Source organism: Bos taurus, chromosome 25 (genome assembly GCF_002263795.3).
Source record: "Bos taurus isolate L1 Dominette 01449 registration number 42190680 breed Hereford chromosome 25, ARS-UCD2.0, whole genome shotgun sequence".
In the NCBI taxonomy this organism is placed as follows: Eukaryota; Metazoa; Chordata; class Mammalia; order Artiodactyla; family Bovidae; genus Bos; species Bos taurus.
The window spans coordinates 945,735-1,008,810 of NC_037352.1; the positions used below are offsets into that span (position 1 = coordinate 945,735).

The 63,076-nt window shown below is 63.2% G+C and overlaps 3 protein-coding genes across 6 annotated transcripts; 2 read left to right on the forward strand and 1 right to left on the reverse strand.

The window, feature by feature from the left end:
- Positions 1-14,594: 14,594 nt before the first annotated feature.
- CACNA1H (calcium voltage-gated channel subunit alpha1 H) lies at positions 14,595-43,191 on the forward strand. 4 transcript variants are annotated; one of them, XM_024985430.2, is made up of 33 exons: positions 14,595-16,870; positions 17,042-17,175; positions 17,624-17,721; positions 20,115-20,274; positions 20,618-20,936; positions 21,110-21,202; positions 22,198-22,975; positions 24,162-24,604; positions 26,054-26,205; positions 26,854-27,039; positions 27,664-27,781; positions 28,034-28,189; positions 29,245-29,335; positions 29,493-29,701; positions 31,160-31,576; positions 32,017-32,117; positions 32,248-32,371; positions 32,449-32,517; positions 32,622-32,806; positions 33,005-33,131; positions 33,280-33,405; positions 33,639-33,695; positions 33,915-34,107; positions 34,679-34,696; positions 35,849-36,000; positions 36,734-36,843; positions 37,031-37,164; positions 37,326-37,396; positions 38,691-38,769; positions 39,491-39,612; positions 39,707-40,133; positions 40,428-40,588; positions 41,420-43,191. In XM_024985430.2, exons 1-33 carry the CDS (start codon positions 16,778-16,780, stop codon positions 42,422-42,424), a joined length of 6,708 nt encoding a protein of 2,235 aa, XP_024841198.2. In that variant the 5' UTR covers positions 14,595-16,777; the 3' UTR covers positions 42,425-43,191. The 4 variants fall into 4 exon arrangements, with proteins under 4 accessions (XP_024841198.2, XP_024841196.2, XP_024841199.2 ...); XM_024985428.2 differs by having other exon boundaries at positions 14,596-16,870; positions 33,606-33,695; XM_024985431.2 differs by having other exon boundaries at positions 14,596-16,870; positions 17,081-17,175; positions 33,606-33,695.
- A 1,671-nt stretch (positions 43,192-44,862) lies between these two features.
- On the reverse strand, positions 44,863-46,720 carry LOC786948 (tryptase-2-like). Its single transcript, NM_001319894.1, has 6 exons — positions 46,698-46,720; positions 46,262-46,316; positions 45,981-46,146; positions 45,607-45,872; positions 45,319-45,482; positions 44,863-45,244 (listed from the first exon to the last, which is right to left on the reverse strand). The coding sequence occupies exons 2-6, from the start codon at positions 46,314-46,316 to the stop codon at positions 45,080-45,082; spliced, it is 816 nt and encodes a 271-aa protein (NP_001306823.1). The 5' UTR covers positions 46,698-46,720; the 3' UTR covers positions 44,863-45,079.
- A 5,294-nt stretch (positions 46,721-52,014) lies between these two features.
- Positions 52,015-53,741, forward strand: TPSB2 (tryptase beta 2). Its single transcript, NM_174202.3, has 6 exons — positions 52,015-52,058; positions 52,248-52,302; positions 52,418-52,583; positions 52,691-52,956; positions 53,081-53,244; positions 53,319-53,741. The coding sequence occupies exons 2-6, from the start codon at positions 52,248-52,250 to the stop codon at positions 53,481-53,483; spliced, it is 816 nt and encodes a 271-aa protein (NP_776627.2). The 5' UTR covers positions 52,015-52,058; the 3' UTR covers positions 53,484-53,741.
- The last annotated feature ends 9,335 nt before the right edge of the window (positions 53,742-63,076 follow it).

The following is a 63,076-nucleotide window of genomic DNA, read 5'->3' on the forward strand; positions in this document are numbered from 1 at the left end:
CACATAACATGGGGACCCCCGGCCAGCACTGGGTGTGGGAACCATGTTTGTGTGGCCAGAAGTGCTTTGGTCCCCTGGGGGTGTTGGGGTGTGTCCACTGGAACCCAGGGGGACCTGGGGAGGCACTGGCTGCGGACTGGGGGTTCTTGAATCGGGCCCAGGAGGAAGGCCCCTGGGGGTGGGGCCTCGGGCGTCCGGCAGGGCAGGGAGGGGTCATCCTTCTGAGGCTGGGAGCCCTGGCACAGTTGAGCACCCAGACCCTGTTCTGCCACCTCTGAAACAGGTTCCCGAACCCCAGGGCATGATGGATTGAGGCCCCAGGAGGTCTCTGCAATGGGCCTCTGTTCTGTTGTTTATCTCCTTGGAGTTTAAGTTGAAGAAATTTAGAAATCGTTCTTTAGTCATTAATTTAAAACAATAATAAACTCATTAGGTGTTGCCATAGCATTGTCTTTTATGAAAAACGTTTGTATTTTCCAAACCATAAAAATTCAGCTGGAAAAGGGGCATTGTGGGGTTTTGCCAGTCTATCGCCCTGGCCTGATGGAAGAGCTGGAGACAGCAGGGCCCTTGGGCGCCAGTGAGGGTGGGGTGGGTCCTGTTCCCCGCCAGGACCGCCAGCCTGGGACAGTAGCACTCGCCTGCCGGAGAATTCTCCAGGCTCCCCCTAGGGAGGGAGTGCCGCTGGGGTCGCTGCTTTGCAGATGAGATGGTGCTCCCGGGCCCTGGCCGCCTGCCCTGGCCCATTTGCTCAGCCTGCTTGGAGGCTGGGCCCGAGGTCTGCTGGTCACCCTGGCCCTGTGGGGGCTGCACCCCAGAGGGCATGTGCTTTGAGGAGCTGGGAGCCCGGGAGACTCGGGTGTAAATTCAGCTTCTGTCCATTGCTGGGGTGGGGGGTGGACGGTCTCCCTCCCAGAGTACCAGCGAGTGACTCCTCCACGAGGGCCCACATCCCGGGCCGGGCTGGACTCGAGGGGAGAGCTGGACGGGGCCTAGAGCCCTGGGAGGGACGGTGCAGCTCTGGCCAGGCCGTCGGGGCCCCTTCCCCACGAGGGGCACAGCGAGGGTGGACAGCCCGCGACAGTGGCGAGGGGAGAGGCACCCTATTGTTAGTTTAAAAAAAACGACTCAGACCGTTCGCAGAAGCCTTCCTTTTCCTGCCGGTTTCCAAGAATCCTGCTCCGGCATAATGGATCGAGTTATTAGGGGATCGATGCAAAGGCAGGCGGCTGGAGGGGAGCCAGCATGGCTGCGAGCTCCCCGGGGCCCAGGGCTGCGGACAGGGGGCTGCCGGGCGGGTGGCGGCCAGGAGAGGTGCCCTCCCTCAGCAGCGGGCCTGCAGGTCCCGCCTGGTCCCACGCGTGTCCTGATGAGGCTGCCCTTCATTCGTGACTTGGGACAGGACACAGTTGTGCACACAGGCCAAATTCCCAGCCACACATAATTTGAGGCCTTGTAAATGGGTGACCTCATTTGAAGTGTGGCCCTACTGTGTGCACCGGTGTACCTACCAAGCGAAGACTGCTGCGTGCAGGGGTCCCCCAAGGGGCTGCCCTTATGCTGCGGGGGTAGGATGAGCAGTGCTCTGAGAAGGTCTGGCAGCCTGCGTTCTGCGCCTGGGTCCTGTCTACACCTGGCTGGGGCTCCCAGGCTTCAGGGGTGCCCTGGTGGCCATGCTGGGGGTGCCGCCCCCGGGGCCGGGCCGCTGCCCCTCTGGTCATGGGAAGTGCCCCGCTAGTCGGCTCCCATGCGGTGTTCTCCGCGTCCTGCAAATCGGCCGCATAATGGCTCAGCTGGGCTCTCAGCTTAAAGAATTTCAGCCCATTAAGCGCAAATTCTGTGTCATTTGAAATGTTTGTGCCGGCCGTCCCTCTGTTGCTGTTGAGCACGCACCACACGGGGCTCTAATTAGCGTCTGATGGAGCCCGAGGCGCCTCTGGAGTGTCTCCCTCCCTGGTCCTGGGCATGGGGGTCGTGGGCGGAGTACATGCGTGTGTTTTGGACACTCCCTGGCCCCCACCCACCTGTGGGGGACATTTCCTGGAAGCTCCAAGGGCCCAGCTCTGTGCTGCTTGCCTGGGTTGGGTCTCTGTTGGGTCTGGGGGCCCGTACCTGCCAGGCTGGCGGCTGGCCGCCCCAGCCCCCTGAAGCGCGGGGAGCCTGCTTCTGCGCGTGTGAGCCCAGCTGCTGAGACTTCCTGTGGGACGTGGCACCGGGAAGGGGCGGGGAGGGGTGAGACAGAGCCATGCCAGAGACAGCGGGCTGGCTGCTCCGGGAGGGCGGGGTCTGCGCTGGGGCAGCAGGAGGCAGGGGCTCCTGGGGGCCATCGGGCCATGTCGGATTCCCAGAGAGCGCGGGACCAGGGGCACAAGGGTGAGTGTCCATTGGAGTGTGGCCTGGCAGGCCATGTGCCCTGGGCCTTGGTTTATCCAGCAGGTAAACTGTGGTCTCAGGAGGAAAATGGGACCCCCGCACACACAGGGGAGTCACCAGTGTCCATCCAGCTGTACATCTGTCTGGGCAGCCAGACCCCTCCCCCCGAGCCACTCCCCCAAATCTCTTCACCCAACTGACAGGGCCCATGGGACAGGGCACTGGGGCCGTGCCGGCCCCTGGGAGTCCTAGCCCGGGTAAGGCGGGACTGAGCTGGGGGCAGGAAGGGTCCCCCAAGGACCTGGTGGCACTTGGGTGTGTTTGCACGGGGTGGCTGTGACAGCACCGCAGACGAGGCAGCTCAAACAGCAGATGTTTGTTTCCTCAACAGATGTTTATTCCCCCCCAGTCCTGTAGACTGGACGTCCGCAGTCAGGGCTGGTCTCTCCCGAGGCCACTGTCTGTCCTCACGTGCCCCCCAGTGTATGTCCGTGTTCTGATCCCCTGCGTCACAAGGCATTAGAGCCCGCCGTAGCCTCTCACTTGACCTTCAGCACTTCTTTAAAGGCCTGTCTCCAGATGCAGTCACATCCGAGGTCCGCGGGGTAGGGCTTCAGCATAGGACTTGGAGGGACACAGTTCAGTCCACACCCGGGAGGACGTGTCCGTGGGGGGCGGGCAGGGGGCCCCGGCCCGGGCCAGAGCATGACCCTCGCACTTGAGGAAGGCGTGGTCCTGGGCCGCGGTCTAAGCTGCGCTCCCACCTGCCCACTCCGCACTCCAGGCAGCAGGGCACCACCGGCCCTGAACCTCGGGCAAGACGTCCGAGCGGCGTCAGTGCTGAAATGTCAGGGGCACTGTCTGTGGCGGGGGTTGGGGAGCGGTGGCCGTGGGGGTGCGGGGAGACGGCGGTCCCGGGACGCGAGTCCAGGGCCAGCAAGTTTCACCTTGAAACTGGCATCCTGAGGGTCTGGACCATCCTTTTAAAATGTCACTGCTACTATTAACACAGGCAGGGCCGAGGTCATACCCGGCCAGAGGGCCTCGGGGGTGCGGAGGGGCCTGGGGGAGCAAGTGCGGCTGCCCAGACCTTCCAGAGGGCTGGGGCCTGGGGCCTAGTGCCCGGCTCAGCTCAGCAGTGTGGGCAGGGGGTCTGCTTGGGTGCGGGGGTCGCATCCCTGGGGGCTGCGAAGAGGAGACGAGGGGCTCCCGCAGGCCTTGAACTTGCTGCCCAACCGGGAGCTTCCTTCTCCAAGCCCTGGTGTGACATCTGTAAGGGGTGGGGGGGCATCCGAATGTGTGGCCTCCTGCCCCCCAGATGGGCTGAGTCCTTCCAGAGGCTCCTTGGCAGCCCCGGGGGCAGGCCCTAGGCCATCCGCACCCCCAGGCAGGGGGAGTGGGGGTGGGCAGAGGAAGAAGGATGCTCGGGCTGGAGAAGCCAGTGGTTCCAGAGGTGGGATCAGCACAGGGGTGAGGAGTACCCACCCAGGGGCTTCTAGGGCCCGCCTTAAGCCCCAAGGCCCTGAGAGGCTGAGGCTCTCCCACAGTGGCCTGGAGATTACCCTGTGCGGGGTGGTTGGGTCTAGGGTGCAGGAGGGGTGCCAGAGAGGAGGCCTGGACCCTCCCTGGGCAGAGGGCCCCATCCCCCGGTGGCTTCATCACTGTTGGAGCCGCATCCCTGACGGGGTCCCACCCCCTGTGCAGGGTCTTTCCTGAGAAGCCCACGGAGCCCTGGGGCTGCTCTGCTCTGGAGGGGGGAGGTCACCTTAGCTCCCAGTGCCTGCGACTCATCTGGAAGGTTCTGGACACTGCCTCTATTTTCCTCAGGACCCCCCCCCCTTCCTGGGGCCCCTGCCTGGTGGTTCTGCTGCTGCGTCCTGGGGGCTGGCAGAGTGGAGGCAGTGGATGGCGCTCGACCCCTGAGGCTGGGCTCCCCAAACCTGCCTGGGGCATCAAAACAGCTGTGCGGGCCCCCAGCTGCTGTCCCCACCCCAGGGTGGGGCTCTGTCTTTACCCAGTGTCCGGGGGACTGATGGGGAAGGGGTGTGGCTCCTCTGGTGGAGGCTGGACTCTGGGGTCCCTGACCTCAGCCTCGAGCTGCCCTTCTCCTTTCCCCCACCCCAGGAGGGGGCCCGGCTGAGTCAGCCCTTGGGGTGGGGAGGCCTGACTGCGCGGGGATGCCCCGGGTGCCGTGGGAGGGCAGGCCGCCCCTGGCGGGCGGGCAGGCGAGGCCTGGCCTTTCTCCATCTGTTTAATAAATGCCCGGTTGCCCAGCAACACTCGTAGGGAAGCTGGGTTGCAGGGAGCCGCCCACGTAGGGCGAGGGCAAGGGGACAGTGCCCCTTGCGAGTTGCTGGCCCATGTCCCTGCCGTCTGGGTGACCAGGTCTCTCCTGTGCAGAGATGTACATGCACGTGTAAGCCTGTTCCCACCACAGTGGCTATGTGTCCCAGGTGTGAGCTGGGCCTTACCTAACACACGCAAGAGCTTGAGACCAGGTGTACCAAGGCCTGAAGAACTCCCCGCCTGGGCCCTGCACTTGGGGGACGCGGGTCTGGGCGCGGGGGGAGGCCCTGCGGGGGGCCCCAGGTGGGCTAACCCCAGTCTCCTGTGGGAAGGAGCCCCCTGCAGCCAGCCTTCTGAAGACCCTGGGCCCCTTCTCTGGGGACAGCCTGCCGGCTGTGGGGGGCGGGGCGGGCCACTCCAGGCTGCGTTCCCATGGAAGGAGTGAGCAGTCCCCTGGGGTCGCTAATTCAGGCCGCGGGCAGCTGTGCAGTGTCGCGGAGGCGGTTATTTCTGGCCTGGAGAATTCCTGCCCGGAGCGGGCCCCACGCTGGGCTGTCATCTTCCCGAGGGGCCCCTCTTGGCTCTGTGCCGCCTCATCCTCCAAGGTCCAGGGCTGTGAGGAGCCCCCCAGGAAGGACCAAGATGGGCAGAAGTGTGGCTGGAAGGAGGCCTCACCTGGGAAGGCTGGGCCCTCCTGGGCCCAGGACAGAGCCAGCGGGGCGGACTGTTCCAAGGCCTCCACTGCTCCCCGCGGGAGCCAAGACAGAGCTGTGACAGAAAGCTCTGTCGGGAAAGCTGGAAATAAGGGAGGGAAATAAGGCTGGAAGGGTTTTGGAGGGGCAGCTTGGGTGGCTTTACTTGCAGGCAGGAACATTCCTGGGCGGGGGCTATGGGCCACCAAGTGACTGGCGGGATCTCCACAAGGCTTGGTGGCCTAGACGTGGTGGCTTCTTGCGGGTGTGGTGATCGGCAGTGGAGACCAGGCACTTTTCCCTCAGTTATGCCTTGAAAAAAATCCCAAATCAAGCTCTTTATTAGGAGTTGAAGGGAACCATTAGCACCCTTCGTAATTAGCACAGTCTTCTGAATTGGGTGCTGGTACCAGGAGCTGTGGGCATGTGGTATGGTTCTTTGGTGTCCTGCAGTCCTGGGGGGGGTCTTCCTCCCGAGAAAGAGGAGTGCCAGGCCCCCCCAAGGCCACCACCTGCAAGATGCACACGTGGCAATTTGCACGAGCTTGTGTGTGTGCAAGAGTGCATGTGCGCGTGATGGGGTGTGTGTGCATGATGGCGTGTGTGTGCATGATGGGGTGTGTATACATGATGGCATGCACGCAAGAGTGCATGTGTGTGTGATGGTGTGTGTGTGCATGATGTGTGTGTGTGACGGGGTGTGCATGATGTGTGCGTGATGGTGTGTGTGCGTGACGGGGTGTGTATGCATGACGTGTGCGTGGTGGTGTGTTTGGTGTACAGATGTGTGAGCATGTGTGTGCACAGTCTTGCTTGGATGCACGCCTGGGGTGTGGATGGCTCTCAGGAACAAGCAGAGCACAGACTCGCACGTGCCTGGCACGCGCGTGCCAGGGGCGCAGGCCCGCTCTTGCAGGGATCTGGCTGCCCACCCCCTGGCCCCGCCTGGCTGGAGGCCAGGGGCTGCCTCTGCTCCTGTCCCCCTCCTCCATGGCACATGGGTGTGGACTGCCAGCGTGAGAACGGCGCTCTCCCGATGAGCTGAGTGAGAACTCTCACAGGCGGGGCGGGGGCGTCGGTGCCCCAGGCTGCTCAGGGTCTGGGCGCCAGCCCACATCATGCGGCCCCAGGGCGCTGGGGGAGGGGTGTGGAGCAGACTGGGGTCAGAGCGGGCTTCCGGGGAGCCTCTAGACTCAGCTCCGGAAGTCTTTCGGGGCCGCCGGCACAGGGAGGGGCTCTGAGGACACAAAGTTGGGTCCAGGGGGAGAAAGAACGTTCCGGCAGCCTCAGCAAGCCGCTTGTGGGGCGATAAGCACCCATCACTGGGCTGGGTGGGTAGTGGGCTCGCAGGCGCCCGGGAATGCGCTCTACCTGGGACAGTCCAGCACCCCCAGTACCCCCCGCGTGACCTCAAGCCTCTCTGAGAACAAACAGCTCCATGTTTGGCCGGCTCTCGCTCCCCACCCAGCCGGCCGAGCAGACTGAGTGAGTCACACGGGCCCAGGCTGGGGCGGGGGTGGGAAGACCGGCCCCGTGCGCCGGGGTCTGAGCAGGCGGACAGTCGGGGAGGTCAGTGGGCACCATCCGGGCACCGGGACAGGGAGAGCTCACAGGTGCTTGCGGTAGGCTCCTGATCCAGACCCCTGCCCCGTGTGACCACAGCAGGCACCCGGGACGGAGCAGGAAGGAAATGGAGTACTGCTGCACCCCCGATGGCCAGGACAGGTCCTGCCACCCTGATGCTGGGTGAGCGCGTCCAGGGAGCTCTAGACAGGTGGGCATACCTGTGGCTCCAAGGGGTACAGGTGACCTGTGGGGACTGGTGGCCACTTGTCCCCACAGACGTGGACAACGGGCAACTTGGAGCTGCCCACAGAAGACAGGGCCCTGCCACAGGCAGAGCCGCTGGGGGCAGGGAGGGGGCCAGCGGGGCCTTTTTCTCTCTGCTGCTGCTGCTGCTAAGTTGCTTCAGGTGTGTCCGACTCTGTGCGACCCCAGAGACGGCAGCCCACCAGGCTTCCCCATACCCGGGATTCTCCAGGCAAGAACACTGGAGTGGGTTGCCATTTCCTTCTCCAATGCATGAAAGTGAAAAGTGAAAGTGAAGTCGTTCAGTCATATCAGACTCTAGCGACCCCATGGACTGCAGCCTAGCCTGCCTGCACCCGCCAGAGGCCGAGGCCACACACCCAGCTCCTCCCTGGTCTTGGGTCCCCCTCCTGCCTGCCCCACTTCTCAGACACCAACAGGATCCTCTGGGCTCCACCCCCTCCCCCAGTTAAAACTTGTGGAGCCTTCCTGTGGGGGAGACTGGGGGCAGCCCCTCCGTGGCCTCCTACACCTGTCAGCAGCTTGTCGCCTTGGCAATGGCCTGGGGGAAAGAATGGCTTCCTAAAAACATGGTCTCCATCGGCACCCTCCCTGAAGAGCCCCCCAGATGAACCCCCTTGCTCTTCCCTGGCATCAGGACGGCCGTGCTCAAGCCCCGCTCTGGGAGCCCCATGGGCACCGTGTGCTCCTGCGCTTTGTGGGGTTTCTCTCGCCTCCCCTTGAGATGGCTCTTGACGGCAGTGGGCTCGGGTCCCGGGCAGCCGGCTTTGCCCTGAGCCCTTGCGGGTGGACCTCTGCCCCACCTGGGCCCCAGGCCAGAGCCCGTCCATGCTGGATCAGCACACCCTCGGAGACAGGCCCTGCCCCCATGTCCCCGCTGGCAGTGGCCTGGGCACCCCTTGGGAAAGGGGGCATTTGGCATGATGTGGCTGAGGGTATAGCTACATAAATGTCTGGGTCCCCTTGGGGGGCTCCCTCACCACGTGGTTCCATTTTCAGCTTCCTGGTCTTGGCCACGGTGGCCTGTCTCCTCTGTCTGCAGCCCCGTGTGAGCAAGCACGTGCCAGGGGACCCACTTTGTCCCTCTGCCTGGAGGCCCCCAAGTCTGTAGAGCATTCCGTTCCTGGCTGGGCCCCGTCACCACAGTGGGAACCTTAATTAATGAATTACCTTGCTAATTAATTAATTATCCAAGAGTGCTTGTGGAAGAGGCATCTCCAGCCTCCAGGGAAGGTGCATCTGCCCGGGGTTGGGGGGGGCGCTGAATGGGGGCTGCAGGTGAGCCCAGACCCCCGAAGGAGGGGCCGGAGTGTTCGTTTTCAGGGGTCTGTCTCTGCCTAGACCCTCTGGCTGCACGTGGAGGCTGGCAGCCAGAAACTGGGCTGAAACTCACCCCACCCCAGGGGCAGGCGGGTCTACACAGGCCTCCGTCCACACCTTCTGCCTGCTCAGTGCTGCAGGGGGTCAGCCCCTGGCTCCCAAGCTGCTGCACACCAGAGTCCCTGCCAGGGCCCCAAAACCAGGGAGAAGACCCCTACCTGAGGGTCCAGCCCAAGTCCCTGGAGGTGTGGGCGTCACTCACAGAGGGGAGGATCAGGGCCTTGAGGCCATGGAGAGCGGGCCTGGAGCCCTGGACCCTGACAGAACCTGGGGGTGCACGGGGGCCAGGCCCAGCTCTGGGGGTACCCATGCTGAAGCCAGGGTGGATGCCACATAGCATGGCCTGAGTGCCACGTGTGTGGCTGCTGCCCGGCCTTTGAAGGATGCTGCCTGGCCTTTGAAGGGCACTGCCCATGCCCAGGGGCCCGGCTCTCATTTGGTGAGGCTCAGCCCCTGCCTGCTGGGTGTTACTGTACCCCCAGCCCATCTCACCCACACCCCCGAGCTGCTGAGGCCCTGGGAGCCATCACTGGATACCCCACCCCGCCCAGCCCCTCACACTGGCCCGCCCGCCCGAGGGAGGCTCATTTCAAATGGCATCTTCCAAGGTGAAGTTCACGTACTGTAATACAATCAGCATTTTTATAGCGAACGGTTCAGCGGCATTTAGTACATTCACGGCCTGACCGACCACACCTGCCTAATTCTGGAGCTTTACCTCACCCCAAAGGGACCCCGCCCTCTCTGCCAGCCCCTGGTGCCCAGTGGGTCACTGCCTGTGGATCTGCCAGTTCAGCACGTCTCGTAAACTGTAGATGGGATTGTACTGACGTGGCCCTGGTGTCTGGCCGCCCGCGCGTCGCGTGTTCAGGCTCGTCGGTGCGTGGCGGCAGGTGCTGCTCCACTCCTTTCCATGACCCAGTAGCGGTCCGGTGCTCGGGTGGACCATGTGCTGCCTGTCCATTTATCTGGTGCACGTTGGGGTTGTCCCCGGTTTTCGGGTGCTGTGAATGCGTGTATGAGCATGTGCTAAAGTCACTTCAGTTGTGCCCAACTCTTTGCGACCCCATGAACTGTATAGCCTACCAGGCTCCTCTGTCCATGGAGCTCTCCAGGCAAGAACACTGGAGTGGATTGTTGTGCCCTCCTCCAGGGGATCTTCCTGGCCTGCGGATCGAACCCGCATCTCCTGCGACATCTGCATTACAGGCAGATTCTTTACCACTGAGCCACCGGGAAAACCCTGAATGCATGTATGTATTAAGCTCCGGGTTTTGGGTCTTTTGGGTGTGACCCTGCGCTGCGTGGGGACTCGGGTTAACACTCTGAGGAATTTCCAGACAGCACCTCTTCATCTTCCTGCTTCCTGGGGGTCTGGAGTAGGGGCTGCACTTGGACGGTGTCCGTGGGTCCTGCCAGGAGCCCTCTGAGTTCCTTGTAGAGCTGGTGCTCCACAGATGGCGCTGCTGGCCAGCTTAGTCTCACCAGCATGCTGGCCCCTGAGTGGGGGCCACTCTCATGGCGTGTGAGCCACCGGCCCTTCTGCGGGGACGCTGCCAGGGCGAGGCTGGCGAGGGAGGCCCCCCTTGTTAGTGACGTGTGTCTGATCAGATGCTGGCAAGGGAGGAAGCTGCTCTGAGTCTGTGGCAACCTTGGGAAGTGCTGGTCACCAGCTGGGGGGCCGGGCAGGAGGCCTATGGGTTCTGGCTGCCCCACAAACACTGGGCTAGGTGTGTCTGCTCGGGTGGGTGGCTGGGGAGCCAGGAGTGGGGACCCCTCCCCAGCCTCACTTAGCCAGCAGCCCTTGTGGATCGCGGTGTCTGCACTTCCTAACACCCCAGCTTGGTCACTGCACCAGCGATGCAGCTCCAGTGACGCTCACGTCATGTGTGGATCGGACTTCCCACCTGGGCCCAGCCCTCTTGCCCGCCTGCCGGCGCGCCTGCACACGCGTTCTCTGTAACGGGGTTGCTCTGTTCCCCACCGCAGACTTTTCCCACTCAGCCGCACAGGACATGTTTGGAGCAGTTCACGCACCCGTCAGTGGTCTCAGGGTTGCAGACACTGCTGTCCAGTGGGGCTTGGGCCCCTGCACCCAGACCGAGAACGTCAGGGTGCCTCGCCGCCGTAGCGGGTCCTGGAACAGAGCACTCGGTTCCAGACGCTGTGCTGCGCGGAGCGGGGCGGGCCCTGGGGTCTCCGTGCTGCCCTGAGCCCTGCCCATGGGGTCTCCAGCGGGCTCTGGGGAGGCGCGCTCCCTCCCAGGCCTCAGGGCCCAGGTTGTTCTTCCGCAGGGCGAGGCTTCCGCCCCCATGAATAAACATATGCTTTTCTCCTCTGGCAAATAGGAAGCGCAAGGTTGAGTGCTCCGGGACTGGAGGAGACAGAGATGAAGGCCGGCTTGCGTGGGCGGCGTGCAGCTACGGGTGGGGCAGGAGCAGAGCCTTGGGGAAGGGGCGGCCGCCCCCGGGCCCCCCACCCCGCGGCAGAGAGGGGTTTCCCACCAGGGGCCGCCCAGAGGCGGTGCGTCTGGGCAGGTCCAGAGCCTCAGTAACAGCTTGGCGTCCACCCTTCAAGTCCGTCTTCAGCCGTTCATCTTCCTGCCCATCGGGCGGCTCTTCCACACCACACGGGACGGCCCGATGCTGGACCCTGGGGGCAGGGTCTGGAGGCCCCCGCACACTCCCCACCGCCGCAGGACAGCCTTGAGGGCTTCCCTACAGGGGTCTGCCTGCTAGGGGTCACAATCAGCTAGGGCCTGCTCTTGCATCTGTGTGTCCTGGACCCTGGCGTAGTGGAAGGACGGGGCTCCGGGGGCTGCCGCAGGTACAGGGCAGGCAGCAGGGGGGAGTTGGTCCCGGCGCGAGCAAGAGTGGCCTGGCCTGGGTGGTGGCCTCAGCCATGGTGAGGAGGGCACAGATGCTGACCCGGATGTCTGGCGTGGGCAGCTCTGGGCCACCCCAACCCAGGTTCCTTTTCCTGGTGCTGGAGCCCCTCTGCCTGGGCACGTGGACGTTCACGCTGAACAGTTGTGGGCTGGGCCTAAGAGGGTGAGTGAGCCCAGCAGATTGCTCTGGGGGCAGCCAGCTCAGGCCTTCTCATCCTCCTGGGAGCTTTGCATCTCTGTCCACGTGATCTCAACGTGGCCTGGGGGGTCAGGGCTTAGACCCCACATAGCAGCCACACCCGGGGACTCCGCCCTACAGCCCTTGAGTCCTGTGTTCCCCGTGGGTTTGTGTCTCTGGGGTCTGGAGCCCGGTTCTGCTGTCTGACCCCTGGTGATGGCGTCCCTCACCCTGACCCTCCCCCACAGGCCCCGCCCTACAGCCTCAGATCCTTGGTGGGGGGCAGGCATGATGTCCCCTCCCTCCGCATGTCCCAGGCGGCAGGGGAGGGGCCGTGGCAGCCTTCATCAGGATGAGGGACAGGATGGGGGGATCTGAGTGACTGTCCTCATCTGGAAAGTAGCTATCGTCACCACTGCTGTACAGGTGGGGAAATAGGCTAAGAAAACGTGAGAGGTGGGTGGTGGTGCTCAGTCGCTCAGTCCTGTCTGACTCTTGGCAACCCCATGGACTGCAGCACGCCAGACTGCCCTGTCCTTCATCATCTCCTAGAGCTTGCTCAAATTCATGTTCATTGAATCAGTGATGCCATCCAATTATCTCATCCCTGGTCATCCCCTTCTCCTCCTGCCCTTGGTCTTTCCCAGCGTCAGGGTCTTTTCCAGTGAGTCGGCTCTTTGCATCAGGTGGCCAAAATATTGGAGTTTCAGCCTCAGCATCAGTCCTTCATTCAGGGTTGATTTCCTTTAGGATTGACTGGTATGATCTGAGGCTAAAAAAAGGTGAGAGGTGGGTGGGGGTCATGAAGAGAACCTGGCAGTCAGGTTCTTGTCCCCAGACTCGTGGAACCAGCAGGTCTGGGTGGGCTGTGGGCAGCTGCATAATGCTGAGGATTTGGCTCAGGGGTCCGGGACCACACCATCCTGCGCCACCCAGGCCTCAGGGACCCCCACCCTGTGCCAGGACCCTGGAGACCTGTGTCCCTGGTGATGGGCATGGTGAGTCAGTACCCCCATGGCGTGGCTGCTGGTGGGTGGGCTGGCTGCCTCTGGTGTGTGCTGATCAAGCCTCTCCTGACCTCCCCAAACCCCAGCTCCCTACCTTGCAGCATCCTAGCACCTTTGGGGGTCACCCTGCTCCCCAGTTGTCTTCCAAGCAGCCCTTGATGTGCTTTTCTTAACCAGCTGGGAGTCTGGGAATGAGAAGGGACATGGAGCTAGACATTCTGAAGTGGCTCCACAGAGCCCGGCCCTGGGTGAGCCCAGCCTCTCAGCCCTCAGCTCCCCAGATGTGGACTCTTCAGCACCATGGACAGCGACTGCTGTCCACCTTGCCCTCCTTGCCCTCTGGGCCTGTCATTGGGTTTGTGTTGGGCGCTTTGCAGCTGTGGGCTGGGAGACCATGGATCCAGCACCAAGAGTCTTCACGACAAGACTGACTTCCTGCACTGCACCGGCTGGGGGAGGCGAAGCCTGTGGGCATGGCTGCAGGGGTGGGAAGGTGGTCCCCACCAAGGCTGCAGAGACAGAAGGGAGGAGCAGGGAGGAGGCTGATGCAGGGCCGGTGGATGCAAGGAGAGCTTCCAGACGGAGTGTGCGGCCCGTGGGGCAGGGTGGGGGCAGGGTATGGCACTTGAGGGGGTCCCAGGACAGACCAGATCCCTGCCCCCTTTGCTGACTGGGTCTCCGGGCCTGGCTCTGGGCCCCTCTTTGAGCCTCTCTGGAAACCCATTTCTCATTGCAAGCCCCCAGCCTGGGTGTGGGACAGGCTTCCCCAGGGAATGTCAGTCCAGGCCCCACCCTGCCCAGGCTGGACAGCAGGGCTCTGTCAGGCCAAGGCCCAGGGGGGGTCCGGGAGCATGGGTCAGCAGTCTGTCTGCCTTTGTTTCAGCCTCCAGGCCTGGACAGAACCTTCCTGGCTGTGGGGTCCCGTGCAAAAGACCCAGGCCCCAGCCCCTCTGCATGTGGCCAGGCCTCTTGCCGGGCTGGCGCAGCCGTCTCTGCCTAGCCACACGTCAGCCTGGCTTCCTTGGACCCGCAGTGGAAATTGACTCTGATTTGTAGAATTTGGTTCAAAACCTACAGGATTTTTAATTAAAACCCGGAAAATCCATCTGTGTAATTAAGCCTCCGGAAGTCAGCGGCTGTGAGATGAGAGTCCGGTTGGCACCGCCTGTCGTCAGCTGCCCACTGAGGCGCGACTCGGGGATGGCTGGCCTAGGGGGCTGATGGAGCCTCCCTCCAGCGGGTCTCCTCTCTGGACTGGGCCAGGGGGACCCTGTGCGTGGAGAGCCCTCCCCAGGCAGGGCGGCTTGCGTCTCCTGGGTGCGGGTTGCAGGACCCCGGGACCTCATCCCTCACATGGTGTTTAGGTGGGGGTGGGGAGGGTGTATCATAGGATGGTAACCACCAAGGGCTGTGCTTGTGGGGATGGGTGGGGGCCATACTGGCCAGGTAGGTCACCCCAGCTACACAGACCGTGTCTCCGCTGCTCACGTGAGCCTGTGCTCATCCCTCAGGGTCATTGCAGCCATGGAAGCTGTGCTGAGCCCCTGGGGCAGGCCCCAAGGTTGAGGGAGGCAGGCAGGGTCAGGGGAAGCTGAGGTTGGGGGTTTGTCTACGGTTTGGGAAGGTATCGAGGTAGGACCGCAGCCCAGGACCTTGAGCGGGACTGTCTTTACAACTTGCTGGGGACCTGGCTTGAAGCACCGGCGGGGGACTGTGACCCCCAGTGCCTGCCCAAGAGCTCTTCATGGGTCCCAGTCCAGACCAGCCTGGGGCTCCAGATGTACACGGCACTGTCGAGTGCCAAGGTCCTCAGCTCTGCCCTATGCCAGCTCCAGGGTCTGGGGTGACCTCAGAGCGAGAGTGGGTGCAGGCCCTGGAGGAATCAGGCTGGTGACATCAGTCTGAGAAGAGGGATGTGGTGATGGTGGAAGATGGGAGGGGCTGAGGGCTCAGGGGTGGGCTGGGCTGGGCACTTTGCTGCTCCTGGAGCAGGACGTTCACCACGTGGGAGGCAGGGCCAGCCAGGCAGAAACCGTTGGGGTAGAGGAAGAGCTAGGGGAATTGGGGCAGGGAAGAGGTGTCGCGCGAGACGGGTGCGCAGTCCCCACACCCCTGCTGCTGGGGACAGGCAAACCGAGGGCGCAGGCTGCTCTGCACTGCCTCCCTGCAGGGGTGGGGGCGGGAAGCCTGCAAAACCAAGGGACCAGCCAGGTCTGGGGAGCATCTGACCATCACCCACCAGGCCCAGCGCTGCCTGCTCGCGGTGGCCCGCCATTGCGGACCTGGGGGCCGGGCCCTCTGAGCTATCTTAGCGGGATGCTGATTTCTGTTTCTCTGCAGCCAGATCACAGCAGAGGCACTTGTTACTGCTGAACCCATTAAGTGTAATTATGGCGCTCTCAGCGGGAACGGGTAATTACATCGGTGGCCCAGTGCCACACTGCGAGGGGCGCCAGGGACCAGGGGCTTCAGAGAGGCCACTGTTGGCCCTGTCCCTGTGGGGCACCGGGGGAGAAGGGTCTGCCCCTTGTCCCGGTGGGGCAGGCTGCCAGCTCCACGATGGAAGGGCAGACAGACACAGCCCGGCCTTCTGCCCATCCGCCTGAATTAACACACAGGCCCTGAACATCCCCACGCCTTGTCCCTCCCTGACCCCGGTCACGCATAGCCTCTGCCAGTGTATCAGGTGACCTCAGGGTCAGAGACCCGCATAGGCGGGGCCACATGGACCCCGAGCCTAGCACCCACGTGCAGAGGGGCGTAGAGTGGGCTCTCAGGTCCCTGGAGACCGACCCACTTTGTGGAGCCAGGCCCTACTGCTATGGTCACCTTGTTGAACTGTGCAATGCGCCCTCCCCCAACTGGCGGACACTGAGGGGGCACAGAGGGGCACCAAGGCTCCAGGGCACACAGCCCGCATGTGCTGCAGGCGGTCCAGCCCATCATCCTGTCCAGCCCCCTGGGCGCCGGGGGTGGGGCTAGGGGCCTCGGTACTGAATTTCCCAGGCTGTCTTCCAACAAGCAGTGTGTTCCAAGTGCTGACTCTCTCTCTTTAGTAGGAGGCCCTTTCCACCCCACAGAGCTTGGGAAGGCTTCTCGGGTCCCCTGCTATCCAGCCCAGGGCGGCACAGGCGGGCAGCCCCACGAGAAGCCCACCCCGGGGTTGGCTATGTGTCCTGGTGGGAGGCGAGGTACAAGGAGTGCCCCAGGGCCCTCCCATCTGAGGGACACCTGCCTACACCCACGGGCTTGAGTGAAGCCCCACTGCCCCCACCGGGGAACCCCCTTCCTCAGGCCTGGCACTGCTGGCCCACCACTTGGCTGCCTTCCGGAGGAGCAGAGGGGGAACTTGGCGGTGCACTGTGGCTTCTGTGGAGCCGAGGCGCCACCTGGTGGCCACTCTTAGAATGTGCGTCCTCATTGAGGTGGCCGGTGGCCTTCCATCCTGAGGGCCAGCAACCCTGCAGGTGACCAGGTTCACACAGCACGGGTTGGTACAGCACTGGCTGCTGGCCAGGCACCCTAATGTCCTGACTGGACACCCTTCTGCCAAAGGGAGAGTCTCCTGGACGGGACCCTTCACGAGCCGACTAACTTGGGGGGTGGTCCTCACTCACCTGTCCTTCGTCCATGTCCCATCCCCCTTCATCCAGGTTCACAGTAGGACTGCAGGTCCCCTGGGCACAGGCACTGAGCTGGGCTAAAGTTCGCATCCCTCTTGCCTGTCGCTGTGGTCAGGGCATCCTCTGGGGTTACAGGAGGGACTCTTGCAGGGCCACGGAGAGGGTCTTTGAGGCTGCCTTTATGGCACCCGTAACAATTAGTGGGCATTTGTAGTACCTGGGGTCCCAGCTGGGCAGCAGTGGTGAGCCTGGCCACAGTTTAGGGAGCCTGGTGGAGGGGCAGTGTCTGGCCCCGCGCCTCGGTCCAGGGTCCTGCTGTACACGAGAGGTTGGTAGCGGTGTCCAGAGGCCGGTATTGGGGTCTGTTCCTCACTGCCCAGCTGATGGGCCGGGCACGGAATGGGGAGATTTTGAGACCCCTGTGGCATCTGGGGGGGTGCTGGGGGAGCGACCTGGGGCTCCTTAACTGTTACGTGGACCCTTAACTCGGCACCTGCTCCACGTGGTTCGAGCATGTCAGCATGCTGGTCATCATGCTCAACTGCGTGACCCTGGGCATGTTCCGGCCCTGCGAGGACGTCGAGTGCCGCTCGGAGCGCTGTGGCATCCTCGAGGTGGGCGGGGCTGGAGGGGCGGGGCCTGGGGTGGGAGGGGCGAGGCCTGGGTGGGGTCGGAGGGCAGAGTTGGGTGTGGGCGGAGCCTGGAGGGAGGGGGGCGGGGCCAGTCACCGGCGGCCCGGGCCGTGTGAGGGGCGCAGGCCCCACTCTCAGGCCCCCCTCCTGCAGGCCTTTGACGACTTCATCTTCGCCTTCTTCGCGGTGGAGATGGTCATCAAGATGATCGCCCTGGGGCTGTTTGGGCAGAAGTGCTACTTGGGTGACACGTGGAACAGGCTGGACTTCTTCATCGTCATGGCGGGGTAAGGCCCCTCTCCCAAGGGCCAGCCTGGAGCGACCCCAGTGCCTGGTCAGGCCCGCCTGGGAGCGGCCCCGCGGGCCCCCAGGATGAGAGATGGGGAGGTGCACTCAGGCGGGACGGGGCCCGGGGAGTGGCTGGGGGTGGGGTGCCAGGAGCGGGACCTATCTGGGGCTCCCTGTGCCAGCACCAGGGACCGTGGGACAGGCACAGGGTGTCCGGGGTGGCCTGTGAGCGGCGAGGGTCCTCCAGTGCTGAGCGGAGGCTGTGCTTTCCCTGCCTCCGGGCAGCTGGGCTGGGCAAACGACATGGGGATCATGTCTCTAGCAAGTGCTCACCTCCTGGCCTCAGCCGCCAGGGTACCCTGGAGAGAGCCGGGTGCCTGCTGGCCTAGCTCTGATCTCCCCTCCCAGCACCTGCCCCCGCTGAGCATGCCCCTGCTCTGCCCCCAGTATGATGGAGTACTCCTTGGACGGACACAACGTGAGCCTCTCGGCCATCCGAACCGTGCGCGTGCTGCGGCCCCTTCGTGCCATCAACCGTGTGCCCAGTAAGTGACCCCCACCTGGGGCTGGGGTAAGTGTGGCCAGACAGCCCTGCTGAGAGCTCCTGAGGCCCCACTGGGCACAAGACCCAGAGGCCGTACCGCCTGTCTGGCTGCTGGGTACTGGGGTCCCAGCCCAGACCATGGTGCAGGCCTCCTGCCACTTACATAGCAGCTGAGGATTTGCCACTGCTTTTCGGGGTGGCGGGGGGCGGGTGGAGACGAGCAACCCTGTACCAAGCCGGGGTGTGATGGGCAGTCAGGCTGAATGGCAGCCCCATGTCCCCCAGGGCTGCTGAGTGTCAGGCCATTCGGAACCTCAGACTCATCATCCACACAGCATTTGGGATCATGTCCTGGAGCCATGCAGGACGTGGTGGCTTCCTTGTTTGGCCCGCCCCAGCAATCTTCCTATCTGAGCCCTGCCAAGGGGCCTGGTGCTCAGGGAAGCATGGAGAAACTTCTGGGCAGTCGTGTGGGTTTGGACGGTGTAGGTTTGGAAGCTTGTTTGGAAGGTGGTCTGTGCTGACCTTGGTCATGCCCACATGGGTCTGTGTGGGGATCTCCGTGTCTTCAGAGTTTCCAGTGTTCTGACTGAATTCAGCTGTTAGTTTTCCTGAGGGTATAGTGGGGGGCATTCCCCACATGACTGTCAAGTGTGTGTACGCACGCATACAGGTGGGTCTCGTGTACCACCTTGGTGTGCACAGCCTTTCTGGCTGCCTATCCTGGGTCCTGGTGGCTTCAGCACCGTGGCCCAGGGGATCAGGGCTTGTCCTGCAGCTCCTCCAAGAAGTATCCCCCCCAGGATGGGTCACTGTCTCCCCCTGAAGCTGTCAGCTCCACCAAAGAGCAGGAGGGTGAAGGGTTATGCTGTGGGACTCCTAGGCATTCCATCTAGCTGCCACTTGGCTCTACCCCTGGGAATCAGACAGGGTTCAGATGCTGTGTGACCTTGGGCAAGTAACTGTGCCTCTCTGAGCCTTGCTTTACCCACCTGTGAACATGGTACTCCTCAAGGACGGCTGTGAGGTGAGGTGGTTCTTGGCTCTGGGCCCAGCACCACCACACACTGGCATTGTTCACCTGGGTCCCCTTTCAGTGCCTGAAGTGACAACCCCTTTCACAGTACAGATCACTTTTCAGGCCAAATGCTGCCTTCAGCCTAGTTTCCCTGTGGGGTCAGGCCCTGGTCCCAAACAGGGTGCCTCCCCCACACTGGACCATGTTCCCCTCACTGTGAGCCCCCAGTGGGCATGTTCCAGGCTGCGTCTCACTCTGGCTGCCTGGGGTCCACTCTGAACCCTGGATCATCTGTGGCCTTGGAGCCAGTTGCAGTCTGGCAACGGTGGTGCTCTCAGACTTTGTCCCTGGTGAATCTTCCTCTTGGCCATTTCTGAAACTGCAGTGCCCCTCCCAGCTGTGATTACTCCTGTACCCCCAGGGGCCCCTCTGTCACCCAGCAGCCCCTGGGCGCTCTCCAGGGGGCCTTGGCATCTGCCCCAGGCTCTGCCTGCACCCTTAGCCTGGCCCTTGCTTGTTTCTGGAAGTGAGACATGTCCTTGCTGAGGTCTGGGAGCAGGGCAGAGCCAGGACCAAGCGAAGGGCTGGTGGGGCTGGCTGACCCACTCCCTGGATTAATCTGTGTTCATACACTCCATCGCACCCAGGAACGAAAGCTTCCAAACGCTTTCTCAAAAGCTGCCTCCTGGGACTTCCCTGGTGGTCCAGTGGTTGGGACTTCACCTTCCAATGTAGGGCATGTGAGTTCGAGCCCAGGTCTGCGGGCTAAGATGCCACATGCCTCGTGACCAAAAGTCCAAAACATAATGCAGATGCAGTATTGTAACAAATTCAATAAAGACTTTCAAAATGGTCCACATTAAAAAGAAAAAAATCTGTAAAAAACAAAAAACTGCCTCCTGTCCTGGGGTGCACACAGCCCCTACCTCCCCTCCAGGGCTCTGCTTCACATGATTCACATAGAGAGTGGGAAGAAACACTGGTCCCCAAACACAGTACCTGCTTCAAGACCCGTGGCTCCTGCATGCAGGAGGCAGCCCAGAGTCTGAGCTGCTGGGGCTCCCCCAGGCTGCTGCTCCCATGATGAGCTTGGGGCTGCGGGACTCCTGAACTGTCACGCTAGGGGCCCGCCTGGATACAGTGTGGTCCGGGCTGGCGTTCCTGAGGAGCAAGGACCACCTACCCTGAGCCTTTCCAGTCGGTGGCCTTATTTACTGCCCTCCGTGGGGTCTAACAGAATGTACAGGGGCCTGGGTCGTGTCCCCCGCAGAGGTACTGATGCCCACCTGTGAATGGCAGAGAGCTCAGGAGGGGCTGGGGCCTCAGGGATGCCCAGGAGGGCTCTGTTGCGCTGACCGGCTGCGTGATGCCTGCAGGCATGCGGATCCTGGTCACGCTGCTGCTGGACACACTGCCCATGCTCGGCAACGTTCTCCTGCTCTGCTTCTTTGTCTTCTTCATCTTCGGCATCGTGGGCGTCCAGCTTTGGGCCGGCCTGCTGCGCAACCGCTGCTTCCTGGACAGCACCTTCGCCAGGTGCGCAGGCCCTGCCCCTAACCTGCTCTTCCTGGGCCTACCTCTGGAGTCACCACCCCAACAGGCCCCTCCCTCCAGGCCCCGCCCCGGAGGCTCCACCCCAACAGGCTCCTCCCTCCAGGCCCCGCCCCGGAGGCCCCTCCCTCCAGACCCCGCCCCTGGAGGCTCCACCCCCAAACAGGCTCCGCCCTCCAGGTTCCTGCTCTCCAAGCCCGGTTTCCCCAGACAAGACCTGACCTTCCGAGAGCGGCACTAGCACTAGCGGACTTAGGTCTGCCTCTTACCTTTTGTTTTTTGTGTGTGTATACCTCTGTGTGTGTCTGTCTCGCCGTCTCTACTCCAGGAACAGCAACCTCAGCTTCCTGCGGCCGTACTACCAGCCGGAGGAGGGCGAAGAAAACCCGTTCATCTGCTCCTCCCGCCGGGACAACGGCATGCAGAAGTGCTCGCACATCCCCAGCCGCCGCGAGCTGCGCGTGGAGTGCACGCTGGGCTGGGAGGCCTACGGGCAGCCGCAGGCCGAGGGCGCAGGTGGCACGGGTCACCACACCTGCATCAACTGGAACCAGTACTACAATGTGTGCCGCTCGGGCGACTCCAACCCGCACAACGGGGCCATCAGCTTCGACAACATCGGCTACGCCTGGATCGCCATCTTCCAGGTGGGCTCCGGGTCTCTCCGGTACCCCACGCCCAGCGTGTAGGGCTGGGGGCTAGTGCCAGGCAGGGCTTTCCTGCCCCGCCAGCCATGCCACCCTCCCCAGGACAGGCGAGGAGGGCCCACTGCCTTCTCAGGGCCGTCCATGTGTCCAGCGTCCTGCCCGCCCCCCCTCAGGTGATCACGCTGGAGGGCTGGGTGGACATCATGTACTACGTCATGGACGCCCACTCTTTCTACAACTTCATCTACTTCATCTTGCTTATCATCGTGAGTGTGGGGACGTGGTGGGACATCCGCTGCAAGGGGTGGTGGGGTGTCCCTGCATTGTGACAGACCTGTCTCAGATCCTGAACTCCTCTGTTACTGACTGTGGCCCTGCCCCCGGGATCCATGGAGGTCCTGTGCCATCCTGGCCCTCCACAGGGAGTGTGATCCCCAAAGGTGGCACTCAGTTGGTTCTCTCAGTGGCCCTGGGGTCTGAGGCAGGGTCTGCATAGACCAGAGGTGAGTTGAGCCAGGAACCTGCCCTTTGTTGCTGCTGCTAAGTCACTTCAGTCGTGTCCGACTCTGAGCGGCCCCATAGACGGCAGCCCACCAGGCTCCCCCGTCCCTGGGATTCTCCGGGCAAGAACACTGGAGTGGGTTGCCATTTCCTTCTCCAGTGCATGAAAGTGAAAAGTGAAAGTGAAGTTGCTCAGTCGTGTCCGACTCCTAGCGACCCCATGGACTGCAGCCTACTAGGCTCCTCCGTCCATGGGATTTTCCAGGCAAGAGTACTGGAGTGGGGTGCCATCTCAGACCATAAACCCAAGCACAGGAGAGTGTCATCTGCTGACCCTGCCACAGAGGACAGTGCAGCCTTGGGGGCTGGGGGAGGCCTGACCCAAGCATGAGGATCCAGTTGAAGAATATATCTTCAGGAGGAGGGAATGAACCATACAAATGACAGGAAGGCGTCTCCCTACACGTCCTCCAATTGTCCACAATTGATAGCAGCCACTGCCCACCACCCATTCCAGATGCTGGGGCTTAGTATCGAATCAGCAGGGATCCCGCCTGTCCCAGGGTGCCCCGTCAGCCCCTAGATCGGGAAGCCCACAGTAGGGCTCAGTGTATTTCTCATCAGAGGCTTGATTGTGGTGTAGAAATCACAGCTGTTGTCCTGGCCTCCTGCCCCACCCAAGATGGATCCCAGTGCTCCCCACTTCCCCACCTCCCAGGAGCACATGGCCAGCAAGCTCACGGCTGGCTGCCCACCACAGGTGGGCTCCTTCTTCATGATCAACCTGTGCCTGGTGGTCATCGCCACGCAGTTCTCAGAGACGAAGCAGCGGGAGAACCAGCTGATGCGGGAGCAGCGGGCCCGTTATCTGTCCAATGACAGCACGCTAGCCAGCTTCTCTGAGCCGGGCAGCTGCTATGAGGAGCTTCTCCGGTACGTGGGCCACGTGTGCCGCAAGCTAAAGCGCCGTGGCCTGCGCCTCTACGCCCGCTGGCAGAGCCGCTGGCGCAAGAAGGTGGAGCCCGGTGGCGCCACGCATGGCCAGGGCTCAGGGCGGCGGCCGCGGCGGGCAGGCGGGCGCGCTGCCTCCATCCACCACCTCGTGTACCACCACCACCACCATCACCACCACCACTACCACTTCAGCCACGGCAGCCCCCGCCGGCCAGGCCCCGAGCCAGGAGCCGGCGACACTAGGCTGGTGCGGGCCGGAGCGCCAGCCTCACCCGGGCGCGGGCCCCCTGACGCCGAGTCGGTGCACAGTGTGTACCACGCTGACTGCCACGTGGAGGGGCCACAGGAGAGGGCGCGCGTGGCACACGCCGCAGCCACTGCCGCTGCTGGGCTCAAGCTGGCCACCGGGCTGGGAGCCATGAACTACCCCACCATCCTGCCCTCGGCTGCGGGCAGTGGCAAAAGCGGCCTCGGGCCCAAGGGGAAGCGGCCTGGTGGCCCCCCGGGAGCCGGGGGGCACAGCCCCCTGAGGCTGAGCAGCCCGGACCCCTGCGAGAAGATCCAGCACCTGGTTGGGGAGCATGGTAAGGACCTGCCCCTGTGGGGAGCGGTGGGGGGTGGGGCACAGGGCTCCTGGGACATCCACACCTATGAGCCCAGCCTTCTTTGGAGTCCTGGACAAGGGAGAGAAAGGGGGCCTGGGGGCCTCAGATGGGAGGAGGTGCCCCCCCACCTCCACCCATCCTGTGTTGTTGAGCAGCTGATGGCTCAGTGGGGTGCCAGTGTTTGCCACCGGGAAATGAGAATTCTGAAGCTAGCAAGCAAAAAAGAAGCCCCGGGGCCATGTCCCATGGCCAGTCTGGCCCCGAGCAGGGCGGCCAGTTGTTTCTCAGGAGGAGCACTTGGCCTGCACTCTTGGTGGGGAGACTGTGGCTGGGGCCGGGGCGAGAGGAAGCCAAGGTCGCAGAGCTCCCAGAGGCTGAGCAGAGGAGCCAGGGTGCCCCTCGGTACACCCGGTCCTCCCACCTGGGCCCCCGGCCTAACCCACCTGGCTCATGCAGGACCCTGGGGTCACACCAGGCTGAGGCCTCCAGGTGGCCTGCACTGGCAGGGGCACCTGGGGCAGGGAGAGGTGTGTGTGCCGGGGCCGCCCTGTGTGCTCACGTGGTGCCCGGGGTGTCACCGCACACGTGCCTGCAGCTCTGCACTGCGCCCTGGGGGAGCATGGCCCTGCGGGGCTCCTGGCTGCAGCGAGTCTAAGCCTCTGTGGGTGCAGAGTCACCTGGGCCCCAGAAACTCAGCCGGGGAGGCAGTGTAGAGTGACGATGGCTCAGGGCATCATGAGCCAGAACATTCACGGTCATGGCATCCCTTTACTGGAAAGTGGCTCACGTCATATTTCTGTGGGTGGTATGGCTCCTGCGGGGATGAGCCTCTGCCTCTTTTCACCCCTGAGTGAACAGAGAGCAGCTCTGCAGGGCGTATGAGTGTGCAAGTGTGTGCGTCTCTTCCTGTGCATGTGTTCAGCTGTGTGCCCAGGTGTGTATGAGAGTGCCCAGATGTGCACCCGTGCTCAGGTGTATGCAGGCATGCATGGTATGCTCAGGTGTGTACAATGTGCTCAGCTGTGTGCCCAAGTGTATATGAGTGTGCCCAGGTGTGTGCAGGTGTGCACATGGACACCATTCACCCCACAGCAGCCTCCGTGAGCGCCTGCTTCCTGGGCACCAGCTGAGCAACCTGAGGCTGCCTGCGTCCTTCTCCCCGCAGGACTGGGCCAGGCCCCCAGCCGCCTGTCAGGCCTGAGTGTGCCCTGCCCCCTGCCCAGCCCCCAGGCGGGCACGCTGACCTGTGAGCTGAGCAGCTGCCCGTACTGCACCAGTGCCCTGGAGGGCCCCGAGCTGGAGTTCAGCGACTCAGACAGTGGAGACTCAGACAGCAATGGGGTCTACGAGTTCACGCAGGATGTGCGGCACGGGGACCACCGCGACCCCATGCAGTCGCCCCCCGTGGCAGAGGCGCCAGGCGTGGGCGGCACACGGCGGAGGGGGCCGCAGCGGGCGGTGGCAGGCGAGCAGGGTGGGCTGGGCCACGTCTGGGCCTCCTTCAGTGGCAAGCTGCGCCGCATCGTGGACAGCAAGTACTTCAACCGGGGCATCATGGTGGCCATCCTCACTAACACGCTGAGCATGGGTGTCGAGTACCACGAGCAGGTGGGTGCCCCACACAGACAGCCCTCAGAGTGGCCCTGGGGCACGTCCCGCCCGCCTGTGTCTCCTGCAGGCTTTAGCCTCTCATGGGCTCCACAGAGGGCTCTCTCAGGTTGGGGAATAGGCGTGGCAGTGGGGCTGAAGGTCGATTGTGAGGGAGTTTTTACCGTTCACTCAGCGGATGCTCCTGCTGCTCATTGGTGGGCCTCTGCTGAGTGGAGACAGAGAGACTGTGGCTCCATCCGGAGGTCCTCTGTCTGGGCTGGGGCGTTGAGATCACAGACCCAGAGGCAGCAGGGAGCCGAGGGCACTTGCCAGGCCATCTGGTGCTTTTCAAGGTGGGACTCCCAGAGCCCAGCTTTCATGGACGGAGCCCCCCATATGAGCTGGGCCTTCAGGCTGGGATTCCCTGGGCGGCCCCAGAGGGGAATGTGGCAGTGGCACATGGTGCTGGCACGCGGCCCCTGCCCTGGACTGGGGCTTCCCCAAGGAGCAGCGGCTGGGCTGGCAGGGAGAGGTCGTCTTCCCTGGGGACCGAGGCCAGTTCACTCTTAATGACCAAACTGCCTTCCTCCTTTTCTGCCTTCTGGGCTTTTTAAGTCCCTTAAGCTCTGGTCTTTCATCCTTTAGCAATTTCAGGGAAAATGCAAGTGATATTAGCCTCCAGCTGGCGGCTGAGAGGTGCTGTCTGTGAGGGTGAGATCCAGGGCAGGAGCAACAGCAGGCTCGGGGATCCCTGGCCAGGAGGAGCCTCTGCACACACACACATGCACACACGCACGTACGCAAAGGTTATCTGTGCAGATGTGGGCTTGTGCACAGACACACACGTGGGTGGCGATGCGTGCACACAACACATGCGGGTACATGCAGACTCACGTGCACACAAGCAGACCACACACTGGCACACACACACCAGCATTTACACTGGCACAGGTGTGCACTTGCACACATAGGCGCCTGGACCAGCATATCCCCAGTAAGAAAAGGGCCTCTGGGGCCTTCTGCTGACAAGGAAGGGTGTGTGGGGCCACCAGGGCCGGGGCAGCTGCTGGGGGAACCACACTGTACTGTCTGCACCCCGGGTACCCACACGCCCACCCTGGAACAGATGCTCTAGGCTCTGTTCCCAAGGCCTGTGCTGTTGGGGTCTGGGAAGTGTCTGGAGCCCTGTTTCTCAGACATGCTGCTGGGAAGGTCAGGTGGGGCCTGGGGGAGCCAGGGACAGTCAGGGTGGGAGGGCCAGGCAGGCTGGGGTGCAGCTGGAGGGGACACCCCTGCGGTCCCTGTTTCCTCCTCTGGACAGCAGCCGATGGGGCTCCTCCTGAGATGTTGCCACAGCCCCTTGATGCAGCCTTACCTGCTCCCAGCGCAGTGGAGTGGTGCCCCACCCTGCCATGACAGGCAGTGGGGGCTGGGGGTGGGCCCTGACAACCACTCTGCCACCCGCAGCCCGATGAGCTGACCAACGCCCTGGAGATCAGCAACATTGTGTTCACAAGCATGTTTGCTCTGGAGATGCTGTTGAAGCTGCTGGCCTGCGGCCCACTGGGCTACATCCGGAACCCTTACAACATCTTTGACGGCATCATCGTAGTCATCAGGTAGGTCCCCTCCTCCCCTGGGGCCTGGGGAGGCTCCCATGTCCACCGCAGCCCCCGCAGATGGCAGAGCCCCTGCCACTGGGAAAGGCCCTGCCATCAGGGTGCAGAGGTGGGGTCTCCTGGGGCGGAACCCTCGCCCCTCCTCAAAGGCAGAGTCGGGTGCACACGACAAAGTCAGCTGCAGCTCAGGCGGGAGTTTCTAGAAGCTAGTGGAGCTGTTCCCTGCGGGAACAGAGCAGGCACTCAGTGGCTGTTAAGCCTTGCAGCCGGCCTCCACTGAGGGCTCAGCCCCTGCAAGAAAGGCCAGCTTGCTGCAGCAAAATCAGCACAGAAAGAACCAGGGGGATCTGGGGAAATTCCCTCCCCCAGGACAAAGCAGGGCCCTTGGGAGTCAAGGGGGCCCCCAGCCTAAGGAGAGCAGACAAGCCAGGCACATTGGAAAGGCGCTCAGTCGAGTCTTCAGAGACACCACCACCCCTCAGCCCCTCCGATGCTTTGATGCAGCCGAACCTGCTCCCAGGTGGGGTTGAGCAGAGGCCGAGGTGGCTCCAGGCTGTCGTTCCTGCCTCTGGGAAGAGAGTGTCCCAGAATCAGGGCGGGAGTAGGCCATCCTAACCCCGCCCACCCCACCCCACCCCCGACCCCCAGCGTGTGGGAGATCATCGGGCAGGCGGACGGCGGGCTGTCGGTGCTGCGCACCTTCCGGCTGCTGCGGGTGCTCAAGCTGGTGCGCTTCATGCCCGCACTGCGGCGCCAGCTGGTGGTGCTCATGAAGACCATGGACAACGTGGCCACCTTCTGCATGCTGCTCATGCTTTTCATCTTCATCTTCAGGTGTGTGCGCCGCGCCCTGCCCCGGGTGGCTGCAAGGGGAAGGCCTGTGGCAAGGAGCCCGCACGGGCGCTGGACGGGAGGCCCCGCTCCCAGCCGGGCCCGCCCACTGCTCCGGCCCTGGCTTCGGGGCCTTGGGTGCCCTGAGCCTCAAAGAGGAAGACAAATTCAGTTACTGTGGGTTTTGCTGCCAGGCGCCAGCACGCAGTGGGGGACTTGGAACTGTGCTCAAGAGCCAAGGGCGAAAGGGGCGGAGGAGGGAGGGGCAGGCAGGCAACCTGGGGCTCCTGGACCCCTGCTGCTGTCACTGATCCCAGGCCTCGGGGAGGGGTCTGGGGCAGAGAGCAGCCCACATAGGCCGGGTGAGACAGACACCCAGTCCTGGCTGCCTCCTGAAGCCAGAGTGGCCTCCCGTGTTTCCCGCGTTCTTGGCTTTGGTCTTACCACCTATAGAATGGAAACAGTTTGGCCATCGACCCTGGGCAGTCCTGCCCACAAGGAAGCCAGAGTTCAGGAAGGTGTAGAGGAGTGGATGGTGGGCGTGGGGTGACCAGGCTGGGTCCCCAGCCCCACACCTGGCCCTCTGCACCAGTCACTCACTGTACCCCTGCCTGTCGACCCCCCTAGCATCCTTGGCATGCATCTCTTTGGCTGCAAATTCAGTCTGAAAACAGATACCGGAGACACAATCCCCGACCGGAAGAACTTTGATTCCCTACTGTGGGCCATCGTCACCGTGTTCCAGGTACAGCTGGGCAGGCCGTCCCCTGCTGTGCACGGGTGGTTCCTGGAGGGCCATAGCCCTGCTCAGAGCTGGCTGAGGCCCCTCCGAGGCCACTGGGGGTGAAGAACGGTGGCCGGGACGTTGAGGTGGTGGGCCTGGTCTCACTCGTCCTTCTGGTCCTGAGACCTGGCGGCATTCCCCCAGCCAGGACCCCATCCTGGTGCCCCCTCGGCCCACACGTTGGGCCCACTCTGCCCGCCGCCCCTCCCCCAGATCCTCACCCAGGAGGACTGGAACGTCGTCCTGTACAACGGCATGGCCTCCACGTCCTCCTGGGCCGCCCTGTACTTCGTGGCCCTCATGACCTTTGGCAACTACGTGCTCTTCAACCTGCTGGTGGCCATCCTGGTGGAGGGTTTCCAGGCCGAGGTGAGGGGGAGCTTCCAGGGGAAGTGAGGGGGCTTCCAGGGGAGGTGAGGGTGCTTCCAGGGGAGTAAGAGATTCCAGGGGAGGTGCGGGGCTTCCAGGGGAGGTGAGGGGGCTTCCAGGGGATGTGAGGGGCTTCTGGGGGAGGTGAGGGGGCTTCCAGGGGAGGTGAGGGGGCTTACAGGGGAGTAAGAGATTCCAGGGGAGGTGCGGGGCTTCCGGGGGAGGTGAGGGGCTTCCGGGGGAGGTGAGGGGCTTCCGGGGGAGGTGAGGGGGCTTCCAGGGGAGGTGAGGGGGCTTACAGGGGAGTAAGAGATTCCAGGGGAGGTGCGGGGCTTCCAGGGGAGGTGAGGGGGCTTCCAGGGGATGTGAGGGGCTTCTGGGGGAGGTGAGGGGGCTTCCAGGGGAGGTGAGGGGGCTTACAGGGGAGTAAGAGATTCCAGGGGAGGTGCGGGGCTTCCGGGGGAGGTGAGGGGCTTCCGGGGGAGGTGAGGGGCTTCCGGGGGAGGTGAGGGGGCTTCCAGGGGAGGTGAGGGGGCTTACAGGGGAGTAAGAGATTCCAGGGGAGGTGCGGGGCTTCCGGGGTAGGTGAGGGGCTTCCGGGGGAGGTGAGGGGGCTTCCAGGGGAGGTGAGGAGCTTCCGGGGGAGGTGAGGGGGCTTCCAGGGGATGTGAGGGGCTTCTGGGGGAGGTGAGGGGGCTTCCAGGGGAGGTGAGGGGGCTTACAGGGGAGTAAGAGATTCCAGGGGAGGTGCGGGGCTTCCGGGGGAGGTGAGGGGCTTCCGGGGGAGGTGAGGGGCTTCCAGGGGAGGTGAGGGGGCTTCCAGGGGAGGTGAGGGGCTTCCAGGGGAGGTGAGGGGGCTTCCAGGGGAGTGAGGGGTTCCAGAGGAGGTGAGGGGCTTCCAGGGGAGGCGGTGGGAACCAGGAGTGTGGGGCAGACCTCGTCCTCGCCCTGCTGGGCTCTTCTGTCTACGCCCACCCCTTGTGGGCCTGACCTTTACATTGGGGGTCACCCCCCCACGGGGAGCTTCACGTTTGCTGTGTGCTCGTCGGGCACAGGGTGATGCCACCAGGTCCGACACAGATGAAGACAAGACATCCACCCACTTGGAGGAGGACTTGGACAAGTTCCGAGACCTCAGGGCCACAGGTGCGTGTGTGGATGGGGGGCAGGGATGGGGCGGAGGGGACACTGCCTCTAGGGTCTGGGCACAGCTGGGACTCCGGAGGGGGATCCTAGGCGGACAGGCGCTCCTTCCTGGGAGCCCTGCAGGCTCGAGTGGCCTCCCCTCTCCCCCCTCCCCTAGAGATGAAGATGTACTCGCTGGCAGTGACACCCAACGGGCACCTGGAGGGCCGGGGCAGCCTGCCCCCTCCCCTTATCATGCGCACAGCGGCCACGCCCATGCCCACCCCCAAGAGCTCCCCACACCTGGACGAGGCCCCTGGCCCCCTGGACTCGCGCCGTGGCAGCAGCAGCTCCATGGACCCTCAGCTAGGAGACCAGAAATCTCTGGTAGGGGACCCTGCCTTGGCCTCAGGGCACCTTCAGGCTCACCCCCTCAACACAGCTCCTTAGACCTTTCCCAGAGATGAGTGAGGGTCCCAAATGTGCCCCCTCCTCCCCAGAAATCCGTCAGGCCCGAGCGCTTTGTTTTCTATAAATGGAACTAGAAACCGCTGTTCTGATGGGAGGTGTATGAATAAGCAAGTAGAATAGCAGGCCAGAAGTTTATCTTCCAATTTGCACAATGTAAGATAAAAGCTGGCAGAATGTACAGAATGTACAAGAACACAGAATGTACAAGAAGGGAAAACAGAGAAGGATGGCAAAAAGGTGTAAAAGCTGAGCACACGAAACAGGTGATGGAAGCCGGGCGGAGGCTTCCATGCGTCACAACCAGCACCGCCCTGCGGAGCTGGGGCCCACGGTCTTTCCAGACAAACCCAGGAAGCACCACCCCAGACAGACGCAGCTAGGGCCGGCTCTGTGCATCTCAGAAGGGCCAGAAGGGGTGGGTGGAGCAGGACAGGCTAACTTGGGGTGGGGTGGGGGGTGAACCTGGAGGAAAGTCCAGGTGAACCATCGAGAGGGGGAGGGGACATCGAGTGTCAGTCACAGAACAGCTGTGGCCAAGCACATCACAGCTAAGCTGCTAGAGCCCCCAGGAGGAGGATGGAGCTGTTGGGCCAGATTCCAGCTCAGCTCCTGCTGACCCAGGAGGTGAAAACGGCGAAGGGCAGAGAGCATAGGCACAGCAAAGGTGAAGTCCTGGAGCACAGCTGAGTTTCTCTCCTGAGGGGGCGTGTGGCTTCTCCTGGAAGTCCAGAGCCTGCTAGCCAGAAGTTGATGAGCGGTCCCTCCCCTGAGATCCAGGTCAGCTGCTGGGCCGCATCTGAGGATGCCTGGTCTGTAGCTGGTCCCTGGCCCGTTGATGACCTTCGCCCACCCTCTGGTCTTCAAGCTGGCATGCGAGGCCCCCTCAGGGATCTGACACTTGCTGGCGGTGTCTCCAGCTCACCGTTGACCCACTGTGTGCCACAGGCATCTCGCTGAAGGCTCAGTGCCCCTAGCAGCTCCCTAGAGGAGAGGCCCTGTTTAGTTTACACATGCATATTAGTTGCTCAGTCATGTCCAACTCTTTGTGGCCCCATGGACTGTAGCCCGCCAGGCTCCTCTGTCCATGGGATTCTTCAGGCAAGAATACTGGAGTGGGTAGCCATTTCCTTCTCTGGGGGATCTTCCCAACCCAGGGATCGAACCCAGGTCTTCTGCATTGCAAGCAGATTCTTTACCATCCGAGCCACCAGGGAAGCCCATTAAAGGAGATGATCCATGTACGAATGTCACCCACGGGTGTCACTGGAGATCCTTTCACCAGGGAAAGGCCCGTGAGCCAGGTGCCCTGAGGCCAGCGTGTTGGGGGTGACTTGGGAGGGGTGTGACCTGCTCATTCCTGCCCTCACCCCACAGTCCAGCCTCCGCAGCTCGCCCTGCGCCCCCTGGGGGCCCAACAGCGCCTGGAGCAGCCGGCGCTCCAGCTGGAACAGCCTGGGCCGTGCACCCAGCCTCAAGCGCAGGAGCCAGTGTGGGGAGCGCGAGTCGCTGCTGTCCGGTGAGGGCAGGGGCAGCGGCAGCACTGACGAGGAGGCCGAGGATGGCCGGCCCGGGGCGGGGGCCTCGCCGGGTACGCGTGCCACGCCGCTGCGGCGCACCGAGTCCCTGGACCACCGTAGCACGCTGGACCTGCGGCCCCCACGGCCAGCCACCCTGCTGCCCACCAAGGTCCACGACTGCAACGGGCAGGTGCTGGCCCTGCCGAGCGAGTTCTTCCTGCGCATCGACAGCCACAAGGAGGATCCGGCCGAGTTTGACGACGATGTGGAGGACGTGAGTGGGGGTGGGCCTCACGTTGGCCCCTTGCCTCCCCGCAGTCGTGGGGGCAGTGTTCATGGGAGGCCCTGGGGGCGGGAGGGGCTGGGAAGCAGGACAGTCTGGGCCAGAGCGAATCCACAGGGAGCTCTGGAGTGGGATTCGCCCCAGGGTCAGCCCCACCTCAGGCTGAGGGCTGGTTCTGGGTTGGAGTCGGTCAGCCAGTGAGACGTCCGTGGGGGGAGGGTAAGTGCCTTCTTAGCTGGGCACCCTGCTGCCCAGGACTGCTGGGGCCACCTGGGTGTGGATCTGAGGGTGGCCACTCACTGGTCCCCCGGACCCCAGTGTAGCTCCCTGGCCCCGTGCCTGGGTGGGTGGACAGGGCTGAGCCTGAAGGTGGGAGGGGCTGGGGTTGGTCAGGCTGGGAGGGGCCCTGAACACCCCCCCCTCCTCCCCAGAGCTGCTGCTCAAGGCTGCAGAAGGTGCTGGAGCCGCATAAGCCGGAGTGCTGCCGGAGCCGCGAGCCCTGGGCCCTGTACCTCTTCTCCCCACAGAACAGGTGAGGGGCGCACCTGGGAACGCTGACCCTGCCCTGGGGGCCCCCTTCGTCCCTACCGGACGGTGAGCTCTGTGGACAGAAGCCAGGGCTTGGCCAGGACTGTCCTCAAAACCCCACTCCCGGCTCCCAGGTTCCGCATCTCCTGCCAAAAGATCATTGCTCACAAGATGTTCGATCATGTCGTCCTCGTCTTCATCTTCCTCAACTGCATCACCATCGCCCTGGAGAGGCCCGACATCGACCCCGGCAGCACTGTGAGGCTCTCTCCTCACCGGGGAGGGGTGGGTCCCATGGCCACGGCCGGCCTCTCCCATGTTCCTGTCTCCTGCAGGAGCGCGTCTTCCTCAGCGTCTCCAACTACATCTTCACAGCGATCTTCGTGGCGGAGATGATGGTGAAGGTACACCGTGTCCTGGGGGACCCAGGGGTCTGTCCATCTGGCCTTGCGGCCATGGCCACGTATACAGGGCGTAGGTCCACGAGCCCATCGTCTGTACTCACCAGGTGGTGGCCCTGGGTCTCATCTCGGGTGAGCATGCCTACCTGCAGAGCAGCTGGAACATACTGGATGGGGTGCTGGTCCTGGTGTCCCTGGTGGACATCATCGTGGCCATGGCCTCGGCTGGCGGCGCCAAGATCCTGGGCATCCTGCGTGTGCTGCGCCTGCTGCGGACCCTGCGGCCGCTAAGGTGGACTGGGCCGTGGGGCGGGGCCAAAGGAGGGGATGGATACAGGAGGGTGGGCCCACTCGTGGGGCGGGATCCGGGAGGGAGAGGGGCCCGGGCTGCAGGTGCAGGGCGGCAAGGTGTTTGCAGTGCTGGGCGCTCCTCCTGATGGCAGCTCCCTTGGGCGTGCCCAGCAACGCGTTCCTTCTGGCCCTCTTCCAGGGTCATCAGCCGTGCGCCGGGACTCAAGCTGGTGGTGGAGACTCTGATATCGTCCCTCAGGCCCATCGGGAACATCGTCCTCATCTGCTGCGCCTTCTTCATCATCTTCGGCATCCTCGGGGTGCAGGTGCGTGGCCTGCCTGCCTGAGAGACAGTGGGTGGAGTCGCCTGGGAGGGCCGCGGCCCAAGCAGGCAGGGGGAGGGCGGGGCCCGTGAAGGGGCGGGGAATGGCAGGGCAGGGCCTGGCCCTCTGAGTGACCGCCCCTCCCGGTCAGCTCTTCAAGGGGAAGTTTTACTACTGCGAGGGCGCCGACACCAGGAACATTTCCACTAAGGCCGAGTGCAGGGCCGCGCACTACCGCTGGGTGCGACGCAAGTACAACTTCGACAACCTGGGCCAGGTGGGCGGGGCTGGGGCGGGGCGGGCGGGGCTGGCGGGTGACTCACCCAGCTCAGCCCTGATCTAGAGGGCGGGAGCCACAGGGTCTCAGCAAGTTAGGAGGGTTCGAGGTGATCGAGCCGCGGCCGCGCGTGTGGCCCTGCAGGGCGCGCCCGGCAGGAGGCCACGCCCAGAGGTGCCCGCCTTGCTCTGGCCTCGCAGGCGCTGATGTCGCTGTTCGTGCTCTCGTCCAAGGACGGCTGGGTGAATATCATGTACGACGGGCTGGACGCCGTGGGCGTGGACCAGCAGGTGCGGCGGGCAGCCCTGCTGCTCTGCGCGGGCCTTCTCCCTTGGTCTCTGCTTATCTCAGAGAGCGCAAGGCCCCCAGAGACAAGGCTGCGTTTGGCCTCTGGGGACGTCCGCAGAGGTCCACATCGGGGGTCAGCGCCCATGGGCGGGGCTCAGCGCGTGTGGGCGGGGTCAGTGCCCGTGGGCGGACCGGCACCCACGCGCTCTCCTGTGCCGCAGCCCGTGCCCAACCACAACCCCTGGATGCTGCTCTACTTCATCTCCTTCCTGCTCATCGTCAGCTTCTTCGTGCTCAACATGTTCGTGGGCGTCGTGGTGGAGAACTTCCACAAGTGCCGGCAGCACCAGGAGGCCGAGGAGGCGCGGCGGCGCGAGGAAAAGCGGCAGCGTCGCCTGGAGAGGAAGCGCAGGAGTAAGGCCCTCCGGGTGGCAGTGGCCGGTGGCTACCTGCGCGTCGCCCAGCCCCCCCCCCCCTCCACCTGAGCCCCACTTTTCGCCTATAGGAGGGTGGCTGGGGATGGGAGGCCAGCCAGGGGCAGCTCCGAGACCGGGCTGCTGCCGCCGGAAACGAGGTCCGCCTCGCCCCCGGCCCAGGGCTGTGAGGACTGCATCTGGGCAGCGGCTCAGCACCCTGGCCCCGGAGCCCCCCGCCTGGCCCCACTCCTCTCGGCCCTGGCCTCTCCAGATGGCTCTGCACGCTCTGCCCTTTATGTTCTCAGAAAAGAATGGCTGCGGAGGAGGCAGGGGGCCCTTCCCAGGAGGCACAGGGATGAGACCCCAGCCCCCACACCCACCACTGCAGGGGCAGGCTCACGCCGCTTTTGTGTTCTCACGCCTCGGTGGGGGGAGCAAGCAGAGCCATTCAAGACAGAGAGAGGGTCTTAGGACACCCCTGCCCAAGCTGGGGAGCAGAGTGGGCTTCTTCCAGGAGGGGTCCTGGCCCCGCCCACCGGCCAGCTCAGACCATCTCCTTGTCTTTCCAGGCACTTTCCCTAACCCAGGTACCTGCCCCCACCCCGCATGCCTCAGCCCCGCTTCTGCCAGCCACTGCATGGGCCTGTGAACTGGCCTGATCTCTGCTCCTCTGCCCCTGCCACAGGGAAGGGTGGACATTGCAGGAAGGTGCCAGGCCCCCTGGGGTCCACCGCAGGGTCAGCACGGGATGGCTGTAGGGCGCCAGGTGCCAGTGGGAGGAGGAGGGATTGCTGGCTGGCCTGCCTGGTGTTCACGCTGCTGCCTCTGAGCCCGTGTGTACCTCTGCCTGGCTTGCACGCCTGCCTGCTGTGCTGGGACGCCTGCTGGCTGGTCGCTACCCCATGTCCTCAGTGCTGGCCGGGCCTCACTGGCTTCTGGCCCCCTTGGCTGCTGCACTGAGCTCTCTAGTGACCGCATGCCAGACCGAGGAGCATGTGGGCCCAGGGAGGGGTTGGTTCCCATTGGCCCCTGCTGTCCCTGGTCCCTGCCCACAGGTTCTGAGGCCAAGGAGGGCCCCTGTGCAGTGGGGGCAGCTGTGCCTTCACCTAGCAGGCACTGGTGTGCCCTAGGGAGTTACTGCAGGCAGAGCGTTTAGTGCAGACAGAGCTGCTGGGAGATGTACCCCCTCCCATCCCCCAGGTCATGGCCCCCAACCTCAGATGGACCAGAGGGCAAGCAGACCCCAGACAGCAGGCACATGGCCACAGGCCTCCTGGAGGACAGGGAGTGGAGGGACTCTGGGCTTGGTGGCCAGAATGCAGCACATGCCCAGCTGGGGAGATGGGGGTGTGGTGGGCCACCCTGCCCTGCCCTGCCTTGGGACTGTCCCTGCCCAAAAGCTCCCATTTGCCACTCCCTTCATCGCTGAGGTATCTCTGAACCCTGATGCCAGTCCAGGAGAGTAGACGACACAGGCCCTGGCTTGAGACCTTCTGGCAGGGTGAGGGTTCCAGACAGGGCTCCAGGGCAGGGCCCAGGTGGAGTCTCAGCTTCTATACCCACTCCAGGGATCTGCTCTGAGGCTGAGGCCCTCTTGGAGGAGGAGGTCAGTGGGTGACCTGCCTCGAGGCCCATGCGCGAGCCTGGCCCCTCCCCCAGCCCCCTGACTCCCCAGCACCTGGGAGGCAGCCCTCTCATGCCGCCCCACCTGCCTGCTCACCACTGTGCTCTCCCTGCAGAGGCCCAGCGACGGCCCTACTATGCGGACTACTCGCCCACCCGCCGCTCCATCCACACTCTGTGCACCAGCCACTACCTGGACCTCTTCATCACCTTCATCATTGGCGTCAACGTCATCACCATGTCCATGGAGCACTACAACCAGCCCAAGGTGGGGCTCGCTGCCTTGACACACCGGCCCTCCTGCCTCCAGGCCTGAACACTGGGGGCAGGGGTGGGGGGGTGTCGGTCACCAAGGGTGGGGTCTGTTGCCAGCCGGGTGGTGCTACCCTGAGAGCTGGAGGCCCCAGGTCTGCAACCTTGCCTGAGCCCTCGTAGGGGCTTGTGGGATACATGGAGGTGTGGCTTGAACAAAGGGCCCTCCTTCCTTTAAAGCCAGTGGACACTCCCTGGGCCACCTGTCCCAAGGGCATCCTTGACCCCGTGACAGGTTCCATCCAAAAACACTGGCTGGGGGATGTCCCCAAGTCCAGAAAGGTCAGACTGAGAGGGTGATGCTCTCAGATCCCATCTCCATTATTTCATCAAAGACGGGACGCCCCCTCCTCCCAGAACAGCTGAGAGTCTCTGATTCTGTAGCTGAAGCTGAGCCCGTCTGGCTGGCTGGCTTCTGCCCTGGGCTGTGGGTGGGACTGGTCCAGCCAGGGCTGGGAGTCTGGGTTCCCAGCAGCAGGTTCCCCGAACTGAGGGTCGTGCTGAGAATCCTGTGAGGGTTAGGCCAGGCAGGCCTCCCTAAGCCAGCATAGACCTCCATCCAGTAATAGCTGAGGCCTGTCCGTGGGCGGGCCTGGGGTGCCCCGGTCGGTCAGCAGAGCAGAGAGGTGGGGCAGGGTGGGCAGCGTTGCAGGGGGCCTGATGTTCAGGAGCCTGGTGCTCGCCCCCAGGCTCTGGACGAGGCCCTCAAGTACTGCAATTACGTGTTCACCATCGTCTTTGTCGTCGAGGCCGTGCTGAAGCTGGTGGCCTTTGGGTTCCGGAGGTTCTTCAAGGACAGGTGTGTAGGGCGGGGCAGATGGGCACCGTGGCCGGAGCCTGCAGAGGCAACGGTGCTGAGCAGGGGTGCCCCTGGCGATACCAGGACATTCCCAGGGGACAGGGAAGGGACTGCAGGTGCTCCGAAGGGCCGGGGTGCTGGGGGGAGGCACTGGCTGGCGCTGAGCCATGCCTGCCCGCCCACCCAGGTGGAACCAGCTGGACCTGGCCATCGTTCTGCTGTCCATCATGGGCATCACGTTGGAGGAGATCGAGATGAATGCAGCGCTGCCCATCAACCCCACCATCATCCGAATCATGCGTGTCCTCCGTATCGCCCGCGGTAGGCCACCACCCACCTGAGCCTCGCGCTGTTCAAGGGCCCGCCCCCCACCTCCTGCCTCACCTGCCCCAGTGGACCGCCTGGGGACCGGGGGGTGGGGGTATGCGCAGTTCGGGTCAGACCAGCCCCACCCCCCACTAATGCTCGGCTCCCCGTCCTAGTCCTGAAGCTGCTCAAGATGGCCACGGGCATGCGGGCCCTGCTGGACACGGTGGTCCAGGCGCTGCCCCAGGTACGTCGGCCGCTCAGGGGCCTGGCCTGGGTCTGGCTCCCCTGCTCCCAGGGTGGGCATCACAGATGCCCCCAAGAGGACAAGACTGCAGGAGGGCCTGGCTCACTGGTCAGGCATCATTCGTTCACGTGGTCTTTCTAGTCTCTAGACAAACACAATTATTCAAGCCCCTCCCCGCCACCTACAGGGAGTAATGGGCTGCTGAGCTGTGCTGTGAGGGGCGGCCCACCTGCTTTCCGGCCTCACTCTAGTCTCTCTGGGGAACACCAGGGCCCACTGCCTGGTGCAGTTCTGCGCTCAGTGGGCTTTGGGCAGAGGGCAGAGCCCGTGGCTGCAGCGGGCTTGTCGAGTTTGGAGGCCCACACCCGGGGCTCGGGTGTTGGCCAGAGGCCTGTCTCTCCTGAAGCCAGCTCAGGCCCTGTCCTCACATCCTGTGTCCACAGCCCCAACCCTGACCCTGTATGGCTTCTTGAGTTGAAAGTCTCATTACCCCATCTGTGTAGTATTCAGCCCCTGAGCCAGTCCACCCGGGCATCCATGTGTCCATCTGACCGTGACTCCAGCCCTCTTAACAAGCCATCCAGCCACCCAGGCTTCTATCCATCCATTCAGACAGTTGTCTGTCCCCCATCTACCAGATGCCCAGCTGTCCATCATCCAGCCCTCCTGGCCACTGTCCACCGGCCCAGCATATATCTATCCATCCGGCTGCCTTCCCAGCCGTCCACACCCTGCATCTTCAGCTGGCCTCCACTGGTCCCCAGCAGCCTTCCTCAGCCCCGAGTTATGCCCTTAGTGCTCCAGTGTAGCCACCCCCTGTCTGGGAGCGGCTGGATGGGGCGGTGGGAGGGAAGCCCAGGCCCCGGCCACCCCCGGTGCAATGTCTCTGGGGGCTGGTGAAGAGAGGGACCAGCCACATCAGAGTCAGGCAGGTGTGGAGGAAGGGCGGCAAGTTCATGGAAGAGCCACGGGCAGGGGTTGGGCAAGACCTGGCAGCCTGCAGAGCTTCCTCCTTCACCTCGCCGTGGGGACCCTGAGGCTGGAGTCCACCCAAGCCGCTGGGAGGTCTCAGGAGCAGAGGAACTGGATGCAGCCCCCTGGAGTGCAGGGCAGGAGTGAGAGCCAAGGAGGGGCCCTGGGCACCAGGCAGCCCTGGGGCCACAGGAGCCTCGAGGCCAGGAGGCCTGGAGCAAGAACAGGGCTCAAGGCAGGCCTGGGAACTGCTGGGCAGGTCGCGGGTGGGGGACGGGACGGGCTGAGCCCCCTGACCTCGCTCCGCTTCTCTCTTGTGTAGGTAGGGAACCTCGGCCTGCTTTTCATGCTCCTGTTTTTTATCTATGCTGCCCTGGGAGTGGAGCTGTTCGGGAGGCTAGGTGAGTGCGGCAACGCGGCGTTCCACTCCCCAGACTCCCCGAGGAGGCGCAGCTTCACGCATGCGCATGCGTTCAGGCTGCTGGCCCGGCCTCCAGCCCGGCCCCTGCCCCGCGGCCCTTCACTGTGAGGTAACTGTGGACGTGGCGCATGTAGACGCGCTGTGCAGACCCGCACACGTGTTAACACCCAGGCCAGGCCGACGGAGCCGCACATCAGTGTGAGTGCACGCACACACACACAGGTGTGGCCCCAAGTCTACCGGCCCCAGGGTTGTGCTGTAGCCAGCCCTTCCTATCACCCAGGGTCTCCTCAGACCTCCCGCACGTGCGGCTCTGTCCAGTCTAGGTAGGGGCCTGTGGGGACCTTTTGTGGCGGCCCAGGTCCTATGGGTGCCCCCTCCCACTGGGTGTCACTGAACGAACACTTAATGGGTTCCAGGAGCCACCAGTGGGCCTGTGTGGGAGGGGGTTGAGGTGGCTGTCACCTTTGAGGGTCTGCCCGGACCCCGAAGTTGGTGCCCCGACCCTGGACCTGGCGACTCCCAGGCCTGACCCCGCATCTGGGGCTCTCCAGTGCCAGGGCCTCCCGGTCATTCCGCAGAGCAGGGGACTTGCTGGGCCACCACCCTGCACCCCGAGGAGCATGGCTTTCTCCCGGGCGAGGGCAGGCCCGTGTGTGCCCTGGCCCCGTGGGGCGGGCTGACCCGGTCGCTCCCGGCAGAATGCAGTGAGGACAACCCCTGCGAGGGCCTGAGCAGACACGCCACCTTCTCTAACTTCGGCATGGCCTTCCTCACGCTGTTCCGCGTGTCCACCGGGGACAACTGGAACGGGATCATGAAGGTACAGGCTGGCGCAGTGGGCGGGGCGATGGGAGCCCCCAGAGTAGGGGGCTGCCGGCGGAGGTGGGAGCCTGCCCGCCGCCCTCTGCCCGCAGGACACGCTGCGCGAGTGCGCCCGCGAGGACAAGCACTGCCTCACCTACCTGCCGGCCATCTCGCCCATCTACTTCGTCACCTTCGTGCTGGTGGCCCAGTTCGTGCTTGTCAACGTGGTGGTGGCCGTGCTCATGAAGCACCTGGAGGAGAGCAACAAGGAGGCCCGCGAGGACGCCGAGCTGGACGCAGAGCTTGAGATGGAAATGGCGCAGGGGTCCCCCGCCCGTCCCAGGCCGGCGGCCCCTCAGAGCCCCGGCGCCTCGCCGGACTCCCCCAACGTGCTGGTCGTGCGCAAGGTGTCGGTGTCCAGGATGCTATCCCTGCCCAACGACAGCTACATGTTCCGGCCCGTGGCGCCTGCGGCAGCCGCTCACCCCCACCCGCTACAGGAGGTGGAGATGGAGACCTACGCGGGCGCGGCCGCCGGTACAGCCTCTGGCGGATGCAGCCTGGCCCTGGGCGGGCGGGGCCGACGCGGGGTGGCGGGGGGCCGGGGCGGAGCCAAAGGGGGGGATGGGTGAGGGCAGGGGCCAGGGCGGAGCCAGGGGGCGATGGGGGCGGAGTCAGGTGGGGCAGAGGGGCCGGGGCGGGGCCAGAGGGGCGATGGGGCAGGGCGGGCGGGGCTCAGAAGGGCAGTCGGGGCAGGGGTCAGAGGGGCGTGTGTTGTCGGGCAGGGCCCGCTGGGGGTGGATACACATTTCTGGCGTTTTCCTGCCGCAGGCCAGGTCACCGCTGCCCACTCGCCGCCTGTGGAGTCCTGCGCCTCCCTCCAGGTTCCGTCCGCCGTGTCCTCCCCGTCCAGGGGCGGCGACACCCTCCGTGCCCTGCCCCCACGGGGTGCAGCCCGGTCGCCTAATGTCGGCCGACTTCTCTGCAGACAGGTAGGAGGCGCTTTCGGGTCCTCAGCCGAGCCCTGGGGTCTCTGGGATTCCCTCCCCATTTGAAGCGTGAGAGACGTGGGCGCTGGGCCCTTGGAGTGTGTAATGACCACACCCGGCCACGGGGACCCATGGCCCCTTAAACAGCAGCCTGCTGCTAAGTCACTTCAGTCGTGTCCGACTCTGTGCGACCCCATAGACGGCAGCCCACCAGGCTCCCCCATTCCTGGGATTCTCCAGGCAAGAACACCGGAGTGGGTTGCCATTTTCTTCTCCAGTGCATGAAAGTGAAAAGTGAAAGTGAAGTCGCTCAGTCGTGTCTGACTTTTAGCGACCCCATGGACTGCAGCCCATCAGGCTCCATGGGATTTTCCAGGCAAGAGTACTGGAGTGGGGTGCCATTATCTTCTCCGAAACAGCAGCCTAAGCCCCCCAGAACCCCCCTCCCCAGAAACCGTGCCCACGAGCCTGGCTGCAGCCAGAGATCCTCTCCTGCCTGAGCCTTTGGTCCCCCTCCCTTCCCCCTCCCTGCTTGGGGAACCAAGCTGATCTAGTACCGCAGTCCAGCAGCGGCTGCAGCCGGGGTCTGTGCCCCTCAGGGTTTCCAGGGCCCTGGGAAGGCTCTGCCCACAGGAGCTTGGCCTCCATTCCTCCCCATACGACCAGAATTGGTGAGGGCTCCTCTGCTCCAGTTGCGGGGCAAGTGCATCCACACCAGCATCTTGCAGCCTCGTCTCACCCTGGCCCATAGCCTTGGGGGGTCACAAGGTCACCTGGCCTGGAGTGGGGAGGGGGTCCCTCTGGCTGGTCTCACCTGACTCCCTGCCTTTGCAGGAGGCCGTCCACACGGAGTCCCTGGAAGGGCATGTCGATGGCACTGAGGACAGCAGCCCATTCTGGGGAGAGCCTGGCGGGAAGACCCCCGTGAGACAGGCATCCCTGGGGCCCTCCTTGCGGTCCCCATCCCGGTCCCCGCGACCCTCCAGCATCCGCACCCGCAAGCACACTTCTGGACAGCACTGCATCTCCAGCCGGCCTCCTGCCCCAGGCGGGGAGGAGTCCGAAGCCCCAGACCCAGCTGACGAGGAGGTCAGCCACATCACCAGCTCTGCCCGCAGCCCTTTGGCCTCGCCCACTGCCTGTGGGATCGTGGGCGGCGAGCCAGACGTGCACAGGCTCTACAGCGTGGACGCCCGGGGCTTCCTGGACCAGCCGGGCCGGGTGGATGAGCAGAGGCGGCCCTTGGGGGAGCCAGGAGTTGGGGACAGCCGTCCAGAGGCCGGGGAGGCGAAGCCCCGGGTCCTGGAGGCCGAGCTGGCCCTAGGGGCGCGCAGGAAGAAGAAGATGAGCCCCCCCTGCATTTCCATAGAGCCCCCCGCTGAGGACGAGGGTGCGGCCAGGGCCCCTGCGGCAGAAGGCGGCAGCACCACCCTGCGGCGGCGAACCCCATCCTGCGAGGCTGTGCCCCATAGGGACCCCCTGGAGCCCGCAGACAGCACAGGGCTGGACGCTGCTGCCAAGGGGGAGCGGCGGGGCCAGGGCCCCTGCCGTACAGAACACCTGACTGTCCCGAACTTCACCTTTGAGCCACTGGACGTGGGGAGCCCCAGTGGGGACCTGTTCACAGATGCGGGCCATGGGGCCACCCCAGAACCCAGACCCTCCTCCTCAGGCACCGCGGCCCCTCCAGAACCCCGGGAGATGGAGTCCACAGTGCCCTCAGGAGACCCCCTAGAGGAGGGGCGGGGGGTGCACCTCACTGTCCCGGAGAGCCCACCGAAGAGAGCGTCCCCCCCGGCTGTGCCAGTCCCGGGTGACGACGTGGATGAGCCCGTGTAGCTTGGGTGCAGTGCCCACAGGCTTTGGCACGGGGGTTGAGGTGCGCCCAGCAGGGTGGCGGCCAGGACAGAGCTGTGTGTGGATCCTGGCTTGGGCCCCCCGAGGGCAGAGGAGCCAGAAGGATGTCAGTGCAGGGAAGGGGAGGCCCATGCCATTCTGGGCACGTGGAGCAGCGGAGGCCACAGCCAGAGGCCTCCGTCCTGTCGATTCAGGTTTGGGGTTTCCCAGTGTGCCGAGGTGGTCCCAGGCCGTGTTGGCGGCCCGCCCAGGAGTCCCAGGGACACGGGCCAGGAGGAGGAAGGCAGAGGCCACCCAGCAGAGCCCCATCCTCTTCTTTCTATAGGGAACACGCTTGGGGCTGCTCGCGCCCTCTGGTGGCGGCTTCCTGCCAAAGGCCGCCGTGGCCACGCTTTCCGTCATTCACAGTCTCGAGTTCTCATCCATGTCTCCACCACTCATCGCTGTCTCATCTCCCCTCCACACCCACTCCCTGCCGTTCCAACCCCTCAGGATTCCAGAGAGCACCTTGACTCTGGTCCCTGGGAAATGACCGGTCGCCAGGGAGTGGGGACCGTGCAATAAGCCCCCCACTGCCCGTGGGGCCTGGTTCAAGACTTTGAGCTGATGGCCCCATCGTTTCACTTTCTTTTATAAATTCAGGTTAAACGTTTGCAATAATCCGATGTGGAAAACTCGGCTTCTCAAGTCAAGGGGAGGGGAGGGGGGTTGCAAAGCAGAGCAGAATAAATATTAACTTATTTAAGAAACACGTTGGATTTCCACTGCCAGAATTGGTACGCCCCTCCCCCACGGGAGGGTGGCCAGCCTGTGGCCTTAGCAAGGGCAGACGTGGGTGATGCCACCACCAGGGCCACAGGGCTCCACAAAGCCCCCCTGCCCCTGTAGGTCCTCACCACTCCCCAGTTCCCCACCCCACCCTCACCACACTCCCCGGCAGATCTCAGATAGAAAGTTCTGCTGGGAAAAAGCCAAGCTCACCTTGGCAGCCAGAACCATATGGCTGGAGTCTGATCCGACCGGGAAGATTTTGCAAGGGCTCCCGGCAGGGGTGGAAGCAGGGGCGTGGGCCCCTGTGAGACAGCTTCCTAGCTGGGCAGTCGCTTGGGGCTGTGGAGGGCACTGACCCCCGCCTGCTGTCTCTCTACCTGTGTCCCTGCCTGAAGGCTCTGACCCCAGACCTGCCCCATGTCTTGCTGGCCTCAGCTGCAGCCCCAGTGCAGAGACCCTCTCCCCCCACGATCCCTTACCCCTGAGAGCAGGAACAGAGGGCGGCCAGGTCAGCTTAGAACCTGTGATCCTCCATGGTGGGCTGTGGCTGTGGCCATGGTGTGGGCCTGTACCCCGTGCAGGGTTGGCTCCCTGATAGCATTCAGGCACTGCCTTCCACTCAGCAAAGCAGGTGCCCATGGCAGCAGGACAGTGGCTGCCTCCAGGCTAGTCCAGGTGGTGGGAGGTGGCATCTGGGACTTACCTGGCTGAGGCCGGGACCTATTTGCTCCAACCCAGGTGGGCAGCGAGTCTCCAGTATGGGGGCCCTGGGCTGCAGCCGGCCCCTCCCCCGCTTCCCCACCTGCCTGGCCCTGCCCAGCCCAGATGTGGTAGGGTCTCCTTCTGGTGGAGATTCGAAGAACTGCAGGACTCCAGAGAGCAAGCAGCCCCCCAAGTTGGACAGAGGTGGACCCGGGGTGCTAGGGTCTGTGATCTTCCTGCCTATGATGTTGGCCTCAGTTCCCACAAGGAGAAGACGCTGAGCTGGGTCGGACCCAGGGCTGCTACAGTAGTTCTTGCCCCAGGCCCAGGCAGTGGCCCCCACTCTCTGTGCCAAGGACGGGTCGTGGGTCAAGGGTTAGAGGACAGGAGGGCGGGACAGTTGACCAGGCTGTGTGCAGAAGCAGGGACGTGGACCACAGTCCTCACCCAGCTCACCTGGGTGATGTATTGGCCCCTGGGGAACAGAGGTTCTCCAGGTCACCCTGGGGGACGGGGTGGGGTGGGGACCAGCGTGCCAGGGAGTCCGCATCCTCTGGCGAGAGTCTGGGGTCACTGGGCAGGCCTCCTAGGGGCTGCCTGCCAGGCTGGGTAGTCTGGATTGTTAGGACAGGGCCCTGGGGCGGGGACAGGCTATAGGGGATGATAATCTGATTCTTGACTCATTGCTGGGTACCTGGGGCCCCGAGAATCATCTCAATGACTGTGTTGCTTTACCTGTCGTGAAAGGTACTTTTTACCTCACCAAAAACACAAGCCAGTGTGCAGAGAGTGGCCCTGGGCTCGAGGGGCAGGGCAGGGCCACCCCCACAGCCAGGTGGGTGCCCAGGGGTGGGGGAACCCACAGAGATGGTGGCTGCACCCAGCTGGGCCCTGAGGCCCTCCCCTCCCTCGGCGACACCGTAACCAGAGACAGGCAGGACCACGTCTGCTCTCCATGCTCTTTAATGAGTGTCAGCAGCCCCTGCCGGCGCCCTGAGCTGAGTGGGGAGAGGGGTCAGCCAGGAGTGGGGTCATCAGGGGTGGGCACTGGGACAGGGGGCCGGGGAAGGTGGGGGAAGGTCTCCTCCTCGGCCGGAAGCAGCGCTGAGGGGACAGAGGGGGCCAGCTCCTCCGCTGACCCAGGGGGCGGCCTGGGGACCAGGCTCAGGGCCCCTGGGGGACGTACTGGTGGATCCAGTCCAGGTAGGAGGTGACGCGGGTGTAGATGCCGGGCCGGTTGGGCTTCGCGCAACCATCGCCCCAGCTGACCACCCCCGCCTGCAGCCAGGTGCCATTCACCTTGCAGACCAGGGGCCCTCCAGAGTCGCCCTGCGGGGTGGGTTGGGGGAGTCAGTGCGGCTGCAAAGCTGGGCGGTGGGGGCTGGGGGCGGGTGCTGACCCACCTGGCAGAAGTTCCTCCCGCTGTCCCCAGCACACAGCATGTCCTCCCGCACGATGGGGACGTTGTCCCCCGTGGACAGGCCAGAGTGGTACTTCCTGTCACAGACACTGTTCTCCACGACGGGCACCTTCACCTGCTTCAGGGGGAATGGGGGCGGCAGGCGCCCTGGGGGGAGGGGGCAGAGGGAGGCAGCATCAGGGGGAAGCAGGCGGTGGGGACCCTGGTCCCCAGAGGAAACACCAGAGCCTGGAGCCTGGCCCCGCCCCATCCTGGGGGCCCCGACACTCACTTCCATTGTCCACGTTGCCCCAGCCCGTCACCCAGCACTGCGTCCCCGGGGGAAAGGTCTCCGACTCAGGGGGCAGGGTGACCGGCTGGACGTGCCAGGAGATATTCACAAGCTTGTCCAGCTCCAGCAGGGCGATGTCCGCCCCGTTCTTAACGCTGTAGTAGTTGGGGTGGGGGATGATCCTGCTGATGGGCAGCAGCTGGTCCTGGTAATACAGGTGCTGCTCACGCAGCTGCACCCTGAAGTATGAGGGGCCATGGACTTCCCTGGGGACAGAGACGGGCCCCTACTCAGAGCTGAGCCACCCTCGGGACACCCAGGAGCCTGGGTGGAGCCCCAGGCGCACCCCGCCCGCAGACCCCCTGGAGACTCACGGTCCGACGCAGTGGGCTGCGGTCAGCACCCACTGGGGGTGGATCAGGGAGCCCCCGCAGTGGTGCCTCCAGTACCGACGGCTGACTCTCAGGCTCACCTGCCAGGGCCATCTGCTCCCAGGGGCCTCCTGCCCCCCGACGATGCCCGCGCGCTGCAGGGCCTGGCCTGGGGCCGGAGCAGGAAGCCTTCAACCTTGGGCTCCTCTGAACCCACCACCCGCCCCTGGGCTTGTGGGGGTGGGGGAGGGCAGAGACCCCGAGGGCCCGGGGTCAGGACTCACCAGGGGCTGCGGAGACCAGGCTCAGCAGGAGGGCGAGCGCCAGGAGATGGAGCATCTGGAAGGAGCAGGGAGGGGTCTGGGGGTAGATTCTGGGGGTGTGTGGTCTGGGGGTGTGCGGTCTGGGGGTGTGCGGTCTGGGGGTGTGGCGTCTGTGGTGAGGGGTCTGGGGGTGTGGAATCTGAGGGTGCAGGGGTCTGAGGGTGTGTTGTCTGGGGAAATGGGTGTGGGGTCTGGGTCTGGATCTGGGGTCTGGGGTGTGGGGTGGGGTCTGGGGTCTAAGGGTGTGGGGTGTGGGGTCTGGGGTCTGGGGTGTGGGGTCCGGTGGCATTTGGCCCTTGATCAGGGGGTCTGTCCATGCCGGGGTTCTGGGGCCTCAGTGCTCGGCCAGCCAGCTGCACAGTGACACCCGGTGTCAGGGTCCTGCTGGGGGGCTCACCTTGGCAGGTCCAGGCTGCTCTTGCCCAGCCTGCTCTCTCTGCCCCTTTATCCTCACAGACAACGACAGGGTCAGAGGAGGGGGCGGGTCCTCCAATCCAGGGGAGTGGGGGAGGAAGTGGATGACTCAGACCAGAGCGAGTCCATCTGGTCAGGAAGGGGCCCTGCCGCCCCCGTTCACACCAGCAGACCCGATTCCTCCATGTGGTCCCATGTCCATCTCTGGCTGTTATCTGAGAACTTAACTCTACCATCAGGGGAGCCTTGTTATCTGGGGATCTGAGTGCCATCGCAGAGGGACAGGCCGAGGGATGTGACGGGGAGGGGACAGGAGAGGCCAGAGCCACCTTCCCTGGACGCTCCCCCACCAGGCCCAGCACCCCTGTCCCCCGCCTGCAGGCCGGGGTGAGCCCCATCCCTGTCCACCCACCCCACCTCCTCACTCTCCCCTGGGCCTGCTGCTCACCCGGTTCTGCAGCCCATCCGCCCTCCTCACCTCATGGCCTCCTGACCCCTGCCTCCCCTTCCCTACCATCCATGTGGCACCTCCTGTCCTGCTGGGACACCAGCCTGGCTCTGGGGCCCTCCTGTCCCTGGCTGGCTTTCTTGCACGCCTTAGGGGTGTACTCAGCTGGATTTCTCAGGTGAGCACCCCTCAAAACAGGCAGGGGCTGCCCAGGCCCCATCTCGGGCGTCCCTCCAGCAGACCCTGGTCATTGATTCTCCTGCCCCCACACCAGGCCTCCTGGGCCCTGGGAGGGGTGGCCTGGGCTCCAGTTCTCACCACCCCGGTGCCTCCCCGAAGGCCACCTTCCTAGGTGTATAGTCCCCGTGGGCTCAGAGCGTAGGTAGAGCCTCTATCGTCCTGATTTGTCAGCTGATCAAACGCGGAGTGCACACTGTTGGGCCAGGGCTCTGAGCCCAGGATTGGCGGGGAGGAGACAAGTCTGCCCCCCACTGCCTCTGTCCCCCACCGCCGTGGATCATCAAGCAGCTCCCCACCCAACCCCATGCCTCAGCTCCCCGACACCTAAGAAGGGGCCGCTGAGCTTTCTGGAGGACCCGCAGCCTGTGCTTAGGAGCTGGGCAGGGGGCTGGGGCAAGAAGGAGGGGCAGGAAGGTACCAGCCCCTCCCAGGGGCCTAATCAGCTCAGTCATCAGGCCCAGGCCAGGCAGAGGACGGTTAGGAAGGGGCTGCCCCAGGCTGGGCAGCTGGGGCTGTGCCCATCTGATCTGCGGTGGGGCCCACGGGACCCAGGGACGGGTGGGCACAGAGACGCCAGTCACAGGGCTGAGCTGAGCCTCAAACTCTATTCTGTATTTCTTTTTTTTAATGTAATTTTTTAGAACACGTTTAGATTTACAGAAAACTTTCCAAAGCGGTGTTGACGCACCCGTGAACTCCAGGGACAGTGACAGTGAGGCTCCTGGGTGCTCCCAGGGACACAGCTAGGGAACTGCACAGGGTCTCACACATGAGCACACACAGGCACACACATGCACACACGGACTGGCATGTGAACACAGACATGTACACACGTGCGCAAGGGATCACACACATGCACACAGGGGCTGATGCATGAGCACACACACGGGCTCACACCCCCTGTATTTACTGAACTGTATGGTTCAGTGTCTACACTGAAGCCACCAGCTTTCCCCAATCCCAGCTCCACACCTCGGGGTTTACTGCAGCCCCGTCTCCTATCTCCTGCCTTCTCCAGTGGGTAAAACCCAGTTCTGCCCCTAATCCATCGACTTATTTGGCCAATGCCCACATGTCCATCACCCTCCCATCTCCATTAGCCTTGCCTGAACACAAGCCCTTTTGCTCTGCTGGCACCCTCCTCTCTTTTCTGCAACACTGATCCCCTCTCGAGTGAGCGCCCACCCAACTGCCCAGCTCAGAGGAAGGGACACGGGGAGGCAGTGGGCAGAGCCCGGGGTGTCCCTGCGTTTCAGAGGGTGAGTGGCGGCATCTCCTCTGTGCACTTTCCTGATGAGGAAGAAGGTGCTTCACCTTTGAGGAAGCATCTACACAAGCTGTTGCCCCTTTAAATCAGTGGGGTGTCGTCTGAGGGGTTGTAAGCCTCCTCCTCTCCCCGCTTTACCTGGCCCTTGCCTCACAGATATCCTTCTCAGTGGGTGGGTTACACTTTCACTTTCTTAATGGTGTCTCTCAGAGTGTAAGTTTTCAATTTGGCAAGGTCCAGTTTCTTTTGACTCAGAAACTCACCAGCTCTTCTGTTTCTCTTGGTGGTTTCCGAGTCTCCTCGCCTTCCTCCAGGTCAGGGTTTCCCGCTATAGTTTCTCTCCCGTGTTTTACAGTTTTATTGTCTACACTGAGGCCTAGTGGCCACTGTGAACAGTTTCTCTGTGTGTGTTACAAGGCGAGCACCAAGGCTCACCTCTCTTCCCACACAGATGACACAGTTGTTCCAAACATGTGCTAGGAAGGTCCCCATCTCTGTCTCCTGAAAACAGGGGACTGTGTTTCTGAGTCTCTTTCCAGGCTACTGTCCTAACACTCTGGACATCACCCTGCACTGGTAACACCCTCTCGCGGCCACTGTGGGTGCCTGGCATCCCGTGTGTGGGTGACTCAGCAGCTCAGGGCTGCTGCCACTTTTCCCTGTAGAGCTCCCCCCGACCCGAGCCTCCCCCGCTGCCCTGCAGACCACCAGCCAGGATGACCTGACCCAGAAGGCAGCCCCTATAGACCGGCTGGACATGCTGCGTCCCCTGGACCCCCAGGAAGGTCGGGCAGGTGAGCCCAGGCTTGGGAAGTGGAGGACAGGGACTCCTCGGCTCTCTGGCCTCCTGGTCCTCACCCCATTCTGCCCACAGGACAACCTAGTGGACCTCTGGTCAGCCAGTACCTTACTGCAGGTGAGCTGGGTGAGGGCTGTGGCTGTCCTGACTGGCCCACATCACGGGCTCTCCAGGCTTCCTGCTCTCTGACCCTCGACCCATGACCCCTCCCTGGCAGGGAGAGCACAGGCCATAGGCTGGGCCTGGGGCAAGAAGCACTGGGTCCAGTCCACCTCAGCGTTTCCTCCTTGTGGGAACTAAGGCCACGGTCACAGACAGGAGAGTCCGTAGACCCCAGTGCTCCAGGTCCAGCTGTGCTCCCCACGCCCTCCTCAGAGGTCCCAGCCCAGAGCCACAGCTGCAGTCAGACCTCCACTCTGAGACCGCGAACTGGTAGGCAGGTCAGGGATGGCTGGTCAGCTGGTCCCTCCTGACACACACTCCCCAACTCCAATCTCCTCCACACTGCCCTGTCACTCCCAAGGACCACCCCCGGGGAGACCTGCCCCCAGGTCCATCATCCCCGGGGCAACAGGCCTCTCACCCGGGGTGGCCCAGCCCCACTTTCTCTGCATCACCCTGTCCTTAGCAGACTGAGGCTCTCAGGGCATCCCCCAGGCTCCTCCCTGGAGCCTGCCTCCTCCTGTCCTTTCTCACTTCAGGTCCCACCTCAGGCCAGTGGCTTGCGATAACTGGGGAGGCAGGACCCCCATCCCTGGCCCCAAAGACCACAGCCTCAGACAGAGACTTCCCCTGGGGCTACCCTAGGGGCTGAATGCACTGACCAGCTTCACTCATCTCTTATTCATTCCGCAGTTAGAAATCCACAGGAAGCTCAAGAGGCCACTGGTTTAGGGCTCTTGAGGACAGGATGCCATCAGCCAACAGCATCGCTTCTCCAGCTGGTGGGACACATGGGATGCATCCTTGCAACACCGGGAAGTGCATCTCAGAACCTTGCAAACTTGACCCCCAACATGATCGCCCAATTTATATCGCATTTTCGTTATTGCTGCTGCTGCTGTTGCTAAGTCACTTCAGTTGTGTCCGACTCTGTGCGACCCCAGAGACGGCAGCCCACCAGGCTTTCCCGTCCCTGGGATTCTCCAGGCAAGAACACTGGAGTGGGTTGCCATTTCCTTCTCCAATGCATGAAAGTGAAAAGTGAAAGTGAAGTCACTCAGTCGTGTCCGACTCTTCGCCACCCCATGGACTGCAGCCTACCAGGCTCCTCCGTCCATGGGATTCTCCAGGCAAGAGTACTGGAGTGGGGTACCATTGCCTTCTCCGATTTTCGTTATTAACTAGGTAGAATCTCTTTAGGTTAAAAATTAAACATTTCTTCATTGAATTATTTATTTATTTGGTTATTACTGATTTTGTACAAGGGGCTTAAACTTATTGCTGAGTTTCAAGAGGAGGAGGTGGTCTTTATGAACTAAGGATACTCAGTTCAGAAGGTCTTCGGGAGGACTCACGTGGGGTCTGTCCACACCTTCCCATCACCTAGCCTCGCCCACATCCCAGGCCTGACCAGGTATTGGTCCAATGTTAGCCAATCAGAGTAAGCACATGCTTAAGCTGCTGATTGGCCCTCTTCCCAGGGCTAAGCCAATCAGAGCCTCCTTTGCAGGTAAGGCTCTCCGGGGCTCCCTAAGCCTTGCCTGGTCCCCTAGCAGGCCCTGGGCACCAGCATGTCACTGTTGTCCCTGCTTCCCCCCCTCCCCTACCCCTGACCGTGGGCTCCTAGAGTTCCTTCTCCATTAACCTGCTGCATGGACCCGGATGCAGCACCTGGAAGCCCTGGAATGAATTGTTGACAGAATAAGTGACCAGGGTCGGCTGGAGGGACGCCTGAGATGGGGCACGGGCAGCCTGTCTTCCTGCCTGTCTCCAGGGGTGCCGACCCCCAGAAATCCAGCTGAGTACACCCCTAGGGCGTGCAAGAGAGCCAGCCAGGGACAGGAGGGCCCCAGAGCCAGGCTGGTGTCCCAGCAGGACAGGAGGTGCCACCTGGATGGTGGGGAAGGGGAGGCAGGGGTCAGGAGGCCATGAGGTGAGGAGGGCGGATGGGCTGCAGAACCGGGTGACCAGCAGGCCCAGGGGAGAGTGAGGAGGTGGGGTGGGTGGACAGGGATGGGGCTCACCCCGGCCTGCAGGAGGGGGACAGGGGTGCTGGGCCTGGTGGGGGAGCGTCCAGGGAAGGTGGCTCTGGCCTCTCCTGTCCCCTCCCCGTCACATCCCTCGGCCTGTCCCTCTGCGATGGCACTCAGATCCCCAGATAACAAGGCTCCCCTGATGGTAGAGTTAAGTTCTCAGATAACAGCCAGAGATGGATATGGGACCACATGGAGGAATCGGGTCTGCTGGTGTGAACGGGGGCGGCAGGGCCCCTTCCTGACCAGATGGACTCGCTCTGGTCTGAGTCATCCACTTCCTCCCCCACTCCCCTGGATTGGAGGACCCGCCCCCTCCTCTGACCCTGTCGTTGTCTGTGAGGATAAAGGGGCAGAGAGAGCAGGCTGGGCAAGAGCAGCCTGGACCTGCCAAGGTGAGCCCCCCAGCAGGACCCTGACACCAGGTGTCACTGTGCAGCTGGCTGGCGGAGCACTGAGGCCCCAGAACCCCGGCAGGGACAGACCCCCTGATCAAGGGCCAAATGCCACCGGACCCCACACCCCAGACACCACACCCCACACCTGCAGACTCGCACCCCAAGACCCCTCCCTGCTCCTTCCAGATGCTCCATCTGCTGGCGCTCGCCCTCCTGCTGAGCCTGGTCTCCGCAGCCCCTGGTGAGTCCTGACCCCGGGCCCTCGGGGTCTCTGCCCTCCCCCACCCCCACAAGCCCAGGGGCGGGTGGTGGGTTCAGAGGAGCCCAAGGTTGAAGGCTTCCTGCTCCGGCCCCAGGCCAGGCCCTGCAGCGCGCGGGCATCGTCGGGGGGCAGGAGGCCCCTGGGAGCAGATGGCCCTGGCAGGTGAGCCTGAGAGTCAGCCACCAGTACTGGAGGCACCACTGCGGGGGCTCCCTGATCCACCCCCAGTGGGTGCTGACCGCAGCCCACTGCGTCGGACCGTGAGTCCCAGGGGGCCTGTGGGTGGGGTGCGCCTGGGGCTCCACCCAGGCTCCTGGGTGTCCCGAGGGTGGCTCAGCTCTGAGTAGGGGCCCGTCTCTGTCCCCAGGGAAGTCCATGGCCCCTCATACTTCAGGGTGCAGCTGCGTGAGCAGCACCTGTATTACCAGGACCAGCTGCTGCCCATCAGCAGGATCATCCCCCACCCCAACTACTACAGCGTTGAGAACGGGGCGGACATCGCCCTGCTGGAGCTGGACGAGCCCGTGAGCATCTCTTGTCATGTCCAGCCGGTCACCCTGCCCCCTGAGTCGGAGACCTTCCCCCCGGGGACGCAGTGCTGGGTGACGGGCTGGGGCAACGTGGACAATGGAAGTGAGTGTCGGGGCCCCCAGGATGGGGCGGGGCCAGGCTCCAGGCTCTGGTGTTTCCTCTGGGGACCAGGGTCCCCACCGCCTGCTTCCCCCTGATGCTGCCTCCCTCTGCCCCCTCCCCCCAGGGCGCCTGCCGCCCCCATTCCCCCTGAAGCAGGTGAAGGTGCCCGTCGTGGAGAACAGTGTCTGTGACAGGAAGTACCACTCTGGCCTGTCCACAGGGGACAACGTACCCATAGTGCAGGAGGATAACTTGTGTGCTGGGGACAGCGGGAGGGACTCCTGCCAGGTGGGTCAGCGCCCGCCCCCAGCCCCCACCGCCCAGCTTTGCAGCCGCACTGACTCCCCCAACCCACCCCGCAGGGCGACTCTGGAGGGCCCCTGGTCTGCAAGGTGAATGGCACCTGGCTGCAGGCGGGGGTGGTCAGCTGGGGCGATGGTTGCGCGAAGCCCAACCGGCCCGGCATCTACACCCGCGTCACCTCCTACCTGGACTGGATCCACCAGTACGTCCCCCAGGGGCCCTGAGCCTGGTCCCCAGGCCGCCCCCTGGGTCAGCGGAGGAGCTGGCCCCCTCTGTCCCCTCAGCGCTGCTTCCGGCCGAGGAGGAGACCTTCCCCCACCTTCCCTGGCCCCCTGCCCCAATGCCCACCCCCGATGACCCCCCTCCTGGCTGACCCCTCTCTGCTGACCCCTCCCTGCCCTGAACCCCTGCCCCAGCCCCCTCCCCACTCAGCTCAGGGCGCTGGCAGGGGCTGCTGACACTCATAAAAAGCATGGAGAGCAGACGTGGTCCTGCCTGTCTCTGGCTGCGATGTCGCCGTGGGAGGGGAGGGCCCCAGGGCCCGGCTGGGTGCAGCCACCATCTCTGTGGGTCCCCCATCCCTGGGCACCCACCTGGCTGTGGGGGTGGCCCTGCCCTGCCCCTCGAGCCCAGGGCCTCTTCTCTGCTCCCTGGCTCATGCCATAGAGCACATGTGTCTTGCGGGGCAGAGGGTCCGCTGCTGTTGTCAGGTAGCCCCCAGGGGACCGCCCCCACAACTGTCCCGGTTCATCTCGGAGACATGCCTGGGCCCCTGCCTCCCAACTGTCTTCACTGGGACTGTGTTCCTGCTTACGCACAGGCTGCTCTTGCTGTCAGCATCCTAGCGCTGTCTCCTCATTGGCTGTTGTGTCTGGAGCAGATTCCCTACAACCCCTTGGCAACGCTATATCATCTCCAGAAAGGCTGGTCCCCTGTCTCCTCCCACCTGTGGGCATCACAGCGCTTCCCTCATCACTGCAGCCCCTGAACCTTCTCCTGGCCCAGCGGCGCCCTTCCTGGTTACACCCTACTTTACCAGGAACCTTGCTGATTCAGCAAGATCCCTGCCCTTAGTACCTGATCACCCTTGATATCTGATCAGAACCCTCACTCCCCACCCAAGGTTTCATCTCCCTGGGCTGTGTCAGGAGCCTCTTTAGGTTGGTTTAACCAGAATTCCCCCAGACATGCTGTCTCTGCCTAGAAATGCTCCATCCATCAACCCCTTGCTCCCTGACCCTCAATCCCCACTTGCTTCCTTCAGACTGGAGCCCAGTCTGTACTGGGGTCTCTGCTCCCTTGTTGCTCTGGTTTTCTTTGAATCCAACATCTTGACACAATGTGAGACATACCCTGGAAACAAACTTGAGACCTAACCTATCATGTCATTGAAGTGTAATAATGTAAACATGATGCAAGATACATAATATAATATATGTGATACACAAGATATAAAAGAAAATGTATCATACACTACATTGTGAGGCTTGCCCACAATGTAAGGGGGTTTGCCTTAGGGCAGGTCTGCGCTTAGGTGGCGCTAGTGGTAAAGAATCTGCCTGCCGATGCAGAACGTAAGGGACACAGGTCCCATCCCCGGGTTGGGAAGATCCCCTGGAGGAGGGCATGGCAACCTACTCTAGTATTCTTGCCTGGAGAATCCCATGGACAGAGGAGCCTGGTGGGCTGCAGTCTGTGGGGTCACAGAGGGTCAGACACAACTGGAGCCACCTAGCACGCATGCACGCATACTACGTCGAGGGAGTAAAGGCATAATCAATACTCAGTGTTTTAAATCATTGTAAGGAGTAGCATTCTTTGACTGCTTCATTTTGTAGATAGCATTTATTTCATTGCTGGGGTGCAGGTTTTGCCTTAGGGCAGCTCTGTGTTTCCCTGGCAGGGAGGCTTGGAGTCCTTAGGTTCTTCCCGTCATTTTGAGGTTTTTGATGAAATGACTGCATTAACACTTTCGCAGTTGCTGAAAATTGTTTTCGTTGGCTTTGTACAGTTGAAGGTGTTTGTATTTACACATTGAAGATTTGAACTGTCACACATGCACACACATACACGCACGCACATACGTGTGTGTACTCACACATGCGGACATACTTTGACATTAATCCTCTAGGACTGATTTCCACATCAGGTGAGGTTCCAGAACCACGGTGACAAGACTGCCTTTGCATTTTCCAGTCCTTTCCTGCCCTGCCAGCCTCGGGCCCTGCAGCTCCGCCAAGGCTTGGGGGCCTAGGGGCACTGGGGTCCACCTTGCAGAGCCCCAGAGGTCAGGCCCTGGTCTGCAGCCAGACTCCCAACTTCTGACTCTGACTTGAAGCCACACACTGGGGGAGGTGCCAAAGCTGCTCATTCTCCATCTTAGTCTCAAATCATTTTTAATCATAAATGTAGCACGTCTATGTCTCAGCTCCCCAACACCTAAGAAGGGGCCGCTGACCTCAAGCATCTTGGAGGACCGACAGCCTGCACTTAGGAGCTGGGCAGGGGGCTGGGGCAAGAAGGTGGGCAGGAAAGTCCTGGCCCTTCCCAGGGTCCTAATCAGCTAAGTCATCAGGCCCTGTCCGGACAGAAGACAGTTAGGAAGAGGCTTCCCCAGGCCGGGTAGCTGGGGTTGTGCCAATCTGATCTGTGGTGGGGCCCACGGGACCCAGGGACGGGTGGGCACAGAGACACCAGTCACAGGGCTTGAGCTGTCTCCATGGGGCTCAGTCTGGGCCTCAAAACTACACCTTCCTGAGGAACCCCAAAGACTAGGGTCCTGGAGGATAGAGAAGGGGAGACAGTGTGCCCTGCAGGAACCAGAAGGGCTTCCTGGAGGGGGTGGCACTGGCTCCAATCCCTGCCCAGTTGGAGAAAAAATTCTTTGCAGCCAAGATGCTTGGGGTCTGACCTAGCCCTGCTGAGTCGGCCACTTGCTGCCACGTGACAGTGTCCACATGGGGACAAAGGGAGGTGACAGGTCCTCCCTGCCTCCCTGCAGGAGGAGGGAGCTCCCCAGGCCACACGGCAGACAGCAGAGATGTGGGCTCTCAGGGCCTTTTTCCAGGGATGGGACGCCAAGGGCAGGCCAGCTGTGCAGCTGCAGGAATCCAGGCTCTCCGCCACAGGTTTTAGGTTTGCTAGGGGATGGGGTCCTGGCAGGCTTTCGGCAATAACCCTGGACCCCTCCAGTGAGGAGACAGGCCTTCCCAGACCGGGACAGGCAGCAGCAGCGGAGCCTGCCCTCCACACAGGCGGCCTCTGAGACGCGGACAGGAAGCAGGGTTCCACCAGGCAACTCCAGGGCCACAAGACGCCCTCCAGGCCCCTTCCGGCCGTGTCTGCACCCAGAAGCTGGGGCCCTGCCTGCTCCTCCCCCTCTCCGGACAGAGGGAAGTCCCCTCGGACCCTCTTCCTAGCCAGGGCGTGGTTGGAGGGCAGGCAGGAGGAGGGGCTGGGAGCGCCTTCCCAGCTGGGCTCCCTGGACCCAGTCTGCGCCAGGAGCCACTCAGGGCCACCCCCTCCTTTGCCGACGGCCAGGACGGGAGGGTCTGGGGCATGGACGTAGGTCCGCTGGGCTCTCTGCTCCCTCCTTCTGGCTGGACAGTGAGACTTGGACTGGGGGTCTAGGGCACGGGTGACTTGGAGTCACATCACTGCTCACACCCTGCAGCCTGGATGGGCCAAGCCGTTGATGGGCTCACTCTGTGGGTGTCCCTGTGCAGAGAAGGGCCTGACTCATGCAGAGACTCAAAAAGAATGAAAAAGTCATTACCTGCCTTTTAAACGAGACACTGCCAGTTATGTAGCCTTCCCAGACCAGGGTGAGCCTCAGGCCACTGCTCTGAGACCAAACACTATCCACAGCCTTCCCCACCTCCCCCACCTCAGACACCCCCAAACCAGGGGTGCAGAGCCCCCCTGGGGATGTCCGCTTAGGACATGTGGTCCTGCAGCCCCCACTGCCATGACTGTTCAAATGAACAGGCCAGAGGAGCAGGCTACCAAGCATTTGGTGTTAGCATCAGGGTGTTGGCCGCCCCCAGTCCCCCAGGCCCCCAGGGCCCCCGAGGCCACCCGCAGGGCCCAGCAACTTTGTGCTTCCCTCCTGACCCAGCTCTTTGCTTTAAACAAGTCAAGCCGGCTGCATGCCCCGGCTGTCTTCCATCCTGGTCACGTGGGGGTCAGGGTGGAGAGCGGGACAGGCGGGGACAGGCGGGACAGGGAGCCAGAGCAGGGAAGGGCCCCACAGAAATGGGCAGCTCGGAGGAGATGATGGGAGAAGGGCAGGCCATGCCCCGGGGAGGGGTCAGCCCCCGAGCAGGTGTCTCGGCAGGAGGCCGAGGCGCGGATCCAGGGCTGGCAGGTAGAGACATTGGCGCACACGCCCGGGTGGCTGGGCTCAGCGCAGACCCCACTGAAGCTCACCACTGCCACCTGTGCCCAGCGCTGGTCCTGGAGCGGGCAGACCAGGGGACCTCCAGAGTCACCCTGGTAGAAGCAAGAAGAGCAGACAGGTCCGGGGGCTCTCTGGCCGAGGCTGACTTCAGGGAGTACAGGGACCGAGAGGGGCTGGGTGCCGGGGCAGGGGACGGGGGCACACAAGCAAGCTCTTTGGGGCTCCAGGTGTCCATGCAGCAGCTTCATCCTTGATCTGTCCTGTTGGCAGCCCTGCGTATCAGCTCTATCTGCCTCTTTTTTTTTTTTTTTTTTTTGAGGCCTCTGAGGCTCAGAGAGGTTAAGAAACTCCCTAAAGATCACACAGCTAGGTTACAGCATCACTGAGATTCAGTTACTTTATTATTATTCCAAGCCTGGATGCTTCCCCTGATGCATGCTGCCTCCCTTACAAGTCACATGGCCTCTCTGAGCCTGGATTCTGACCCTCTGCGTCTTTGCAGCACCCGCTCACCTCCCTGCGGCAGCTGGAGCTCGAGTTCTCTGGCTGTTTATTGTCAGGTTGACTCCAGACTCATTCTTGTAACAAGCATCCATCGAGCTCCAGCTGCACCAGACGCCGTTCCACCTCGGGGGCGAGGCAAAGCCCTCCACCTCGTGGAGCGAGATGATGATGTCTCTCCCCTGCCCCAAGTCCAGGACCCAGCCTGCCTCTTGGGGTCACTTAGGATAAAAGGGGACCTGGGGAGCCTGGCTAAGCACGGAGCAGGCATGTCACAGACTCCCTACGAACGGGGCTCTGCTTCCTCACCTCACTGTGCTGAGCAGGAAACAGGCCCGGAGGGGTCCGGTGGCTCCCCAGGCCCAATGAAGGACCAGGGCAGGAGTGCCAATGGGGGTCTGAGCTTGCAGAAGCCCTTCTGGCCCTGGCAGTGGCCAGCACCCAGCATCTCCTTGGTGACGGGCTCCAAGCAGGAGAGCCTGCGGCAGCTCTGCAGGCTGACAATGTGCACGTCCACCTCCTGAAGCCTATGGGGCTCTGGCAGGGCCACTGCAGGAGGCTGGGCATCAGGGAGGGAGGAGGGGCCCGTGGGTGGGGAGTACAGCCATGCCTGCCCTCGGGGGTGAGCCCCGCCCCGCACGGTGAGGCCGATACCTGACCCAAGTGGTCAGCGAGGTGAGTGGTGTGCAGGACCAGGTGCTCAGGGACAGGGATGCCAAGAGAGGCCACGAGTGACCCGTCACCCCTGCACGTGGCCTGCTCCACCTCGGGGCCGCCCCTTCCACCCCCGCCCCTGGTTCCTCACCCACCATCCTGCCTGATGTCCCCCCAGCCGGTGAGCCAGCAGAGGGTGCCCGGTGGGAAGGAGGAGCCTGCCGAGGCCAGAGGGATGGGCCTGACGGTTTGGGAGACGGGCACAGCGGAGCCAGCTTCAGCAGGCACATTCCCGTTGAAGGAGGGGTGTCAGATGACGCAGAGCACAGCCACGAAGACAGCCTGGGGGGCTGGTGTGCAGGACAGATGCTCCCAGCTGGACGGTCAGGCTCACAGAGCTGTGCGGGAAGTGGGGGCACATGATGGGGCGTGAGGAGGGAGAGTCTGGTGGCGTTGGCGCCATCAGAACTGGCTTCTGGGGGTGAGGGCCATGTGCTTGGGGGCTTCGTTCAGACCCTCTCTGCTCAGCCCTGACCCACGGGGCTGGCCACATCTGGGAGGAGACAAAGACTCCAGGGTCCACTCCAGCCATGAGGTTAGATGATTCATCTTTGTGCAGAGCCCCACATGAGGCGGGGCCTTGCTGCCAGGGGCAGAAAGGACTGGCCCCCACTCTTCCCAGGCCAGGCGGACAGCGAGGCAAGTGGTGCCCAGACGGCAGAAGCTGAGGCTGGCAGTGGGCGGCACACAGGTTCTGTGCCAGGAGGCAGGCAGGCGGCTGGCCGGAGCTCAGGGGCTCCAGGTGCAGCTGCGGGGCGGGGGGTGGCGGATGGCCCCTTCCCAGTGTTTGAGGACAGCTGAGCTGAGCCCTCTGGCAGGTAAGACACTGACCTGAAACGGGTCAGGACAGGGTCCCCTGAGGAGAGCAGTGTGCAAAAGCACACACAGGCAGGAATTTTTTTTTATATATACACTCATTTTTGTTTATGTGGCTGCGCTGGGTCCTAGCTGCAGCGTGTGGGATCTAGTCCCCTGACCAGGGACAGAACCCGGAGTAACAGGGGCGGAGGCATCACGCAGCCCCAGTGAGAGGGAAGCAGGACTCACCTGCAGACGCAGTGGGCGGCGGGCAGCACCCACGGAGGCTGATGAGGCTGCCCCCGCAGACGTGGCGGCCCTGCTCTCTCGGGCTGACCTGCCAGGGCCACTGCGGGGGGACTCCTCGGTGCTCCTGACAACCCGGGCCTACGGGACGAAGCTGCTCGCTGGTCGAGGGGTGGGTGAGAACGCTCACAGTCAGCCCAGCAGCCCCCAGGTGGCCCCTCTGCAATAACAGGGCCTGGGGTGGGGCCAAGGTGGCTGCCCTCCTGAGTAGCTCTAGACTCCTGCCTGTGACCAACTTTCTGAACCACAAGCAGCCGCCCCCTGAAACTTTCCACGGTAAAGGGCTCAGTACTTCAGTTTGTGTGACTAAACTTTTCACCTAATTTTAATCAATTTAGACATAAGTGGGCCCCGTGGGTAGTGAGTGGCTCCCAGGCTGGAGACTGGGGAGGCCTCAGTCCCCCTGCTGGGACGAGAGGAGGGTCTCCTGGGTGTTGTTCTGAGGTTTCAGTGAGAAGGCCTGGGGGTGAGAATGGCTCCACCGGGTTCTGCGTCTCTCTGCTCCTGAGCCAGCTGAGCAGCCTCAGGGAAGGACTTCGAAAGTTATCAAAGCGGCAGGACCTGAGTGTTCTCACACAGACCCACCAGGCACAGGTGACGGCCTTCAAGAACCAGTGGGCGTGGGGGAGAAGGGCTAGTTAAGGACTTTGGGAAGGTCACGTGCACACTGCTATCTTTAAAATGGATAACCAACAAAGACCTACTGTAGAGCACAGGGAGCTCCGCTCATGTTGCATGCCAGCCTGATGGGAAGCGGGGTTTGGGGAAGGATGGATACATGAGTCCCTTCACTGTCCACCTGAAATTATCACAACAGTGTTAATTGGCTACATCTTAATACAAAATGCTTCTTGGTGTTAAAAAAAATAAAATTGGAAAAAAAAAACTGGTGGTCTTGGAAGTGACCCCACACATATCTCCCAGGGGTGGAGCCAGGAAGAAAAGCTAGATGTTGTGAGGGCCCAGGACAGACCTCAGAGCGAGCGGGATGCGTGTGGCCGGAGCCCTGCCTCGCTGCTGGGGAACACCCAGCCCACAGGAGCCGCAGCCTGCCCAGAGGGCCGGGGCCTGGGCTCTAGGGCGGCAGGACGCCTGCCTGGGCTCTCACCCCTGTCTCCCAGGAAGGGAAGCCCCAGGAGTGCCAGACGGAGCCACACCTGCGGGTGGAGGCAGGGGGACTGAGCGCCAGCACCTGGGAGGGCAGGGGCGGCCCCGGCCTCTCCCCGAGGCCACCGCCCGGGGTGCTGCCCAGGGCCTGGGCGCCGCCGCTCACGAACCCCCACCAGAAAGACCAGGGGTGCTGGAGAGCCCGGCCCAGAGACCTGCTGTGGGGCCACAGCACCACAGTCCCAAGAGGCCTGCGCCCCTTGCCCTCTTGAGACCCCCTCACCTGGAGGGACGCCTGCCAAGGGCCAGCAGCAGCTCCAGCCTCTCCTTCTGCCCTGGCCCCATCTGACACGGGCTTCGGGGCACGGGGTCTGGCAGCCAGCGGCAGCCAGGACTGATTCTGGGCAAGCCTCCCTCCCTGCCAGGCTGGGTTGTAGATAAGAAACATGCTCCCCGCCCCCCTGCCCGCTGCTGCGTGGGCCCTGCGGCAGGGTGAGGGGGAATCCAGGAGAATCCCAGGCATGACCTTAAGGGTCTGCCTGGTCCGGGCGCCAAGCAAACCGGAGGAGGAGGGCGCGTTCTGGGAGCACCTGGCCCAGAAGCCGCATCCCTGACAACTTGAGCAGGCGCCTGTGACTCAAGAGCCTCCCTCATCTCTGGGCGCCTTGGCCTTCGCTGCCCTGCCTGGACTTGCCCTTGCGGCCCTTCAGCCAAGAAGACAGTGGGCAAGACGGGGAAGGGGCCCTGTCCCTGTCCCTGGCCACTTCCCACCGCTGCCAAGGGGGAGAGAGGAGGTGCAGGCTGAGGACCACGTCTGCCAGGACCCGCAGCTCCCCTAGGGGGCCGTGGGACCTGCTCTGGGCACCCCAGGAAAGCATGCCAACCTTTGCCCCTTCCCACTGCTTGGGTCTTGCTCCCACCTGCCCCCACTACTGTCCCGGGGTCGAAGGGTCACCTCCGTTGAGACCCTGGTGCTTTGCTCGCCTACAGGCAGCTGGGACTGGTTCCCACCCAGAGACAGACCCTGCGGGAGCCAGTCCCTCACCTGAGCGATCCCCAGGGGAGCTAACATCTCCCCAGAGAAAAGGCAGTCATGTCATACCCGGGTCACATTCACATGGCGACTGGCTAATTCAGAGAACAGAGGCTGCCTCACAGGAGAAAGGGGTGGGTGGATGGGTGTCCGGGGGTGGGTGTGACACCAAGTCAAAATCGTTTGACTTGGATAAATTCCCTTTGGAACCACGCACAGTGTCATGTGGTGAATTCTGGGACAGGTGGACCAAGCTGGGGGCTGTGGCTTCAAGGTAGAGCTGACGCTGAGATCCCTGCTGTTCTCTGCCAAGCCAGGGTGGGCATTGGTCCCAGGAAGGGCACTGGTCCCAGCTCAGCCCTCTGCCCTCAGGGCTCGGGACACCTCCCCCAGGGGAAGCCATGCCATCCTGGTCAGTCCCAGCACCCCCGGTCACTCCTCGTGGCCTTCAATCAAGTAGAGGCCTGGGGCCCTCTCCCTTGCCCCCTCCACCACCACCAGCATCTCCCTGCTGCCTCCTCCAGGGTCAGGGGAGCCCTGGACACTGAAAGACCAGAATAGAAGGTCAAGGGCAGGGCCCAAGCGGCGAGTCTGGGAAGAAGAGGAGGAGGTCAGGTCCTCCAGGCTGGCCTAGGTTGAGGCCAGGGGACTGAGTCAGGGGAAACTCAGGATTTGCTGCTAGGTGCTCCAGGGTGCTAGGTCCCCAGAGTGTCACACGGGGCCCAGCCAGAGCCCCAGCTGGGCACCCCTGCAACTGCTGGAAGTCTCTCACCCTGCAGATGGGAGGCCGTGGGGTCACCCTGAGACAGGAAGGGTGGCTGTGTGGTGCAGCTGCAACAGAGTGGGCAGGACCGGGTGGGTATCTCACAACAGGAGACAGGAAACAGACCAGCGAGTGCCCGGTCGGGCACCTGGGAGGGAGTCTTACTGCGGAAGGAGCACCAGCATTCAGAGCCCCA

What these genes read in the sequence shown, in the direction of transcription:
- CACNA1H (XM_024985428.2), top strand. Translation starts at nt 16,778, where the DNA reads ATGCTGGTCATCATGCTCAACTGCGTGACCCTGGGCATGTTCCGGCCC. An exon ending in TGGCGGAGATGATGGTGAAG is followed by an intron (nt 32,518 to 32,621) that starts GTACACCGTGTC and finishes TGTACTCACCAG; the next exon opens with GTGGTGGCCCTGGGTCTCAT. An exon ending in CCGTGGGCGTGGACCAGCAG is followed by an intron (nt 33,696 to 33,914) that starts GTGCGGCGGGCA and finishes CCTGTGCCGCAG; the next exon opens with CCCGTGCCCAACCACAACCC.
- LOC786948 (NM_001319894.1), bottom strand. Translation starts at nt 46,316, where the DNA reads ATGCTCCATCTCCTGGCGCTCGCCCTCCTGCTGAGCCTGGTCTCCGCA. An exon ending in CCTGGTCTCCGCAGCCCCTG is followed by an intron (nt 46,147 to 46,261) that starts GTGAGTCCTGAC and finishes CTCCGGCCCCAG; the next exon opens with GCCAGGCCCTGCAGCGCGCG. An exon ending in GGGCAACGTGGACAATGGAA is followed by an intron (nt 45,483 to 45,606) that starts GTGAGTGTCGGG and finishes CCCTCCCCCCAG; the next exon opens with GGCGCCTGCCGCCCCCATTC.
- TPSB2 (NM_174202.3), top strand. Translation starts at nt 52,248, where the DNA reads ATGCTCCATCTGCTGGCGCTCGCCCTCCTGCTGAGCCTGGTCTCCGCA. An exon ending in CCTGGTCTCCGCAGCCCCTG is followed by an intron (nt 52,303 to 52,417) that starts GTGAGTCCTGAC and finishes CTCCGGCCCCAG; the next exon opens with GCCAGGCCCTGCAGCGCGCG. An exon ending in GGGCAACGTGGACAATGGAA is followed by an intron (nt 52,957 to 53,080) that starts GTGAGTGTCGGG and finishes CCCTCCCCCCAG; the next exon opens with GGCGCCTGCCGCCCCCATTC.